This window comes from Leucopleurus acutus (assembly GCF_964270905.1).
Source record: "Leucopleurus acutus genome assembly, chromosome: 7".
Taxonomy (NCBI): Eukaryota; Metazoa; Chordata; class Mammalia; order Artiodactyla; family Delphinidae; genus Leucopleurus; species Leucopleurus acutus.
The window spans coordinates 104879172-104933766 of NC_139150.1; the positions used below are offsets into that span (position 1 = coordinate 104879172).

General features: G+C 48.7%; 1 protein-coding gene across 1 annotated transcript; it reads right to left on the reverse strand.

The window, feature by feature from the left end:
* Positions 1 to 14444: 14444 nt before the first annotated feature.
* CLU (clusterin) lies at positions 14445 to 29237 on the reverse strand. The gene is made up of 9 exons (XM_082843481.1): positions 29143 to 29237; positions 25543 to 25659; positions 24089 to 24237; positions 21843 to 22013; positions 19931 to 20342; positions 18759 to 18863; positions 15829 to 16058; positions 14938 to 15107; positions 14445 to 14691 (listed from the first exon to the last, which is right to left on the reverse strand). Exons 2-9 carry the CDS (start codon positions 25619 to 25621, stop codon positions 14682 to 14684), a joined length of 1326 nt encoding a protein of 441 aa, XP_082699607.1. The 5' UTR covers positions 25622 to 25659; positions 29143 to 29237; the 3' UTR covers positions 14445 to 14681.
* Positions 29238 to 54595: the final 25358 nt, after the last annotated feature.

Consider the following 54595-nt stretch of genomic DNA (forward strand, 5'->3'; position numbering starts at 1 on the left):
GGACAAAGGTCTTGAATACACATTTCTCCAAAGAGCATACACAAATGATCAGTAAGCACATGAAAAGATGCCCCACATCACTAATCACTAGGGAAATGAAAATGAAATCACCATGAGATATCACTTTACTCCCATTAGGATCACTATTATCAAAACAATAATAACAACAGAAAATAACAAGTGTTGTCGAGGACCTGGAGAAATTGGAATCCTTGTGCATGGCTGGTGGAAATGAAAAGAAATGGTGCCGCTGCCGTAGAAAATGGTATGGAAGTTCCTCAGAAAGCTAAACATAGAATTACCACATGATCCAGCAATTCCACTTCTGGGCACATACCCAGAAGAACTGAAAGCAGGGACTCAAAAGAGACATTTGCACACCCATGTTCATAGCAGCATTACTCACAGTTGCCAAAATGTACAAGCAACCCAAATGTCCACTGATGGATGACTGCATAAATCGTGGAATATACATACAATGGACTATCACTCAGCCTTAAGAAGGAAGGAAACTTTGATATATGCTACAATTAATGAGCCTTGAGAATATTCTGCTATGTGAAATAAGACAGTCACACAAAGAGAAATGCTGTACAATTCCAATTACATGAGGTACCTACAGTAGTCAGATTCGCAGAGACAGAAGGTAGAACAGTGGGTGCCAGGGGCTGGCAGGGAGGGAGAGCAGGAGATAGTGTTTAACTGGTACAGGGTTTCAGTTGGGGAAGATGAAAAATTCTGGGGACGATGGTACTGATGGTTTCACAATAAAGTGAATGTACTTAATGCCACTGAACTGTACACTGAAAAATGCTTAAAATGGTACATTTTATGTTATATATATTTTTACCCCAATAAAAGTAAAGAAATGTATATTCGAATTCAGGGAAACAAGACTAATGTGTATAGGGTGTTAAATAGCAATACCAGAGAGTGTGTAACGGAGTGTCAGGGAAATGGTACAGCCACAGAGACCTGGCCAGTCCACTTGGACTCAACTTCCCCAGAGAGGCTGGCCCAAGACCTAAGTCCACGGCCTCGAGGGCAAGAGCTACCCCTTCAGCAGGACCAGCTGTGTAATTCACAGAGCTCAGCACAAAACGATTAAGAATTTCACGAGGGCAACTATACTTCAACTGAAAAAAAAAGAGCATTTCAAGAGGGTGATAGCAGAGCATTAAAACAAGCATGGGGGCCTTCTGAGCACTGCACAGGCCAAGCACCCATGAAGCCAGCCCCACTCACCACCACCAGGTGTGGACAGTAGGTATGTGTCAACTTACTGGGCTACAGTCTGAATTGTTTCATCAAACAGCGACTTAGGTGTTGTTCTGAAAGAGGTATTTTGTGGATACACTTAACATCTACCATGAGTTGACTTTAACTAAAGGAAATTACCCTCCAAAATGTACGCGGGCCTCATGCAATCAACTGAAAGGCCTTAGAAACAAACACTTGAGGTTTCTGGGAGAAGAAGTTCTGTCTCAAGAGCTCCTGGCTGAGTCTCCAGCCTGTGGGGCTGCCCTACAGGTTTCAGGCTAGAGCCAACTCCTTGAAAGCAGTCTGACATAAACAGATACACTGGTTCTATTTCTCTGGAGGACCCTGACTGATACCTAAGGACAGAGATGGATTGGTGAAGTTAATACAAAGAGAAGCATGGCAGGCGAAATCCTGAGGCTTGGGAAATGGCGGAGTCCGAGTCACTCCCATGTTCTACAGATGAGGAAACAGAGGCTCAGAGAGGTCAGGATACTTGGCCAAGGTCGCATAGCACGTTAGGAAAGGCAGTGCCAGTAAACCAAAGTACATCCTGAGGCCCTGTATTTTCAATAGCTGGAATTTAATTTTTGAAGTCTATGAATTTGGGGGCTTCCCTGGTGGCGCAGTGGTTGAGAATCTGCCTGCCAATGCAGGGGACATGGGTTCGAGCCCTGGTCTGGGAGGATCGCACATGCTGCAGAGCAACTAGCCCCGTGAGCCACAACTGCTGAGGCTGCGCGTCTGGAGCTTGTGCTCCGCAACAAGAGAGGCTGCGACAGTGAGAGGCCTGCGCACCGCGATCAAGAGTGGCCCCCGCTCGCCGCAACTAGACAAAGCCCTTGCACAGAAACGAAGACCCAACACAGCCATAAATAAATAATTTTTTTTTAAAAAAAAGGCAAAATTCCTTTAAAAAAAATGGACAAAGGTCTTGAATACACATTTCTCCAAAGAGCATACACAAATGATCAGTAAGCACATGAAAAGATGCCCCACATCACTAATCACTAGGGAAATGAAAATGAAATCACCATGAGATATCACTTTACTCCCATTAGGATCACTATTATCAAAACAATAATAACAACAGAAAATAACAAGTGTTGTCGAGGACCTGGAGAAATTGGAATCCTTGTGCATGGCTGGTGGAAATGAAAAGAAATGGTGCCGCTGCCGTAGAAAATGGTATGGAAGTTCCTCAGAAAGCTAAACATAGAATTACCACATGATCCAGCAATTCCACTTCTGGGCACATACCCAGAAGAACTGAAAGCAGGGACTCAAAAGAGACATTTGCACACCCATGTTCATAGCAGCATTACTCACAGTTGCCAAAATGTACAAGCAACCCAAATGTCCACTGATGGATGACTGCATAAATCGTGGAATATACATACAATGGACTATCACTCAGCCTTAAGAAGGAAGGAAACTTTGATATATGCTACAATTAATGAGCCTTGAGAATATTCTGCTATGTGAAATAAGACAGTCACACAAAGAGAAATGCTGTACAATTCCAATTACATGAGGTACCTACAGTAGTCAGATTCGCAGAGACAGAAGGTAGAACAGTGGGTGCCAGGGGCTGGCAGGGAGGGAGAGCAGGAGATAGTGTTTAACTGGTACAGGGTTTCAGTTGGGGAAGATGAAAAATTCTGGGGACGATGGTACTGATGGTTTCACAATAAAGTGAATGTACTTAATGCCACTGAACTGTACACTGAAAAATGCTTAAAATGGTACATTTTATGTTATATATATTTTTACCCCAATAAAAGTAAAGAAATGTATATTCGAATTCAGGGAAACAAGACTAATGTGTATAGGGTGTTAAATAGCAATACCAGAGAGTGTGTAACGGAGTGTCAGGGAAATGGTACAGCCACAGAGACCTGGCCAGTCCACTTGGACTCAACTTCCCCAGAGAGGCTGGCCCAAGACCTAAGTCCACGGCCTCGAGGGCAAGAGCTACCCCTTCAGCAGGACCAGCTGTGTAATTCACAGAGCTCAGCACAAAACGATTAAGAATTTCACGAGGGCAACTATACTTCAACTGAAAAAAAAAGAGCATTTCAAGAGGGTGATAGCAGAGCATTAAAACAAGCATGGGGGCCTTCTGAGCACTGCACAGGCCAAGCACCCATGAAGCCAGCCCCACTCACCACCACCAGGTGTGGACAGTAGGTATGTGTCAACTTACTGGGCTACAGTCTGAATTGTTTCATCAAACAGCGACTTAGGTGTTGTTCTGAAAGAGGTATTTTGTGGATACACTTAACATCTACCATGAGTTGACTTTAACTAAAGGAAATTACCCTCCAAAATGTACGCGGGCCTCATGCAATCAACTGAAAGGCCTTAGAAACAAACACTTGAGGTTTCTGGGAGAAGAAGTTCTGTCTCAAGAGCTCCTGGCTGAGTCTCCAGCCTGTGGGGCTGCCCTACAGGTTTCAGGCTAGAGCCAACTCCTTGAAAGCAGTCTGACATAAACAGATACACTGGTTCTATTTCTCTGGAGGACCCTGACTGATACCTAAGGACAGAGATGGATTGGTGAAGTTAATACAAAGAGAAGCATGGCAGGCGAAATCCTGAGGCTTGGGAAATGGCGGAGTCCGAGTCACTCCCATGTTCTACAGATGAGGAAACAGAGGCTCAGAGAGGTCAGGATACTTGGCCAAGGTCGCATAGCACGTTAGGAAAGGCAGTGCCAGTAAACCAAAGTACATCCTGAGGCCCTGTATTTTCAATAGCTGGAATTTAATTTTTGAAGTCTATGAATTTGGGGGCTTCCCTGGTGGCGCAGTGGTTGAGAATCTGCCTGCCAATGCAGGGGACATGGGTTCGAGCCCTGGTCTGGGAGGATCGCACATGCTGCAGAGCAACTAGCCCCGTGAGCCACAACTGCTGAGGCTGCAGTCTGGAGCTTGTGCTCCGCAACAAGAGAGGCTGCGACAGTGAGAGGCCTGCGCACCGCGATCAAGAGTGGCCCCCGCTCGCCGCAACTAGACAAAGCCCTTGCACAGAAACGAAGACCCAACACAGCCATAAATAAATAATTTTTTTTTTAAAAAAAGGCAAAATTCCTTTAAAAAAAAATGGACAAAGGACTTGAATACACATTTCTCCAAAGAGCATACACAAATGATCAGTAAGCACATGAAAAGATGCCCCACATCACTAATCACTAGGGAAATGAAAATGAAATCACCATGAGATATCACTTTACTCCCATTAGGATCACTATTATCAAAACAATAATAACAACAGAAAATAACAAGTGTTGTCGAGGACCTGGAGAAATTGGAATCCTTGTGCATGGCTGGTGGAAATGAAAAGAAATGGTGCCGCTGCCGTAGAAAATGGTATGGAAGTTCCTCAGAAAGCTAAACATAGAATTACCACATGATCCAGCAATTCCACTTCTGGGCACATACCCAGAAGAACTGAAAGCAGGGACTCAAAAGAGACATTTGCACACCCATGTTCATAGCAGCATTACTCACAGTTGCCAAAATGTACAAGCAACCCAAATGTCCACTGATGGATGACTGCATAAATCGTGGAATATACATACAATGGACTATCACTCAGCCTTAAGAAGGAAGGAAACTTTGATATATGCTACAATTAATGAGCCTTGAGAATATTCTGCTATGTGAAATAAGACAGTCACACAAAGAGAAATGCTGTACAATTCCAATTACATGAGGTACCTACAGTAGTCAGATTCGCAGAGACAGAAGGTAGAACAGTGGGTGCCAGGGGCTGGCAGGGAGGGAGAGCAGGAGATAGTGTTTAACTGGTACAGGGTTTCAGTTGGGGAAGATGAAAAATTCTGGGGACGATGGTACTGATGGTTTCACAATAAAGTGAATGTACTTAATGCCACTGAACTGTACACTGAAAAATGCTTAAAATGGTACATTTTATGTTATATATATTTTTACCCCAATAAAAGTAAAGAAATGTATATTCGAATTCAGGGAAACAAGACTAATGTGTATAGGGTGTTAAATAGCAATACCAGAGAGTGTGTAATGGAGTGTCAGGGAAATGGTACAGCCACAGAGACCTGGCCAGTCCACTTGGACTCAACTTCCCCAGAGAGGCTGGCTCAAGACCTAAGTCCACGGCCTCGAGGGCAAGAGCTACCCCTTCAGCAGGACCAGCTGTGTAATTCACAGAGCTCAGCACAAAACGATTAAGAATTTCACGAGGGCAACTATACTTCAACTGAAAAAAAAAGAGAATTTCAAGAGGGTGATAGCAGAGCATTAAAACAAGCATGGGGGCCTTCTGAGCACTGCACAGGCCAAGCACCCATGAAGCCAGCCCCACTCACCACCACCAGGTGTGGACAGTAGGTATGTGTCAACTTACTGGGCTACAGTCTGAATTGTTTCATCAAACAGCGACTTAGGTGTTGTTCTGAAAGAGGTATTTTGTGGATACACTTAACATCTACCATGAGTTGACTTTAACTAAAGGAAATTACCCTCCAAAATGTACGCGGGCCTCATGCAATCAACTGAAAGGCCTTAGAAACAAACACTTGAGGTTTCTGGGAGAAGAAGTTCTGTCTCAAGAGCTCCTGGCTGAGTCTCCAGCCTGTGGGGCTGCCCTACAGGTTTCAGGCTAGAGCCAACTCCTTGAAAGCAGTCTGACATAAACAGATACACTGGTTCTATTTCTCTGGAGGACCCTGACTGATACCTAAGGACAGAGATGGATTGGTGAAGTTAATACAAAGAGAAGCATGGCAGGCGAAATCCTGAGGCTTGGGAAATGGCGGAGTCCGAGTCACTCCCATGTTCTACAGATGAGGAAACAGAGGCTCAGAGAGGTCAGGATACTTGGCCAAGGTCGCATAGCACGTTAGGAAAGGCAGTGCCAGTAAACCAAAGTACATCCTGAGGCCCTGTATTTTCAATAGCTGGAATTTAATTTTTGAAGTCTATGAATTTGGGGGCTTCCCTGGTGGCGCAGTGGTTGAGAATCTGCCTGCCAATGCAGGGGACATGGGTTCGAGCCCTGGTCTGGGAGGATCGCACATGCTGCAGAGCAACTAGCCCCGTGAGCCACAACTGCTGAGGCTGCAGTCTGGAGCTTGTGCTCCGCAACAAGAGAGGCTGCGACAGTGAGAGGCCTGCGCACCGCGATCAAGAGTGGCCCCCGCTCGCCGCAACTAGACAAAGCCCTTGCACAGAAACGAAGACCCAACACAGCCATAAATAAATAATTTTTTTTAAAAAAAAGGCAAAATTCCTTTAAAAAAAATGGACAAAGGACTTGAATACACATTTCTCCAAAGAGCATACACAAATGATCAGTAAGCACATGAAAAGATGCCCCACATCACTAATCACTAGGGAAATGAAAATGAAATCATGAGATATCACTTTACACCCATTAGGATCACTATTATCAAAACAATAATAACAGAAAATAACAAGTGTTGTCGAGGACCTGGAGAAATTGGAATCCTTGTGCATGGCTGGTGGAAATGTAATGAAATGGTGCCGCTGCCGTAGAAAATGGTATGGAAGTTCCTCAGAAAGCTAAACATAGAATTACCACATGATCCAGCAATTCCACTTCTGGGCACATACCCAGAAGAACTGAAAGCAGGGACTCAAAAGAGATATTTGCACACCCATGTTCATAGCAGCATTACTCACAGTTGCCAAAATGTACAAGCAACCCAAATGTCCACTGATGGATGACTGCATAAATCGTGGAATATACATACAATGGACTATCACTCAGCCTTAAGAAGGAAGGAAACTTTGATATATGCTACAATTAATGAGCCTTGAGAATATTCTGCTATGTGAAATAAGACAGTCACACAAAGAGAAATGCTGTACAATTCCAATTACATGGGGTACCTACAGTAGTCAGATTCGCAGAGACAGAAGGTAGAACAGTGGGTGCCAGGGGCTGGGAGGGAGGGAGAGTAGGAGATAGTGTTTAACTGGTACAGGGTTTCAGTTGGGGAAGATGAAAAATTCTGGGGACGATGGTACTGATGGTTTCACAATAAAGTGAATGTACTTAATGCCACTGAACTGTACACTGAAAAATGCTTAAAATGGTACATTTTATGTTATATATATTTTTACCCCAATAAAAGTAAAGAAATTTATATTCGAATTCAGGGAAACAAGACTAATGTGTATAGAGTGTTAAATAGCAATACCAGAGAGTGTGTAATGGAGTGTCAGGGAAATGGTACAGCCACAGAGACCTGGCCAGTCCACTTGGACTCAACTTCCCCAGAGAGGCTGGCTCAAGACCTAAGTCCACGGCTTCGAGGGCAAGAGCTACCCCTTCAGCAGGACCAGCTGTGTAATTCACAGAGCTCAGCACAAAACGATTAAGAATTTCACGAGGGCAACTATACTTCAACTGAAAAAGAAAAGAGAATTTCAAGAGGGTGACAGCAGAGCATTAAAACAAGCATGGGGGCCTTCTGAGCACTGCACAGGCCAAGCACCCATGAAGCCAGCCCCACTCACCGCCACCAGGTGTGGACAGTAGGTATGTGTCAACTTACTGGGCTACAGTCTGAATTGTTTCATCAAACAGCGACTTAGGTGTTGTTCTGAAAGAGGTATTTTGTGGATACACTTAACATCTACCATGAGTTGACTTTAACTAAAGGAAATTACCCTCCAAAATGTACGCGGGCCTCATGCAATCAACTGAAAGGCCTTAGAAACAAACACTTGAGGTTTCTGGGAGAAGAAGTTCTGTCTCAAGAGCTCCTGGCTGAGTCTCCAGCCTGTGGGGCTGCCCTACAGGTTTCAGGCTAGAGCCAACTCCTTGAAAGCAGTCTGACATAAACAGATACACTGGTTCTATTTCTCTGGAGGACCCTGACTGATACCTAAGGACAGAGATGGATTGGTGAAGTTAATACAAAGAGAAGCATGGCAGGCGAAATCCTGAGGCTTGGGAAATGGCGGAGTCCGAGTCACTCCCATGTTCTACAGATGAGGAAACAGGCTCAGAGAGGTCAGGATACTTGGCCAAGGTCGCATAGCACGTTAGGAAAGGCAGTGCCAGTAAACCAAAGTACATCCTGAGGCCCTGTATTTTCAATAGCTGGAATTTAATTTTTGAAGTCTATGAATTTGGGGGCTTCCCTGGTGGCGCAGTGGTTGAGAATCTGCCTGCCAATGCAGGGGACACGGGTTCGAGCCCTGGTCTGGGAAGATCCCACATGCCGCGGAGCAACTGGCCCCGTGAGCCACAACTGCTGAGGCTGCAGTCTGGAGCTTGTGCTCCGCAAAAAGAGAGGCTGCGACAGTGAGAGGCCCGCGCACCGCGATAAAGATTGGCCCCCGCTCGTCGCATCTAGAGAAAGCCCTTGCACAGAAACGAAGACCCAACACAGCCATAAATAAATTAATTAATTAATTTTAAAAATAAATAAATAAAATCTATGAATTTTGCATTCTATTTCATTATGTAATTGTGTTTTAAACTTTTGAGCTATTTTCCAAATCTTTAAATGACATTTCCGCTCAATGCAGGAGTGCCATGTTTGTTGTGTGCTTTTATCGCACCTCACATCTACCCCAGGGGGAGAAGTACAGACATTAAGGAACACACAGTGCAATGACTTAAGCCCCAAACCCTGAGGTTCAGTAAAACTTCAATTCCTGGAATGCTGAGGCCAAAGAATGTTCTGGAAATAGACGTTCTAATTACCAGAGAACCCGGGTCCCCTTTCTGGATCAGGCTTTTGATGAATATAATTTACTCTTCCTTTGATCTGAGACCTTTTGATGCCTGAAGGTCCCCCCCCCAAAATTCTCCTTGCCGAGTCCTTTTGGTACCAGCTGTGTACTGAAGCCATAAATTGCGCTTCTGAAGGCATTGCTAATGCAGATCGACTTTTCCCTCCTCCCTCGTCTCCTCCTGGCCACTGCTGGTCCAGGTTCCCACTGACTGGCTTCTCGCCTCTCCCAGCACTGCCCTCACGTCCAAGCCTCAGGTAGCATGAGCCCCGCTGGCACACACTCAGCTCATCTCAGGGGACTCGGAAAAATCGTGGGCGCTGAGGCTCAGAGCCTGTACTTCTAACAGCGAACAGTGATTGCCGGCGTCAGCTAAGGAACCGGCTGGCAGGATGAGGAAGGCGGTCCCCCTGGGCCAGTGTGAAACTAAATCATAGTACAGCATCAGAGCTGTTGGGCCGTGAGCGGCTCTCAAAGTTGAATTTGCGGTGAGTGGTCACCGGCCAAAAGGAACCGTATAAATCTCATGAAGCCGACTGAGTGAACTCTGGACAGCTCCTCCCCTCAGGGCGGCCGCCTGGCCCCAGCACCCCACAAATTCACAGCTGAGAACGGGAGGGCTCCGGGTGAGCTCTGAGGGTCCCAGAAGGATGCACCACCGCTCAGAAAGCCTCCCCAAATGCAAAGATGTGGGACATTTAAAAGCCAAGCCAGATGCCCCCTCACTTCAATTGTAGGTGTCTCTGCATGGGGATAACCCCAAATCTGCAGAGTCAACTTGGCCACCTGCAGGGGCTGGGCCCAGAGGAAAGATACGGGGAGGTGGGTGGGTCACCTGACTGGAGGGAGAGAGGGCAGCGAAGCCCAGCCATCAGCGGAGCCGGAGCGCAACTCTGGTCCTTCTCTCAAGGTCCGCGTCCGCTGTCAGCCCCGGAACAGGGATTCATGCCGTCTCCTGGTGGCAGCTGTCGGGATCCTTCGAGGTGCGGGCGCAGGCGGGGCAAAGCGTCCCCCTCTGACCTACAGGCAAGAGGCTGGCTAGTCCCAAACCCTAAAGCGACCAGGAAAGCCTCAGAGAAGGGAGCAAACCCCGAGGGACGCCCTGGAGGAGGGGCAGTGCCGAGAGGGAAGAGATCGCTCCACAAAGGTAGGTTTCACAGTTAGAAGGGGTGTCTCTGGGTCCGCTACTAGGAAGATCTTACCTGTAGGTCTCCAGTCACTAAAATGAGTCCAAAGCAGGAGTTATTCCAAGGATGAGGCAGTGGAAGCTGGAAAAATAGCTACGAAAAATAACTACGAAAAATAGTTCCGTGAGGAACCCGTGAACTAAGGGGGAAAAAATACAAGGCAGTGTCTGAGTGAAGCTGCACTAGATACCCAAGCCTGGCTTATCTTCGTTTCCATCCTGAGTTTCTTTCCCCATGTGGCAGGATCAAGAGCAGCCCAGACGTTTCCAGAAAGTTCCCAAAAAGAGTTATCAAAATTTTGGTTTAAGTTTTGACATCCACAAATGGATGTTTTTACACACACAGAGTGAGAGAACGTTACACTAGGCTCCAGATAATTGCTATTTTAAAAAATGATACCTTGGGGGCTTCCCTGGTGGCGCAGTGGTTGAGAGTCCGCCTGCTGATGCAGGGGACACGGGTTCGTGTCCTGGTCCGGGAGGATCCCACATGCCGTGGAGCAGCTGGGCCCATGAGCCATGGCTGCTGAGCCTGCGCATCCGGAGCCTGTGCTCCACAACGGGAGAGGCCACAACAGTGAGAGGCCCGCGTACTGCAAAAAAAAAAAAAAAAAAAAAAAAAAAAAAAAAAATGATACCTTGGGACTTCCCCTGGCGGTGGGTCCAGGGGTTAAGACTCTGAGATGCCACTGCAGGGGGCACGGGTTCCATCCCTGGTCAGGGAACTAAGATACCCCCATGACGTGGGGCATGGCCAAAAAAAGAAAAAAAAAAGAATGATACCTTGTGCACTCTGGGCAGGTGGACTGGGAGGGGTCGCAGGCTTGAATCTGGGGAATGAACACCTTCCTTCGGTGCTGTCAGTGCATCTCTGTGATTTTATACCTGTGCACGAAGCCCTTCCCAAAGAAGGCAAAAGCCTCTTTATGGATGTGAGGCTGGAGTAATTGGTCCACCCATCACCCACACCTGTGTGGCGGTCAGCGTGGGTCAGGTGCACGTTTTTATTGAATTGGGCACCGAAGGGTCTGGATATCAAGGGGAGGTTGTAGGAGAACGTCTGGTCGCAGCTGAACGTCGTTATCTTTACTCCTTTGGTGCTGGAGGCAACAAACAGATGAGGGCAAGTAAAGTGCTGACCTGTCTCCATTCCCTCTCCTAGCCTGAGTGACTCCCCTTCCCCAACCTTGGAGTGGACTTGACCTGGCTGGAGGCAACTGTTGACCGAGGCCTCAGAGTGGTGGGCACAGGGCAGGAGGCGCTGGACCAACGGCCGTCACCCCACCCCACCCTGCGCAGTGTCATCCTCCGGGAGGATTCTGACCGAGGGGTCGAGATATCCCAGAGGCAAACAGAGAGTTCATTATTAACCTCGTAAATTGTTCCACTTGGCCTGGCATTCACTTGCTATCATATTGGCTGATTTGGTAATCATCAGTTCTATTAATAAATTCTGCAGACCCGAGTCCCTGTCGAGCTGTCTTTAGATCCATTTCATACTTCCAGGGTTTGCCAAGCTATCCTGTCACAGCGAGAAAACCCCGGGCAAATGCTGGGTCTAGAGAGGATACTAAGGTGGGAGCCTGGCCAGCGAGGGCCCCATGGACCCCAGAATCAGACCTGGGTTTGATCCCAATTCTGCATGACTGCAAATAAATGGTCCTTATTATGTCTACACCCGCACTCCCAGTTACCTCTCCCCGAGCCACTTCCTGTCTGCACCTCATGTTCAACTGTGGATGCGACTCCGGGAATCTGTTTATGGTGGAGTTTCGATTGCTTTGGAGGCACAAACATGAAACAATTTGATTCACTCTGACCACTGTTCCCATCACTTAACAGCTCATGCAGATTGGGTTTTTTCTTCCTGAAAAGGTCACAGTTACTAAAACGATCCAAAGTTTACTATGGAACGTCACCCTTGCATCCAAAGCAAACTCTTCCCCTCCCGCATCAGAGGAGGAGGGCTGGAGGAGGTGAGGGGCACACAGGCTGCCCTCCTCCGGTTCTGAGCAGACCAGCGGTGGGGCGTGTTCCCACGCTGGACCCCGACGTCCTCCTCGCTCCTGGTCAAGCTCCTCTGAGGTGAGGTGGGGTCTTGCTTGGTCTGTTGACCCGGGCTGCTACTACCAAGGGGTCTCCTCTCCTCCTAGACAAGTGGACGCTGTCCTTGGGCCAGCCTTGAACTTGGTGCGTGTGTCCTCCTTAGGCCCCTGCCAGCAGTCTAAGCCTCCAGCGCCCTTGGGGTGGGACAAAGTTTCTCTTCCGTGGTGAGCATTTTCCTCCAATCCCGTCACTGTGACTCTGTGACCTTGTAACCCCAGGGGAGGTGATGCCTAAAGGAGACTAATTGGAGGCCTTTGGGGGAAGGGAAGCCCGAACCAAGGGGCCCCTGTCAAGCCCACCCTCACCACTAGGTGGCGAGCTCTGCTCGGCGCACTCTGGCGGGGCTTCCGGGCTCCCACGGCTCCCCTATTCCCCACCCCTTCAAAGTGCAGGGCTGCAACCCGGGGTCCCCGCCTATAGTCTCTGTGGACCACAAGGAACTGGGGTGGGGTCTTCTCCCCTCTAGGCCTTCCTGTCACAGGCCACTTCTCTAATGAAGGCTACTCCTGGAAGCCTTTGTGCTGTGCAGGGGGGAAATAACCCCTGCCCTGAGGGGAACTGCAGGGACCCAATGGGATTGCCCAAAGCAATTGGCCCAGGGGTTAGAGCACGGTGGTTGGCCCAGGGCTGCTAGTTACAGTTGCCCAAGCTACACACGGCACAACTCTGGGGTCGTTGCACCTCATCAGAGATGATATCTAATTACAATGTTCTAGCCGAAGGCTTTCAAGTGTCAACGTAGAGGCTGACAGTGGATTTGTGCCACTCCCCTGGCCAGGCAGAGGACAAGCCCTCTCTTCTCAGAACATCAAGCCCTGCTCCCGTTCTGCTGCAAGGATCCTGGAAGCCAGAAACCAACATCTCATTTCCTGCCTCGGACCTTCTAGGGCCTCAGGCTGGAACTTCTGTTGGGGATGGAGGGACGTCCACGGACCCTCAAACCAGGCCACTGTGCAAAGAAGGAAGAGGGTGGGGAAAAGGGGTCCCAGTGAAACTGAGTCAGCTTTAGCCTCTGAATTTTAAGGGGCAGGTCTAGGAGAGTTTAAAGGAGGTTGCGTAAAAAGAAGCAACAACTTGGTGTCGTGACTGCCGGCATCCAGCAACATAATGGAAAACAGAAAATAAGTTTTGAAACATAAGCTGTGACAATGATGTAATATATAATTTACAATTATGGTCATTTTAGCAAATGCCTTCTGAACCATAACCCTAATTAAGGTTATGGTATATCTTTAAACGAATCACCCTAACTTTACTCTGAACTTCCTTGATAGCAATACTAAAGTACTAGCTTCTGTGGACATATACTGAGCCATAAAGTTTGTTGCTTGTGTGGCAGGGTTGTTGATAACTTGGAGAAACAAGGAATGGTAAACTAAGAATATTTTAAGCTTTTAATTTACACGTGGACTTTGCTACAAACCTTGAAGTGTATTTGATGAACAGAATTCTGTAGAGAAGATTCATAAATGGAGACGCTTCTTAATGTGAAGTACCGCGGTTAGTCACTGCCACCTGCTGGCAACGTACGGTCCTGCAGGCCAGCTATGTTTCAGAGTGAGGGGTGAATAGTCATCCCGAGAAACCCAGGCAGAGGAGAAATTCCTGGGGTTGAGGGAAAGATATAAAGTTTGTATAGACAGACAGTGGCCAATCAATGCCACAGTCAAGAAGGTGCCTCAGGGATTCTAGGCTCTTACAGCTAAAAGAAAATTACCTCATTTTGTTTTGGGGGGGCACTACTTTTTCCAGAAGGAAAATATCAATTATGTATGGAGATAACTGGTATGCCTTATTTTTACCCCTTCTGCACCCTAATTTTCAATGTATTCCTTCGGGTATCACCTGCGCCCCCATCAGAATATATCTGCTTTATAATGGAATGGAAAAGATTCATTTTTCAGAAACGTATTTTTAGCTGGCTATAGGGAACATCTCTCTTCCTAAAAGCAAGAAATCTTTGAACTGGGTCAACTTCACTGTCCCACTCCTTTTATGCTCAACTATATGAGAACATACCATCTTAGCCATTGCTTTTTCTTTTCTCCTTTTTTCTTCCACACCCAAATGAAAGTGTGTGGGAGATGTAAAAAAAACAAAACAAAACAAAAATAGCATAAAGAGGACACAGCAGAGCATTCAGATTACAAGGCGGTTTATTGAGTTAGTGGCATGCGGGGAAGTTCTTCCCGTGATCAGCAAATGCAGGCATTACAGTGCAAATCCAGAGGGAGAAGCTGGGTGCGGTCAGGAGGGCCTCGAGCCCAGGGCCTGGTCAGCTGGTGACGTGCAGAGCTCTCTAGAGGGGGCTGTGGCTCATTGCGGGGGCAGCTGGACACAGACACCCCCATACTTGGAAAAGCAACGCTCACGTCTCACTCCTCCCTGAAAAAGAAGGCGGGGAGGGGAAGGTGAGGCCTGATATTCACAGAGAGGCAGCAACCAACGCTCCAATTCAACCCAGAAGAAACATCCTCCGAAGGAAGGAGAAAATTCCCAGTAACTTCGCGGCTCCCTGCCTGCGCTGTGGCTACAGGAGCAGCGATTCCCAGGGCAGGTCCTCTGCCCTCTTCTCAGTCCCCAGGGACCTGACGGGCCCAGAGGGACCGCAGGTGAGGCCCGCACACTCACCGGCTCTTCTGGCGGTATTGTTGTAGCGCTTTCTCTGCCACAGTCTCCATAAACTTAGGATTGGAGACTTCTTGTGGGACCGTCACAGTGAAGGGGTAGGAATCAAAGAGCTTCACAACCACCTTAGTGAGGCCAGAGGGAACGCTGGGGTCGGAACTGTGGGAATTCACCTAAAAGGAGAAAAGTCACGAGAGGGCGGAAACAGCGGCCAACACGGACCCGTTTGGCGCCTGGAGCCAGGCTTATGAATTCAGATCAGTTGAGCCCTTTGCTTTTTACTCGCCTCGACACCTGCGCAACTTGGTGAACAGAAATGCCCTAATTCAGAGACCCTCGTTTGTGGGTGTAAATGTCATTCACGAAGGACCACCCTGGGGGAGCCCCACCGAGTAAAACGTGTTTCCTTTGAGGAGCCACTGGCCACGTGGTGGTAGAAGAGGAATCAGGGAAAGAAAAAGAAAAGGTTCCCAGCACTAGAGGGAAGCTTCTTATCACTGGAGGAGAACGATGGGACAATTCATGAGCCATCCTAGGCAGGATGGGGCAGGAAGGCAGCTCCCCGGAAAGGGCACTAGCTCTGCAGCCGGGCAGACAGGTTCAAACAAACACCCAGGTGATCACCCTGCAGATAGGAGATGCTGGGTAAGATGCTGAACCTCTCAGTTTCCTCATCTGTAAAATGGGTTCATGACATTCCACGTCACTGAGTGATGAGGTTTCCATGCACCACTGGACCTGAGGTTTTTGTTTCCTGCCATACAACAAATGCTCAGTGAAAAGCAGACATGCGCTCTTGAACATCTTCACCCCGTTTCGGCCCTGGGGGAGGATCACATGAGCTCCAGACAACACCTTGAGCCCAGCTTCAGTGTGTGGCCAGGACAGACTCACCGTGGAGACCTGGAGATAGTGCTGGCTGTCGCTGTGCGTGAGGTTGGCCAGCTGGGACACCCAGGTGAACTGCTCGTTCAGCTGCTTCAGCAGGGAGGATGTGTTCAGCATCTTCTGCTGGTAGGACTGGAGCAGCTGGTCGTACAGCTTGCTGAACTTCTCCGCCATCTGCAGGGACATGTTCAGCTGCTGGCGCAGCTGCATCTGAGAGGAGTCATTCGCTGAACAGTCTGCCCGGAGATTAAAAAAAAAAAAAAAAAGACAAACGACAGAAACGTGAAGGGAGAGCTAAAAAGGGATGAAAACAAATGGCAACCAGTTCATGCAGCCAGGACCTAAGGCAGAGCTAAGGCAGAGCTACTCCAAGCTCCAGTCCACCAAGTGTTCGCTAGCAGCTCAAGACAAAACAGAAGGCTCGCCCCACATGTAAATCAGGATGCGCGTCCTTCATTGAGAAAGTCTTGTCCTGGGAGACGATGTCATCTGAACTAAACTGTCTCAGTGACATCACTGATTTCTCTTTGGGTGCAAGACCCTGTCCCCTTGGGGACCAGCAATGAGGGGCACTGCCCACACCTCAAGCAGCACGGACCTCAGGGCTCCATGTGCTCAGACCTCACTGCCCTCCTTCCCTCCATTAGTCATTTCAGGAAACGGTGGATGTTACTTGTAGCTGCCATGGTACCTGCTATGTACCAGGCACCACCAAGTGCACTGGATAGCCGTGATCTCTAATAGTCAGATGTATTCTGACGTGAAGTATTATCAAGAATGAAACTGAGAACCAGAGCGGTACCTCATTTGCCTAAAGTCATAGGATGAACGATTTGCGAGGGCAGGATGTTGAACCCCAGGCTTTAACTCCTAAACTTGGGCTCTTCCTACTCTGAGTCTGTGGCTCTGGAAATTTCTCCAAGCTTGCCTATATCTATAGAGTTGGAAATTCTGGCCCCGGGAGCCTGGGTAGCAGAAGAGCCAGTCAGGACCCTCGGGCCACAGAGCACAGTAGCCTGGGGTTGGGCATCCGGGCTTTGCCCACCTGCCCACCATGGCTGGTCACCAAGCTCACCAGAGAGCGGGGAAGTTCATTGCTTTTGGTCACCAAGTGCCCACTGCAGGTTGTCGGGTGGGTAAGGGCTGGGAACTACCCACTCTCTCTCCTTTAAAAACTACTGTTTTTCTCTCCCTTGATTTTTGAAAACTATCCCCAAAAAAGAGCACATCAAACCCAAGCACGTCAGGGGAAAGGGGGAGTTCTTTGCACACTTCACCATGGTGGCTGTAATGATTTCTACTAGAATAAAATAAAATGTCAGATGGGGCAAGACATAGGATTATTAACAATAAACTCGGTTGAAAAAGGTATATAATGACGAAACTTAACTCTTCTTACCAGGGAATCATTGAAAATAAGGACTGTCATTGAGAACTGGGTAGCGGTCTAGAGCAGTGGCTCTCACCTGGGGCGGTGCTGTCCCCAGGGATATTTGACAAGGTCTGAAAACCTTTTTGGTGTCACAACTGGGGTGAGGGTGGGAGGCTACTGGCCTCCAGTGGGTAGAGGCCAGGGATGCTGCTAAACATCTCACAGTGCGCAGGACAGCCCGCCACAAAGAAGGACCTGGTCCAAAATGCCAGTAGTACCGAAGTTGTGAAATTCCTGTCTGGAGGTCCCGGGCAGCACCTGCTCAAATGTCTGCAAGCACCTTAGATAAGGGGTCATAAGTCTTCTTCAATGTAGAAAAGAAAACCGCTGTTTCAGGAAGCTGTGATCAGTGAACATTAAGATCAGTGCCGGGGCGCCAGTCTGAGCGTGGGGATCTGTAGGTCTCTTCTTCTGGCCCTAACGTGACTCTCTCACGGTGTGATTTACACCCTTCTAATCGTGGTGTTTTATGGGATAAACCCAGGAGGTTGTGTACTCACCTCTCGCTTCTTCATAGATCAGCCTCTTACAGCACTTGTATTTCTTTTGCAGTAGCTTCTAGAATCACAGCAATGAGACTAGGAATATTTAGCTAGACTCTGAAGGCCTGCCCGGGCAAACCCAAAAAGTATTAAGTAAGAGCAAAGCCGTAAGATCGATCTGCTCGGTACAAGGGAAACAATTAACTTTTTCCGAGCATAGACTGTTGTCGGCCAGGAAGTATTTCGCCGCTTTTATAGGTGTTATTTCCAAGTAAGAAGAATTTAGTCCCCCTGATAAAACCGAAGGAAACAGCCGAAGGGAGGTATTTCCTCTGCCTCAGGGACCAACCTACCAAAGGTAGAGTTGCCGGGAAGCTAGGGTACCACTAGGAGAGACCCACGTGTTCAGGGTAGAGAACACAGCAGCACTGATTGGGAACACACCACAAACGCCCCCAGGGCGTCATGTAATCTTGGGCAGGTCACCAAACCTCTGACTGAGTGTCCTCCTCCGTAAGACAGGGATGATAACTGTAGCCACCCCGGTTGTTCCAGGAAAAAGAGTAAATGTAAAGTGTTTACAAGAGTGTTTAGTAACACACACATGGGAAGAGTTTGTTTAACAGAATCCACACTGCCTAAACTCTCACTGTCTGCAGCAAAACATGAGGATGTCTACTATGTTTGGCCCTTGGGAACAGACGAACTGAGGGAAGTCAAAGGATGACAGCTCTTTAGAAAAGCACGGCAGCTCCTGCCACCGTCAGCCTGTTAACCGTGAGCTGGATCATGTGGTAAGCACCTTGTATTCTGTCCGACTTCAGGGACAGCCCCTCATCTTAACCCGCGACCCCAGATGGGGACCCAAGCAGAGCTGGGCAAAGGACTCCCCCACCCAGAGTCACAGCTGGAAGGCAACAGAGCTGGCATTTGAACTCCCATCCGTCTGAGCCCATAAATGCAGCCCTAGTGAGGTGCTGGAGACCTGAGGACACAGGAGACCACGGGGCCCCCCGACTCACCCATGGACAAGATCTCCTGGCACTTTTCACACTGGTCCTTCATCTTCAGGCATCCCGTGGAGTTGTGGCGGATTTCCTTGCACACGGTGCGGTCACTGCTGTTTTCTGGAGACACACAAGGCAAAGTCATACAGAGCGACACAGAGATGGACCACCGCGATCTCCCAGAGCCCTTCCACACTACTGTCTGGCCCTTTGACGTGGTTCTGCGGGCAGAGCAGGTTGGACTCTGGTTGTTTGCCTGCAGACACAGGCTCGGATCGGGGCTCCCTGCAGCGGGACCAGCAGGTGATCCCCAGGGCCCCCTGAGCTGGGTTCGGCCCCCTCCCCCACCATCCCCACCTGCTGGCACGTCTCCTGCCTGCTCGTACTTCTCTTTGGCATCATAACCCGTTCTGCTCTGCGTTCTGTCTGGCTCATTTCTCTCCCCGGGTCAGACAGCAAGCGCCTTGAAGGCAGGAATAGGATCCACCTTAGAACCTCCTTGTAACACAGGGAGCCCCCCATTATGGATATGCAGTAAACTCCTCGTTCAATTCAATACCCTCCTGTGTTTCTAATCCGTTTCAAGCCACAGACCAGTGCTGGTCAAACTGTAGCATTTAGGAGATGGGGTTGGCCAACGAGTGTCTATTGGTTCAATGAAGGAAATCACTTCTGAAAAGTTTTGGCTTCTCGTGTCCATGTTAGAGTTCCTTCATTCAAAATATATTCATTGTGTGCCCATTCTCTACCAGACCCTAAGGTTACAGCCACAAACAGCTTTCTTAACCGTACCATGAGCTGATTATATAATTTGTCACCAATATATGCATGGCGTCCACATAAAGCCACCTGAGTTCCCAAGACAAAGGGGTCTAGTTCTCTAGAGGAAAGAGTCAATGTCATGCCCTCCAGTTGCTGCAAGCAGCTTGGTACACTCGAAAGAACACAGATTCTGAATCCTGCAGGGCTAGATTTCACCGGCTCCCACTTTATCAGCTGTGAACCCTTGGACATGCTCCTTCACCATCCTGTCATAGTTTTCTCCCCATCAAACCGGGATGAGAGCACCCTCCCCAGGTTTCTGGGGGTGGAATTCAGATGACACATGCCAAGCCCCGGCCACAGTTCTGAGCATCTAACGGGTTAGCATCTCAATGAATTGTGATTTCCCATCCCATCCTTCTAACCTCCTGGGAATTCCGCCATCGGGAAGTGGTAGGGAGTTCTATGCATGTGGTCATCCATGGCCTGCTGGGCCTGGTGGATCATGTCAAAGAAGGGCTGAAACACGTCATGGAAGTTCAGGGGTTCCAACAAGGGGAAAGGCATGACATTCCGGGCGAAGCGGGACTTGGGATTGAAGAAGAGCGATCCCCTTGGGAACGAGCCGAAGGGCGAGTAATACTGAGTGTCCTGGAACTTCCGGGGAAAGAACCGGTCCTGGAAGAGCTCGTCCATGATGTTGGATGCGCGGGTGAAGCTGTCCTCCATGACGTCCATCACGTGGCCCTGCTGCCGGTCGTTCTCCAGCAGGGAGTCGATGCGGTCACCGTTGATCCATAAGTAGAAGGGGGAGCTCTGGTTCAGGAACTCCTCGAGCTGCGACAGGAGACGGGACAGTCAGGGGTGCTTCCCCCTTGTCAAGACGGGCCAGGCCCGGCCCCTCCTGCCTGCACCCGGGGCAACTCAGAGTCACAGCAGGCGGCAGAAGGCCAGGCTGGGACTGGCTCCCCATCTCTGAGCTGTCCAGGTCAGTGCTTTTCCTTTCTACCGACCCCGAGGGGAAGAGCTTAGGAAGACCTGCGAGGCCGAGAGAGTCACAAGGCCCGTCACATGAGACTAGTCTGCTGTCCTCTTTGGCCACTGGTGATCCCCAAGCCCGCTCAGCCAAGGGCCAACTGACGGGACTCCTGGAAAGGGCAAAATTCATGAGCCCTAGCTGAGCAAGGGCCGCAGGACAGGGAGGATCAGTAATAGGGTAATAAAAATTCATAATTCCTTCTGTTTAAGTGGATGCAGGGCTCTGCCATTCCGTGGAGCCATTTGTTACGTTAGGCAGCTAATAACTGCTGAATGAGAGTCTTCGGAAGACGGCAAATACCTGGCACAGGTGCTTTTCATGACTCCACATTACTGCACTCATAGCAGACATTACCAATTGATCACAGCGCTTTGAGCCCCAATGCAGCCAGAACTAATCAACTGCATGTGAAATGAAGCTGTGATATTGTGATTTATAATAAGAAATATATATTTGGTCTGGTCCTTGATAAAGAGGTCCTAAAGCCCTTGGAATTTCCTGTGATAAGAGCAATAAAGGTGTCTTTTGTTATGTTAGTGAGGTGACTTTTCGGAAAGCACCTAGGGATGGGGGCTGGTCACCAGGGGAGCCAACCCTAGGACTAGAGGGTTGGAACTTTCAGCCCCACCACCTGATTTCCAAGGAGGGGAGAGGGGCTGGACCTTGAATCAATGACCAATGGTCAATGATTTAATCAATCGTACCTATGTAATGATGCCTCCATTAAACCCAAAAGGATGGGCTTGGGGAGCTTCTGGGTTGATGAACACATGTGCCAATGAGATGCAGGAGACTGTTGAACTCGAAGAGGTGATGGAAGTTCCCCATCCTTTCCCCATCCCTCCCCCTGGGCATCTCTTCCATTTGGCTGTTTCTGAGTTATATCCTTTTACAACACATCAGTAATCTAGTATGTAAAATGTTTCTCCGAGTTCTATGAGCTCATCTAGCAAATTAATTGAACCCAAGGGGGCGGTCATGGGAAACTCTAATCTACAGCCAGTCCATCAGAAACACAGGTGACCACCTGGACTTGTGATCGGCGGCTGAAGTTGGCAGTGGGGATGGGGAGGCGTCCTGTGGGACTGAGCCCTGAGCCCGTGGGGTCCGACGCTGTCTCTGGGTAGACGGGGTCAGAGCGGAGTTCAACTGCAGGACACCCAGCCAGTGTGGGAGAAATTCTTGATGGGGAAATCCCCACACTTGGAATTGGGTGCAGAACCAAAGAAGCATATTCAGTTCTCCTCACTGCCCAACCAGAGCCCAGGCTGTGCTGAAGAAGCGGGGCCCCTTGTCACCTGTTGGCCCACCAGTCCCGAGCCGCTTCTGCAGACACGCGCGTAGAACTTCATGCAGGTCTGTTTCAGGCAAGGCTTACACTCCTCCCAGAGGGCCGTCATGGTCTCATTGCACACCCCCTGGGACGCCTTCAGCTTTGTTTCAGAATCCTTGGTGTCATTCAGGGCATCCTGCAGGAGGACCGAGGCTGGGTTAGCAACAGAAACCACGGCTTCCCCTTCCCCAAGCAGGCACCGTGGTGCTGGCCCCCCGGCCCAACCTGGCCACATGGGGCGCTTATTTCCACCCCTGCTCTGGCTCACGTGTTCCCGCATCTGCCCACCTGGAATTCCCTCCCCATCTGGCTCTTAACATCCTCTCGCCTTCAAGATCCAACTGCTCCTTAGTCCTTTCCAGCCATTAGAGCTCATCTGGACAGCTCCTTTCTCTGACACTGCACTTACAGTCTCTACCCCAGGACTTCCCTCTCGCTAATACCCCACTTCCTAGTCTCAACTTCTGGAATTTAAACGTCATCTTTCAAAGCTTCCCTGAATCTTATTTCTCTATTGCAACCATGGTCCCCGGCATGCCACAGGAATAGGTAAGCTTCCAAAATTAAAGTCACCACTACTACTGAAACTCTCCAAGATGACCATGACATTTGATCCAGTAATTCTACAAGAATCTATCCCAAGGAATTCCTGCAATAAAGGAAAAATCCATATGCTTGAAGACATCTGTTACAATATTCATGTGTGGCAACAAAAATACTGGAATCAACCCCAATGCTCAAAACTAGGGGACAAGTTAAGGAAACTGTGGTACCTACAAAAGGTAGATAGGACAGCATTACAAGGGATGTTTGTAGTAAGTTTTAAGTATTATAATAAGCATTTTTCATGTTAAAAATTCAGGAGTTTGAGTATAGTCACTGTCCAAAAAGTATAGAGGAGAAAATGTAGTAAGAAATAGATCAAATGTTAAGTGAATTGTCCTTAGGTAAAAGGGTTATGGAAAAACTTCTGCTTTTCTATATTAAAATCTTGATAAATGAGTGTATTACTCTTCAAAGAATTAAGTAGACCATCCACACCCCAAAGCAAAGCTACACTATGAATATCTGAATATGTGAGGTCTTCTCTTGCTCTGTGTCCCCTGCCCCCCTCGTCCGAGATGGCCACCACGCCTCCAACTGGGCCAACTCACAGGCGTCAACTCTGCTGCCCAATTCCTTTCTTTCCGGTTCGCATATTCCTCAACTAAGAAGTCATGGAGCCTTTTTCCAAACTTGATATGCTTTATCATAGAACCTGGATTGTCAAATATCAAACTCCAATGAGAAGCGCAAAAATTCATGAACAGGACCTGCCACTTCTCCAAGGGCTCTAGGTTTCTCACAGTGTGATGAGAACTAATACTGATACCAAGAAAGGTACTAAGTTTCAAAGAAAGTTAGAGCTGCACCCAGGCCAACATTTCCTTAAGTGGTTTCCATGGAATTGTGCTACAAGCTATCAGGAGAAAAATAACTGGATTCCATGGTCAATTCGATTTGGAAAACACTTGGATTAAATGAAGTTACACGTGCTTCCTTTACTGCACAACTTTTCTGAGTCTTTATAATGCTTTTACTCTATGCATCAGGGATCATGAAGGTGGCAGGGGGCCCCATCTCAGCATCTCTGTCATTAGCGGTAGGGTGGCAATGGGAATAGGCTTTGAGGAGACCCTGAAGGACATTATTGACTTTTTAAATAAGCTCCTTATTGAATTATAGTGTTTTCGTTTTGTATGTTCACCATTGGACCTAGGTGTCTCTTTACGAAGTAGTCCAGAACTCTATAGAGCCTTGGGCAATACAGCGTGCGCCTGCCGTACCCCCGAAGGTATCACCCCTCCTAGATAAGCTTCCTGAAGGTAGGGTGCCACCCCTCTCCTAACCTGTGACAGTGACAGGCCCTACCCAAAGCCTGCCTTGGACCTTACACATAGTCTGGGTTTAGAAAAATCTACTGAAGTGAATCTGGGCGGCAGGCCCTGGGCCAGGCTTGTAACAAAACCAGATCCAAGATCTCACTGCTTGAAGCTTTGAAAAGCAAATAAACCTTCCCTATCTGTTAACCACAGCCCCAGTATCAGCTGACACAACCGGAGAAGGCCTGCGGGTCACCATAGTAACCTGGCAGGGCGTTCGGAAGAGCAACGGCCCCTCCCTCCCTCCAGCACAGCGGATCAAGGTGGGGGTCACCCGGGCTCTTCTTACCTCTTTCTTCTTCTTGGCCTCCTCTAAGGAGCCAAGCAATGATTTGCGCTCTTCGTTGGTCTGTTCTATTAGGGTCTTTATCTGTTTCACCTCCTTGAGAGCATTTTTAATTTCTTTATTAATGTACTTACTCCCCTCGGTGGACATTTCTGCAAGAAAAGAGCAGGGAGGTAGATGAGGCCAGAGGAAGGGATGGTGCTGGGGATATAACCCTGGAACCGGCTGGAATGGTCAGAAAGGCCAGTGGGCCCAGGGGCTGCCATGGCTGGGATCCTCCTGGCAGGCAGCCTTCCGGCCCCAGCTTTGCCCTGACACAGGTTCCATCCCAGGGCTCACTGTAGACCCAGGGCCAGAGAATCGATTACACCCAGCTGCTCAGAAATGCAAACCATCGGAGCGGACACGCCCCAGAGGAGGGACAACCCAATCCGCCCCTGGAGCTCTGGAGAAGCAGCCTACCCAGCTGCAGAAGAAATTTTTCAAGGGAAAAAAAAAAATCCTGGCAGCGTAACTGTTTAAGCATCAAAATATAAAATAGTGTTATTGTGGATACAAGTCTTTCTGCAATGCAGTTTAAGCAAACATCTGAACTTCGCTATTCCGATGCAGTGTCAGGTGACAGGGCCACAGAGGTGACTTAATAGCACCATCCTTCAAGGAGACTGTGATCAGACACCACACCGTGTGACAAATGTAATGAGACAATGTCACCAAAGTACCGAAAGTAACAGCCAATGCTTCTCTGGTTCTTATCCTGGGCCAAATGCTGAGCTGGACACTTCACGTGCATTTTATTTAATACTCTTGACACTGTCTTCACCCCTTTGCACAATCGAGGATAAAGAATCGCAGTGAGATCAAGATACGTACCCAGGGTTATACAGCTGGGGAGGGCGGAGCCAGATTTCCACCCAGCTCTGAGCTCAACGCTTGGGCTTTTAACTATTACTCCCAGAGAGTCAGTCAGCTCATAGGACAAGAGTGGGGCAGAGGGAAGACAGGCTTCAGGAAAGGCCTGGCAGCAGAGGGGAACCACCAGCTGGGCTCTATCATTCGTAGTGAATGATATTCCGCCTTACCTGAATCCGGAGCATTGGTTTTCTAGGTGGAAAGGTGTGGATACAGGTAGTAAGTGCTATGGAAACTCAAGGGGAAATCCACAGGGGCTCCAATGGTCCAGGCTTCATGGAGCTTCGTGGAAGAGGTGTGGACGCCGGACCGAGCAGACGGGGAGGGGAATAGCCAAACGAGCTGCAGCAGCCAGAAAGGGCTTGGGGTCTCCCTGAAACTGCCTGGAAGCCCACCTGACCACAGAGAGCCTAGGCCGGCAAGAGACGGCTCAGAGAGGGGCCCGGGCAGAGCAAACCCAATCCGATGCACAGGACAAAGGTGGTCTTAACCCTTGGGGCCCTGACACAGGGAAGCATGCCAGGAGAGCACGCCTGGTCACTTACCCTGGAGCTCTTTGTCCGAGATTGCCCTGCCATTCTCCCAGCTCAGCAGCAGGCCCACGAGCAGCAGTAGAGTCTTCATCTTGCCTCCTTCTCCAATTCTGGAATCCTAGCACGCCTCTGTTTGCAGAGAACAGGGGACTGTCATGGTAACAGCTAGACAGCCCGCTGGTTACGGGCCCAGCCTGCTGCCTGTGCGGCTTCCCAGGAACCCTGCCGAGGCCTTGCCCTCCACTCTCCCCGCAGCTGGCATCACCGACTTTTTATCCCAGGGAAGTGACAAGAAAGTATCAGACTTGCCACTGGGCCCCTTCAAAAGAAAGTGGAGGAAGTGGGTACGGGGAGGAACCACAGGACAGCAGCCTGATATAGAAGAAACGAGAACTCCAGAGTCAGAGCCACTGGGCTCTGGTCCGAGCCGCCCTCCTCCTTCCTCCTTCTCCTTGTCCCCCATAATAGCTGACTATGCCTAAAAAAGGCACATGTGCTTTCTGCATCCAGAAAGGGCATCTATCTGATGATACCTGCTCACATCAAACCAACCCTGAAAACACCTCTCTTGGGTCACTCAGCTGGCCTCTGCCGTCCCCCTAAAGTGGGGACTGCAGCCCACAGCACAGACAGCCCCCTGCTGTCTGCATCACCCACCCTGCCCACAGCAGGCATCACCAATCAATCACAGCACTGTCCCCACCAAGGCTCGACACCTCCTGAAATTGCTTTTCAAGGGTCTGAGGCAGTGACAGCCTCTGGGTTGCTACAGGGAAATAAATCCATTTGTCATCCCTAGCGTGGATGAGAGTAGAACAAGGTGGGGAGGATGGTTGTCTTCAGGGAATAGAGAGGGAGGGGCAAAGCCAAAGGATTAACGGCGGAGGGGGGGCAGGGCAAGGAACCTCCCCAGGAAAAGTCCCTGTGGGAGGACGTGCCATTCTGCTCTGCCAGGTCCCTTTCACGCAGCCAGTCCCTCTAAGCCCACAGCAGGGTGTGTGCCAGGGTCCTCCCACCACCACTCGGCTAGCTGCCTTGAGCCCTGGACCAGCTGGTCTTACACAATGGACCCTTTCCCAGAAGCTGAAGTTGTTGCAAAACAGAAACCCCTCCCCCTGCACTGCCCTTCACCCCAATGCTCATCTGAACTCACCCGTTTCCCCTAAGAGAATGGGAAGGGGGTCTCCCCTTCCTGAAATGATGCACATCCAGAAGCTGCTGTCCGCTCAGCAGGCCCATCTGGACCCTTGGGAGAATATTAATAAGGCAAGTCTCTCCTGAGACGTAATTAGTAAGGCAGCCAGGCTGTGGTTCCCGAGCAGCGTGGGAGAAGAGAGCGGGTCACCGCCTTCCCCAGAGATGGTGAGCGGGCAGCTGAGCCAGGGTGCTATTTCAGGTCTGCGTGGCTCTGTCCTAGCTGCTTGCCGAAGCCTGAAACGCCTCAAACAGGGACAGGGCCTTTGTCATGCCAGAGAGAGAGCTGGCGAGAAACACCCCTCCAGCAAGAGGCCCCCCATAGCAAAGACTTCTGAGAATCCAGACATGAGCCTCTGAAATAGGTTGGGACCAGAAGACAGGGCATTGGGTCCTGAGGAAAAGAGAGACAGGGCAGCCAAAGGCAAGAGCTCTGGATGAGAAGTCTGGAATCCCAGCGGTCAGTACAGGATCTCCCACCAAGAGCCTGGGGGCCGTGGGAGCCATCGAGTTCCGAGCTGGGAGAGAGACCTGTCTCCTGCCCAATCCCTCCTCCTCAGAGGGGAGGCCGAACCCAGAGACAGGATGCGGCTCCCCAAGGCCTGCAGCAAGCTGGTGACAACCCCAGGATGAGGACTCAGCCCCCCCAAACCCCAGTCCAGTGTTGTTTCCTTGACACCAAGTCACTTAAATCTCTGAGCCTCCGTTTCCTCACCTGTAAAATGGACCTAATAGAGACCTTAGAGATGGGAGTGTGTTCTGTAAACCCAAGGGTCTTATGTAATCATAGGAAATTCCGACTCCTTCAAAATTGACGTAGGGTCAATCACGGGCATTGGCAGTATCTATCGGGGAAGCGGGAGGAGGTGGTGTGTTGGGAGAGGGACAGAGGAACTGAAGCAGGTACACAAAGGTCACCTGTGGTCCCTCCCCGACTGTGGGCTTTGCCTCCATGATGTGATCAGCTCCTACGAATTACCCGGGAGTCTTGTTACAATGCTGATTCTGATTCAGAGACTGCTTTTCTAATAAGCTTGCAGGTGATATCGATACTAGTCCAAGGACAGTAGGAGAACAGCGGCTGCGCAGCCAAACTGCCCTCCCTTTGCACTGACTCACCTCCCCACCCATCTCCTGGCCAGGGTGCCTGGTTGCCAACTGCTCTGATTGAACAAGCCACTCCAAGGCCCTCCTTTCCCCAGAGGAAGCCGTGGGGAGGACATGGTCACACAGCGGGCAAGCTGCAGGGTTTAAAGCCCAAAGCCCAAGCTCCTCTCCTACTGCCTCCCCAAATGCAGAAAACTCAAACAAAAAGAAAAATGAGAAGATAATTCACCTGTAATTCACACCATCGAGAGGCAAACATTAGCGCTGTGGTATATTTCCTCTTTTCTATGCATTTGCATACAATCGGATCCTTTACACCCACTATCTTCAAATACTCTCTAAAAGCACACTTTTGTGGCTGTGTAATAGAGTCCTTTTTCTGATGTACTTTATTTTGCCATCCCACAAGGCCAGGCATTTAAATTGTCTGTAATTTCCCACTATTATTATCATGAACACTCTGGCGAGCATCCTTTTATAGTATCTGTACTTACTCTTAAATTCCAAACTTCACTCTTAAAAAAAAATAATAATAAGTTTCTTTTTTTTCATTAGGTCCAGAAATTCTGGAAGGTCAAGGCTTGGGTTCTAATCCCAATTCTGATACCTATTTGCTGTCTATCTTTGGAGATGGTCCTAAACCTCTCCAGGCTTCAGATTATCATCTATAAAATGAGACAGTTGAATCAGATGTCTGAAGTCTGATGGAGGTTGTGTGATGTTTCTCTGATGTACCCTGGTGCATTAGGAAGCAGAAAGAGTAGGATTTCAGTGGTTGCAACATATACTTAAATCAAATCATCATTACTTATAAACACACAATCCAGAGAGCTAGAGAATTCGCGAGCAAACAAGATGACTCATGCGCGCAAGCTGACAACCACCCCTGGAGCTCAGTACCTTTCCAAGGAAGATGCTGCAGGACGGCTGCAAGTGCAGGCCAGCTCTGCCACTCACTAGTCTGGCCTCGGGCAACAGCGTCAGTCCTCCAAGTGTCAATTCCCACGTCTTTACAAAAGGAGGATCCTTACATCTATCCCGTTTACTCCACAGAATTGTGGTTGGAGCTGATGAACAAAGGGCTTCCTGAGTCCCTTGCCTGTCTGCCGGCGATTCGGTCCCGGCTCCGCTGTCTGGTGATGGGGCTCCGACCACCTCCCTTCCCTGGATCCGCGACTCCATCTAAAGCGCCCCTCTGACAGCCCTGTGACTCCCAGTAGCCGTCCTCTCCTCGCCTGGGTGCCGCCCCCCGCCCGCTCATCAGTCCCGGCCAGGCTCTGCGCAGGGGCAGGAAAGGTGGGGACATCTCACCGGTCAGCGGTGCCCGCGCGCTCCTCCTGGCGACGCCGCGTGCACAGCACGGTGAGGCGCTCGTATTTATAGCGCTCTGCTGCGTATACACCCACTTTGGGGCTGGCTGCAAACCTGCATGACTCACGCCCAAAGAATGCGGTAGAAAGCACCGGGAGCTTTCTGGAAGCTGGTGCGGGAGGGGGTTCGGAGGTGCGGGCGGGTGGATGTCCGGTGCAGCACCCGGCAGGGGGCGCGGGGGCGCGTATCAGCACCAAGAAAGGCTCCGGCGGAGACAGACCCTGGGGTGCGGGCGCGCACCGCTACCGGCTCCCCGTCCCCGGGGGCTCAGAGCTGGGGCACTGCGCCCCCAGGAGGGCAGAGCCTGAATTAACGTGCAGAGCTGGCACCCAGCTCCGCAGAGATGGAGGGATGCTCTGCGCCCCTGGCTGGTGCCTCGTCCCCAGTAGAACGTCAGTGTTCCGCTGCCCAATTGAACGTTAATCTTTCGCATTCAACACGCGCCACTCCTCTGGCTCCATTGAAGTAGAACAGCGTCAGAAATAACGTGGGTGTGATGGAGAGGGATGTCGTGCTAAAACACAGGAAGTACAAAATGCCGGCTTCCCGAGCTACCACCTGACCTGGTGGTCCTTTGGCAGACCTGCTGGCCGGGAGGAAACAGAAATGTGTTTTTAGGGATGAACACAGCATCCATATGGGGAACTAGAAGGCCTCCCAGGCTCCTTGACTCCTGGACGTTAAGCAAGTATTTTCCCCATCCACTTGGGACCCAGCCAAGCAGGGCGGGCTTCATGAGCACGGGACCCTGCCGCCCCACACTTTGAGGAGCTACTGCCCAAGTCTTGAAATTCTTAAGAGTTTTTGAACAAAAGGGGCCCTGCGTTGTCATTGTGCACGGGGACGCGCAAATTATGCTGCTGGCCCTGCTTACAAGGGAGTCACTGATCTCCACCAGCCCCAAGTTTCCTCCGCTGGCTCAGGAGGAATCTTGCCAAAGGACTTTTTTTTCGGTACGCGGGCCTCTCACTGTTGTGGCCTCTCCCGTTGCGGAGCACAGGCTCCGGACGCGCAGGCTCAGCGGCCATGGCTCACGGGTCCAGCCGCTCCGCGGCATCCCGAACCGGGGCACGAACCCGTGTCCCCTGCATCGGCAGGCGGACTCTCAACCACTATGCCACCAGGGAAGCCCTGCCAAAGGACTTTTTTGGCAGGGGGCTTTGATGTGGAACAGGGATAGGAGGCGTCACACCACGCCCTGGCGGGGAGGGGACTAACTGAGAAGCCCCTCAGGCATAGCTACTTCTTGGGGAAGAAACAGAGCCACACACTCTCACCCTAGGATGTTTGAGCCCCAGGAGAAAGGTCCAGGGGCTGGAGGGTGGTTCTTATACTGGCTGGGGGAGATGGGTCGGCAGGGCAGGTATAGGCAGCTTGGTTTGCTGGCCGACTGAAACCCCGCAAGATGAAGGGCTCAGAGGAGAGCTCTATGGCCAGGGGCTGAGTTGTCCTGGTCACAACTTTTGAGATACAGCCTAAGGCCCAGTCCCTGGTCGCCCAAGGTCCAGGGGCAACTAGGACCCCACCCTTTTCAGGAAGGAGCACAGAGGGAGCTTGTAGGCCTGTGAGAAAAAAGGGGATGGGGGGAAGACCTGAGCTGGGCGCATGGAATTCTGACCACAGTCTCAGCTCTGTCCCGAGGCTCTGGGTGACCTTGGTTGGACCAAAGACTTTAACCCCCACTCCTGGGTTCTCAGTTTCTTCCTTTTGGACAATGAGGAATCTGGAATGTATCATCTCTGAGGTCCCCTTCACCCTAACCCAGGGCAATGCCAAGTGAGAGAAGATCACCAGCTCAGAAGGAAAAAAAAATCAATCGACAATTGGGAACAATATTTCTCCCCTGAGGCTTCACTTTATCTTCCTTAAAAAGTCGAATTATCAGGCTTCCCTGGTGGCACAGTGGCTGAGGGTCCGCCTGCCGATGCAGGGGACACGGGTTCGTGCCCCGGTCCGGGAAGATCCCACATGCCGTGGAGCGGCCGGGCCCGTGAGCCATGGCCACTGAGCTTGCACGTCCGGAGCCTGTGCTCCGCAACGGGAGAGGCCACAACAGTGGGAAGCCTGCGTACCGCAAAAAAAAAAAAAAAAAGTTGAATTATCAGTAACAGCTACATTTTCTATGGCAAGTGCCTCTTCCTTAGCATCTTATCAGTGCCCAAGGCCAGAAGAAGTCTCTCTGAGCACGCTCCTTGTAACTTTTCTATTCTGCAGCTCCCCCAGCATCTGGCACAGGAGGCACAAATCTGTAACAATTATATTTTTAAAAATCGGACTTTGGAGGACAAGGCAAGGAGATCTGCCTTAGTCAGCTGAAGTAGGGGAAGGGAGGAGAGGAAGAAGGGTTTGGGAGAAAATAACATGATTCACAGCCATGACTGCGGTCCTCTGGGAAAGATCACTTGATGACTCTAGCTCGCTGCTAAGCACACAAGGCTCAGAAGATTAAACTTTCAGGAAAACAGTTCACCATAAATGCATCACTGGGTTTTAAGTAGTCTAAGTAGATCACAGATGCCAGTTGGTACAGCCCTCACCCAATACTTGATTCTGTTTTTTGTTTTTTGTTTTTGGCATATAGTTGATTTACAGTGTTGTGTTAGTCTCAGGTGTACAGCAAAGTGAACCAGTTAGTTATACATACACATATATACACTCTTTTTTAGATTCTTTTCCCATATAGGCCATTACAGAGTATTGAATAGGGTTCCCTGTGCTCTACAGTAGGTCCTTATTTGTTATCTATTTTATATATAGTCATTTGTATATGTCAGTCCCAATCTCCCAATTTACCCTTTCCCACTTTCCCCCTAGTAACCATAAATGTGTTTTGTCCATCTGCAACCCTATTTCTGTTTTGTAGATAAGTTCATTTGTACCCTTTTTTAGATTCCACTACTTGATTCTTAACTGCCCATTCTTAACTACTTGATGCCACTGCTGCCACATTCCCATCAGGTGGTCATCCTGCCTCTGTTTGAATGCCCCTGGCAACAGGGAGCTCACTACCTCCATGGGAGCAATTATCTAGTAAAACCGTCTACAGAGTTAGCTGTGTGTAGACTTTGTTGAGTCAAAGTCTGGCTCCTGCAAGGGACAACCCCAAGCCCAGCTCTGTCCCCTGGAACCACACAGAGAAAAACCAATCCATCTCCCGGCTGCTGGCCCTTCAGATATTTGAAGGCAGCTAGTCACTCCTCCCAGTGGTGCCCCGGGCTTGTCGCTGCCTGCGTCGTCACTGAGTGCAAGATTCTTCCCCAGCCCTTTGGCCTCCCGGACCTTGCCTCTCTTGAACCCTGGGCCTGCCAATACCAGTGAGGACTGACCACAGAGCAGAGTGGGACCACCTGCTCCCTTGCCCAGACACTCGAGATAAGCTTTTATTTAGCTGCTGAGTCACTTGGCCGATTCATATAGAATTCATCATCATTTTGGCAGACGCTGCTGTTTAATCATTTTTCTCCCATCATGGACTTAGGCGGTCGGGTTTGGGGTTTTGGGCTTGATGTTCTTCTTGGAGTCGGGGACCATCGGAGAGGGGGCTGGGGGAAAGTAAAGAGCTTTACATTTATCTGTTCATCTCTTAATGCTTTGCCCACCCTCTCTCCCCTGCTATGCGATGTCTTTGCTATGCACCCCACCTTTGCCACCGCGGTCCAGCTCTGCACCACCAACAGGGCGGCAGCTTAACCACTGCTGATAGAAGTGGAACAAGCTGGAAATGGACAAGAACAGTAAGTACCCTGTTATGGCTCCCATGTTTGAAGCTTGCGCAGCTAATACAGTTGTTTATTTTTATATAACAGACCACCCCAAAATTTAGTGGCATAAAACAATCTTTTTAAAAAAAAAAAAAAGAATCACTCTCCAGGCTCTAATTATTATTTGGGTGTATTCAGTCAATCATGGGCTGATAAAAAGTCATGGATAATAAAATCAGATGAGATAAAATTAGCCCACAGCTGATGCGGAGGCATCCTGACTGCTTTTTCAGGGCCTACCTAAAGTCCAGAAACATTCACTCCATCCGATATGTTTCCCTTATCTTCCCAAATAAGATCTCTTTGGGAAAAATCTGGGGCTAGTCTCTCCTGAGTTGCTTATCGTGGACCTATAAGTAGACAAATATTTCTTAAACTATCTTCACTGTTCATCATGCTATTGACCAAAATCCAAGGATGCTCAAGTCTCTTACAAAAATGGCATAGTGGGGGCTTCCCTGGTGGCGCAGTGGTTGAGAGTCTGCCTGCCGATGCAGGGGACGCGGGTTCGTGCCCCGGTCCGGGAAGATCCCACATGCCGCGGAGAGGCTGGGCCCGAGAGCCATGGCCGCTGAGCCTGCGCGTCCGGAGCCTGTGCTCCGCAACGGGAGAGGCCACAACAGTGAGAGGCCCGCGTACTGCAAAAAAAAAAAATGGTATGGTGATTGCATATAATCTACTCACATCCATATACTTCTTGCTTATACATATTATAAGCAATCATCTCTAGACTGCTTATAATATACGATACACTGTAATGATATGCAAATACTGGTAAATACAATGTAAATGCTATGTAAATTGTTATCAGAATCTCAGTAAATTCAAGCTTTGCTCTTTGAAACTTTCTGGAATTTTTTTTTTTTTAATATGTTCAATCCGTGGTTGGTTGAATTCACAGATTTGGAATCTGCAGATACAGAGGGCCAGCTGCATCTCACTCCAGGGCTGGTCAACGCTAACCTTTAGCTCCAATTCTTAGACTAATGAGCGTTTTTTAAAATTGGCCCCCAGATCTGCCTCAGGTCAAATCTACGTTTTCCACAACCACCTGGAATCCAACGGATAATTATTTTAGATCAGTGATTCTCATTGGAACTGTACAATATAATTACCTGGGAACTTTAACAATTAACCATGCCTGAATTCCACCTCCAGAAGTCATGATTGAAGTGATCTGGGTGCAGCCGGAGATTGCATCAGGATTTCCTAAACCCTCCAAGTCATTTTAATGCACAGCCAACGTTGAGGACCACTGCTTTCCAGTTTATGAATTCCTAGCTTACACTTTGCCCCATCTGATCCCTACTGCATCTCTATGTCATTGCTAGAGTGTGTGGTATTAGTCTCACTTTATAGAAGAGAAAACTGGAGGTCAAAGGAATCTTAGCAGGTTTTTACACCGAGTTGAAATCTGCTTCCTTGCATCTCTTCTCTGTCCCCTGTGAGAAGGCCCTCTAAGTATTTGAAAACAAATATTCTATCTCAAATGTACTTCCTTTTCATAGAGTGAGGTCACCAGACCCTCGCTCTGCTTGTCCCTGCCCCTAGGGTGTTCCACCCTGTCATCGTCTCTCTAGCGTGGCTTTAGGTACAAACGGAAGACACCAGCTTTGGTTGGCCAGCTGAGGGGGCAGCGATCAAAGACTATCACTACATGTGATTTGATATGAAGTTCCTGGAACCCCTCTGCTTACTTTTACATTATGTTTTAACAAACTGTGATCCTCAAATGGGTTTATACTGGCCCCCCGGGGCAGGCTATGGTATGCCGGCTGTACACAAAGACACAGAAGCAAGTGGCTCTAGTTTTACTCAAAGATTTAGAGAGAAAAGTTAATATTTAGTGAGTAATCAGTCTTCATTCTCTCTCTCTCTTTCTTTCTTTCTCCCTGTCTTTTTTCAGTTCCCCTCTAAATCTCGTGCTTCTAAAGCAATGGATGTCTATTTACATTTGTATTTAGAATGTGTGTGTATGTATAATATATATGCATAATATATACTACATATATAAATGTATAAGCGATTTTTCTTTTCTCTTTAAAATAAATATAAAATCAGATTATATGTGCTGCTTTGCAACATGCTCTTTTCCACTTAATAAAATACTATGGCTAGCCCTCCAAGTCAATGCTTAGATAGATCTTTTCAGTAACTACTGTACATATTTTATTCAGCCATTCTCCCATGCCAACTTTTTCTGTCACTATAAGCTGTGCCACAATAAACGGACTTCTGCATATATCCTAATATGTTGGTGCCTTTGTTGGTATAAGAGATTCTCAAATTGGGACTGTAGGGTAAAAGAGAATGTTTTGTCTTAATGTTACTACATACTGGCTGATGATTTTCCCAAAAAGTAGCAGCTACTCCCACTGTCTCTGAGAAAACCCATTTCCTATGTGACCATAAGGCTGGATATTGTCCTTTTGCATTTTTGCCACTCCAGTGGGAGAAAATGACATTTTGCTCCCTTAATCTCTTTGCCTGTTTATAGTTTTCAACTATTCATTTTAAAATAAAGTTTCTGTTTCTGTGACTTGCTTATTCATATTGTTTGCTCATTCTATTGGGTTATTCATCGTTTTTTTAAATCCAAGTATAGTTGATCTACAATGCATTCTTTTTTTTCTACCAGTGTATAGGAGCTCTTTAAATAAATGAGGTAATCCTATGTGTGTTGCAAATGTTTTTACCGAAGCTGTCGTGTGTCTTTTACCTTTGATTATGGAAGCTCTTAAAATTTTTTAAGTAGTGAAATTTATCTTTTCCTTTATAGTTTCTAGGTCTCCTATCTTGCTTAAGAATGTCTTCCTCTCACTAAAATATAGACCGTTAAAATTACTATATCACTATGCTATACACCTGAAGCTAATATGGTATTGTAAATCAACTATACTTCAATACAAAAAAATTAAAATGAAAAAATTATTAGGTAGATGTCTATTATGTAATACATGCCCAAATACTGCATAGTGTAGATTGGGTATAGTTAGATATAGATAGATAGATGTCACATAGCTAGAGAGACAGATAGTTAGATGTAGAGTTAGAGATAGATGCAATAGATGATACATAAACAGAAGATAGATAGATGATAGAGTTAGAGATAAATAGGTATAGATAGATGATAGATATAATAGATGATAGAATAAATAATAGATGATAGATAGATGATAAACAGAAATAGATAGATAGATAGATAGATAGATGATAGATAGATAGGGCCTTATCCTCAGAAAAGCAAAAATATAACAGCAATGGAAATATTAAATGCTATAGAAGAATATTAGGAAGTGATGCTTTCATTAGCATTCTTTCAAAATACAGTTTAAAAAATTTTTTTAAGATTTTTTTTGATGTAGAGCATTTTTTAACTCTTTATTGAATTTGTTACAATATTGCTTCTGTTTTATGTTTTGGGTTTTCTTTTTTTACTGCAAGGCATGTGGGATTTTAGCTCCCTGACCAAGGATCACACCTGCACCTCCTGCAATGGAAGGTGAAGTCTTAACCACTGGACCACCAGGGAAGTCCCTAAAAAGTTTAACCTAGACAAGTGCATCTAATACACCACAAAAGACAGACGTGAGAGCAAACGTAAGGCCCTGCAAATTCCTAATACAACTCCTGGGTTGTCAAAGAAATATTAAGTTATGAACACACTCAGGACAAAAGTGAGATTAATTGTAGTTTATAGCCCATTAACTAATCAGTATTTATTTGGGAAAAGATCCCAGGGGCTGTCAGCTTTCGTCTGGCTGTAAAAAGAGAGCGCTATTGGGTAACACTGAGAAAAAGAACCATAAAGGAAATAAGGTGCAAATAAAATATAGACAGTTATTCTAATTTTCTTCTAGCTTTCTACTGTGTTAATTTTTATATTCAGATTTTTAAATGACTTTCTAGTTTATTCCTCTGATTTCTTTGTTCATGTGTAATATATTGTTTTTATCACATGACTTTAAAACAGTATTTAATGTTGAGAAGGTAATCTCCCTCACTCTTCCTTTACAAATTTTCTTGGTTGTTCTTGGACATTAATTCTTTTCTATAAATGTTCATTTAATCCTGCCCAGTTGAAAAACAATGATATTGTAATTATAATTTCACTAAAAGTACATAATAGTTTTGGAAGAATTCACATTTTTATATTCTTTCTTCCTATTTAGAAGCATAACATATTCTAGAAGTCATTTAAACTATTATTTTTATTTCTAAATGAATTTTTTTATCAGTCTTGTATGCATATAATTAAAAAATATCAAATAGTACAAAAGTACTAATGCAGAGTCCTCTGCCATGTTCCTCACCATTTCTCCAGCCTGCCACCAACCCACTCCCAATCCAGGAAAACCATTATTTTTATATTAAAACAAACATTGTTTCATCATGCTATGGCATGCAACTTTTATATCATTTTTTAAATAAAAGGAAAGATTTCAAAGATATTTTTGCTACTTCTATCATTATGGCAGTGGAAAAGTTTGAAAAATCCTGACTAAGTATATTGTACTGAAATTGATCAGATGATAGTTCAAACGTTTCCCCTCTTTCATTCAGCTTTGTGCTCCCATTCTCTAAGACATAGTCCAGCATGCAGTATGTATTTAATAAGTACTTGTTAAATTACCTGAATTAATTTTTCAATTAGTGCCATCTAAGATTCCATTTATTTTGTTAGTAGTCTCACCCTAGTTTTGCTTTTTTTAAATGTCATTTTTTAAAATTTTATTTATTTTTGGCTGCGTTGGGTCTTCGTTGCTGTGCACGGGCTTTCTCTAGTTGTGGCGAGCAGGGGCTACTCTTCGTTGTGGTGCACAGGCTTCTCATCGTGGTGGCTTCTCTTATTGCGGAGCCCAGGCTCTAGGCATGCGGGCTTCAGTAGTTGTGGCATGCGGGCTCAGTAGTTGTGGCTCGCGGGCTCTAGAGTGCAGGCTGAGTAGTTTGCGGGGGACACGGGTTCGAGCCCTGGTCCGGGAAGATCCCACATGCTGTAGTACAACAAAGCCCGTGCACCGCAACTACTGAGACTGCGCTCTAGGGCCCATGAGCCACAACTACTGAGCCTGCATGCTGCAAGTACTGAAGCCTTCACACCTACAGCCCGTGCTCCGCAACAAGAGAAGCCACTGCAATGAGAAGCCTGTGCACTGCAACAAAGAGTGGCCCCTGCTCGCCGCAGCTAGAGAAAGCCCACACGTAGCAACGAAGACCCAACGCAGCCAAAAAATTTAAAAATAATTTTTTAAAAATGCCAGAATTGGTAAGTGTAAAGTGAGGCAAGAATCCCAAACACAGGATGAATCTTAGGGAAATTTCTGGGAGGAAGCAATAAAATATAGGAAACTTAAAAATCATGAAAGGATCACATAGTTCAGAGAATGGGGCAAAAAGAGGCCAACTTAATTTTTCTCTGGATAAGTCTTCAGTTGCAAATGTTGATAGATCCCCCCCCACCAGGGAATTCTATTTCTTATTTTAAATTGAAGCCAATAGGAAAATGGGATTTAGATGTTCCTTTATGACCAACGTTGCTGGAGTACTGCTATGAATTACCCTGGACTGGCCCTCTCGTCCTTTCAAACATTGAAAGGTGGTATCGTGGTGAGTATAGCAGCCTTCCAAAAAGTATTTTACTCTTTGGCTTCCAAAGGATTCATGATTTGGGTGAAACACTCGCATTAACAAGGCCGTAACACTGCATGGAGTTGGAATCCATGCTATTGAAGAAGAAAGGGCAAAAAACTGTGAAAGGTCTGGGTTGGGGAGAGGATTGTAAATGTATGGTAGGACTCACCCGTATCCACGTTTCCTCCTTTCCTTGCAGTCCCTTGCCTTTGGTTGGGGCCATGTGACTGAGTTCTAGCCAATGGAATGTGGCTCGTAGTGACTGTATGCCTCGTCAAGTCCTGTCCCGTGATCATCTCAACCCACAGCCCTCCAGTCTCTCTTCCCCTTCTACAGCAACCTTGGAGGCCGCTTACTGAAAGATGGCAGCATCACAGGATGGAAGAAGCCTGCATCCCTAAGTCAACATTTGTAAGAGAACTACCCGACCTGCAACGGATTGTGATACGAATGAGAAATAAACCATTACTATACTGTCATTAAAATCTTGCAGTTATTTTTTAGAGCCTGTGCTCCTTGCTTTCACTGTTATGGAAATCGCTATCTTAAAACGGGATGCCATTGTAATAAGAACATAAATATGTAGCATTAACTTAGCATTGGGCAGCCCGATGTGAGGAGCCTGGTACCAGAAGCTGAAAAGATGAAAATCTTTATTATGCAGTGGCAAAACATTGGGTAAACTGTGCCTGTGTTATCTGGGATAGCAGACCCCATGCTTACTAAGTAGGCATGTCCAGGGGGCACTGGTTAGAAAAGAAAGAAAGTGATAGTGTGTGATTTCTGCTCCTGGCTGTACTTGGTAAAGCAATACAAGGCAGAGATGAGCTCTGGAGAAGTGGATGGTTTGCAAAGAGAAATAAGAGGGAATGGGGAGAGTAGAAAATTTGAGCCTGTAAGAGGAAAACATCGACTGCTTCTAGATCCCAAATGGCAGAAAATAAGATTGGAAAGCTTTCTAGCAGCAAAGACCCATTAAGACCTAGACTTGGTGAAAAGGTCAGATTAAGGATGACTTTCCCAGTCAAGTCTTGGAGCATCAAGGTAGTTAACTGCCCTCTGAGAAACAGAGAGAGGCACAGGGGAGGGGAAACAAAGAAATAAAGCCAGTTTGAGAACTATTTCTAGGAAAAAACTCTGGGTGTGGTCACTGGCCCACGACACTGACTCGAAGCAAATAGATGAGACTTTGCTAAAATTTTGAGGGACTTTCTTGGGAAACAAACAAAACCCCACATGCCTAGACCTTTACCTGTCATCTTGACAGTTGGAGATGAAAAACAACCTTGCTCCAGGAGGTAAGGGGCTGTGAGAATTAAGCAGCTCTCAGGGAAGGCTCACCACCTCCCACCCGCAGCATCCACTTCAGATGTGTCCCAGGAGGGTGGTAAGCAGGAAGAACCTTCTAGAGGGCATAGCCCAGAACATAATGGACAAGAGATTTCCTCCAGAGTTGAATGAGGGCCTAAGCAAAGAACTTCCCCCACCCCAGGATTAGGGGCCTTTAGAGCACCTGTGGGATCTCGAAATTTCCACAGACCCGTAGCTACTGTGTGTCTTTCATTCTTCCCTTTTCTGAATGTGTGTTTTTATTGTGATGATCTGATCCAGGCTCCTCCATTTGGACTGGAGCCACTCCCAGACCTGAAGGAAAAGACAGACTTACAGGGAGAGCTTGAACTTAGAGCTCAGTGGTGGGCATACTTTGAGTTGCCTTCCTGGGGAGGAATGAACATGTTTTATGTGCAAAAAGAAAGGAGCAAACAGGTATTTGGTGACCACGAAGGTGGCCTGAACGGAGAATGCCCGTGCTCCCTGATCTGTGCTTCTCCCTCTATCCAGGGCACACAGCGAAGTCTATTTTCAAGGCCTCTCACTATGAGGGGCTCTGGCCAATGGAATAGGGGTAGAAGTGCTGTATACCAGCCCAGCCCTTAAAATTCTCCTACGTGTGATCCTCCATTCTCTCTTCTGTTTTGCAGCCACCTTAAAGCCATTTGTTGAAGACAGTGGTAATACAAGATGGAAGGTCCCTGGGTCCCTGAGTCACCATCTGGAAGAGAACTGTCCAACCCACACTGGATTGTCATGCGAGAAATAAACTTTTGTCTTATTAAGATAGTGTGTTGTTGCCACAGCAGTGAATTTTACTCACACCAACTAACTAATATAAGAGTAAGGAATGTGTACATTCAGAAAATATACCAAATAGGAAAGGCCATTAGTAAAAAAAAAAGAAGTCAGAGAAATTCAGAAGGAGAACCGGAAGTAAGTAGGATAAGATAAACTAGGGGAAAAGAGAGATTCAAGAAGGAGCTGCCAATGGTTTGTGAAGGTTAATTTTATGTGTCAACTTGGCTAGGCTATGGTACCCAGATATTTGGTCAGTCATTATTCTAGATGCTTCTAGATGTGAAAATGTATTTTAGATGAAATCATTTTAATTAGTAGACTTGAGTCAAGCAGAACACCCTCCATTGTGTGGTGGGTCTTCTCTAATCAGTTGAAGACCTCAAGGGGAAATAGTCTGACTTTTCCCACGAAAGGGGGAATTCTGCCAGCAGACTGCCTTTGGTCTTGAGCTGCTACGTTAACTCTTTCCTGGGTCTCCAGCCTGCTGGCTGTTGGTTCTATTTCTCTGGAGATCCCTGACTAATACAGTGTTAAAGCCACAAAATGGTTAACGAGGGTACAGATTTTGAAAAGGCTATTATATTTGGCAACTAGGAGGAAGGGAGCAATTTCATTGAGCACTGAGGGCTGAAGCCACATTCTAAGAAGGAAAAGTGGAAACAATGCCCTAATGCTGGAGAGGAGCTTGGGCTGGGGGGGAGGGAAGGGATCAAGGGCACTGGTTGAGGAATTGAGTTTTAGGAGAAAGAGAGTTTTGGGGGGTTCTTTTGCCTGAAGTAGAAAATAGAAAGGAAAGTCTGGGGAGCTCCCTAGGAGACTTTGTTCTGAGTAAATCACAACAGTGCTCAAGAAGTGAAGTGGAACAACCCAAGTGCCCATCAACAGACAACTGGCTTAAGAAGATGGCATATATATGTCATATTACTCAGCCATAAAAGAGAATGAAGTACTGCCATGTGCGGCAACATGGATAAACCTAGAGAATATTATGCTTAGTGAAGTAAATCAGACAGAGCAAGACAAATATTATATGATATCACTTATATGTGGAATCTAAAAAATAATACAAATGAATCTATATACAAAGCAGAAACAGACTCACAGACATAGAAAACAAACGTATGGTTACCAAAAGGGAAAGGGGGCGGGATAAATTAAGGATATGGGATTAACAGATACACACTACTATACATAAAATAGGTAAGCAACAAGGATTTACTGTATAGCTCAGGGAACTATATTCACTATCTTGTAATAACCTATAATGGAAAATAATCTGAAATATATATATATATAATACACACACACACATATATATACATATATAACTGAATCACTTTGCTGTACACCTGAAACTAACACAATATTATAAATCAACTATACTTCAATTTAAAAAAAGGACTGAGTTGGGACTTTGTACCTTCATTAATACATGAAGTTTCCACCACTAGTGATTCCATTTTTTTTCCTCTAAATGACCTCTGCTCTTTACCGATTTCCTTTGACTTTCAACATAAGTATGGCGTATGTGCTGCAGTCAACTGTCCCCACACCTTCCCCAACCAAACTCAAGTTAAAAACAATATTAAGCAACCTTCTGTAGCCCATCCCACCCTGCCTTCCCCGTCTGGTGCTGTCCATGCCTCTGCACTCACGTCCCAGCTGAGCCACATCCTAACAGTTCCATAATCTGGTCTCTCAGGGGAAGTTATCCCAGTTGACCCTGGGTTCACCCCTCTGGCTGTTCATAGAAATTGCCTGAAATTACAGCTGAAAACTCTCACCCAAAGGCTGGTGAAATTTCTAGGAAATCCGGTCTCCTCCCTTCTTCATCTGTGATCTTGACCTTGATCCCACAGTCCTTTGGGAGCAGGAGTTCATCCTCTGAACCTCTTCAGGGCTGGGTCCAGCTCTGCTCACCCAGGGTCCATCTACAGCCAGACACCAGTATATTTCATTTCTCTACTGATGCATCTGCATTACCATAGCAACACATACATACATCCTCCAATCCCAAGGGGGCGAGGTGGTGGGAGAGGATCCTCCCATATACAAGGTTAGGACCTTTTTCTCACCAGACATCTTGGATCTAGTCAACTAAAGAAAGCATGGAGAAAACCAAGGGTCATTTGTCTGTTCTCTCTTTGACAAATATTTGAGTAGCTTCTGTGAGAGGCAGGGTGGTGCACCGTGGCTAAGGACAAAGGCGCTGGATTTGGCCTCCCTGGGTTCAAATCCCAAGATCTCCACTTACTAGCTACGTGACACTAAGCGCAATATCTATCTTCTGAAAAATTAGGACTATAATGGTGCTTATCTCATAGGGCTGCTAAGACAATTAAATTAATTAATATGTAGGTAAACCGCCTAAAGGATGCTTTGCGGGTGGCTAACTCCCTGGTGTTTACAAAGCAGCCTCCTGATCCCTGCCACAGTCTGGGAGACTGAGGCTCATGTGGCAGACTTGGAATCCAGATTAAAAGCCCCAGGAGTACCTCGTGACTACTACCAGGTAGGCAAAATCCTCTCTAAACCTCAGTCTCTTCACCTGTAAAATGGGCAGTAGGTTCCTGGCTCCCTCTCTAAAGGCCATGGTGAGGTTCTGCTCAGATCACAGAAAGAATGCACTCCTTGAACTGAAACTTGCCATTGGGAAGGGGAGGAGATTAGAGAGAGCTGAGCATCTCCCTCTCTGACTGGCTGGGATTTGTGAATGGGGTGGGGGGGGGCTGGGGGGGGCTGTCCTTGGCCCCTTCTCAGCTCCCAGGCTTAGGAGAAAGTTTCTCTGCCCCTTTGGCCTCACCTACTTTACTCCAAGGGCCAAATGGGGGTGGGCATGGAGGTGTGGAGACGTGGGAAAGGGGCTGATGTAGCAATGGAAAGAGGCCAGACCAGGTGGTCCCCACTGTGTGGTCCGTCCCCCCCTGCCCCATCCTGCCACCATGGCCATCACGCCTCAGCACCATTACTTGTTAAATTGTTGTCTTTCCTCACAGGATGCAACCTCAGGGAGTACGGGACAGTGTGGAATGTTCCCCACACTCCCGCTCCCGGAGGAGGGCCTCGGACGAGAGAGTCACCACTCCTTTGCCTGAGGCCCGTTTCCCTCAGATGTCACTGTTTATACCAGAGGCCTCTCCAGGAACAAAGTCACAGAAGTTGGGAGCGCTCAGGGCCCAGTTTTCTCCGGCAGAAAACCGAGGCTTGGAGACATGGAGTGGCCGCCCAGAGTCACTCACCCAGAGTGGCAGAGCTGGCCTGACCAACCGTCTGGGTCCGCCCCGGACCGAGGGATGTGGGACTTCAGTGCTAAAACGGGGACAGTCCCAGGCAGTCCGGAGGACGTGAGGGGCTGGGGCCGGAACCCGGGGATCCTAACTTTAACAGTCCCTCTACCCCGCAGATGGGTGAGGAAAAGGTCCAGGGCGAAAATCGAGAGCCCCCAGCCACCAGGCGGCCCCCACCGCGCGAACGATTGCTCTGGAAGAGCCTTCCTTGCGCCCCCAATCCCCAGTGCAGCGGCTCCCGGAGGCGGTCGGTGGGCGGGGCTCGGGGCCTTCCCCGCGCGAGGGGACTCCGGGGGGGCCGTGCGGGGCGCGGGGGCCCGCGGCGGCACAAAGAGGCCCGGCCGCGGCACTTTTGAAAAGAGCGAGGAAGTTGATCTGGGCCGGGGCCCAAGGAGTGACGAGGAGGGAGGGAGGGCGGGCGCGCGGGGCCGGGGGCGGCCGCAGCCCTCGCCTCGCCGGCCTCCACGGGAAGCGCGGCGGCGGCATGGGCGGCGGGGCGCGGCGCCCCCAGCCTGCGACCCCGCGGACCCTCCTCTCGGCGCGCCGCCTCCGCAGCCGGGGCTCCGGCGTGACTCCGGCACCGAGCCCCACTCCCGCGGGCGGCGCGTAGGGCGGCTATCGATCCGTGCCCTCCCGGGACCCGTCGGCTTCAGCCCGGGTCGCACGGCCGCCGAGCCGCCTCCGGCGGGGCCCTCCCGAGGCCCCGGAGCGGGGACCATGAAAGGTAAGCCCGCCCGCGCGCGGGAGTTCCGAGGCGAGCCCCTGCGGGACCCCTCACCCTGCCCGGGCGCGGTGGGCACCTCTCTCTGAGGGCGGGCGAGGATCGGAGGACTCACCCGGTAAGAAGTGCGTGGGCTTCTCTTTCGTATCCTCCGGAGAAAGGTATTGGGAAGACAGGATGGAGCCCTGAAGTCCAGAGGCAAGGGAGAGGAGAGGGAGGATGCAGAATGTGCTCACCGTCCATTGCTCTTTCCCGAAAAGCCGTTGTAAATCCAGAGAAGTATCTGATCCCTTTAACCTGTCAGCACAGAACGATGTTACCAGCCCAACCTTCTATCAGCATCACCCCATCCGAGGACCCATCTCAGAGGCTGCTGCGGCCCTCACCTAGCCTTTTGCCCAGCGCCAGGCCCAGGATTCTCCTCCGGGAACTTCCACCCTTTCCCCAGGAGAGACCTGCGGTGTCTGGGTTTCTCAGCCCAGGCCCAGCCCTTCCTGACCTCTGAACCCTGGCTGACCGTCCTCTGACCTCCTGGGCGCAGAGCAGTAGGGGGAGATCAGTGGTGCAGGCCTGAGCTCTCCCCAGGCCAGTGGGCATCACCACAGTGGTCCTTGCAGCCAGTTCTTGGGATGGAAACAAGAACCAAACTTGGTCCCTGATGCTCATCCCTGGGCCTGGTTTACTCGAGGCCCGGGAGAGTGCACCCCTGGTCTTCACGGTCATTCTCAGGCTAAGGGAGAAACAGGCTTTGGAGTCATACTGTGGGGCAGAGAACTTCGGGGTTTTGATGCTCCCTCACCTGCTTTACGATAATCCTTCAGATAGCTTAACTGAATGTTGCAACGGTAAAGGACTTCCGGGGTCATCCGCAGGGCTTTCCGCTGTGCCGTCAGGTGGCGTTGGCGTTGGCGAAGCCACTTCATTTGCATAGAAGGGTTTGAGGGTTCCTGTGAAGAAAAGGCTCCACGGGTAAACCTCTGATGGATCACAGCCTCCATGTTGTATAGTTGCGGAAACTGAGGCCCAAGCAGGTAGGACCAGCCTCATGGGTGTGTCACCTGTGCAGTCCCCCAGGGGCCCAGGGCACCACATGAGGTTCAGTGCTCTGCTGTCGCTGTCTGGAAATGATTAATAATTTTTTAACAAGGGAGCCCAGCAGTTTTATTTTGCACTGGGCCCCGCAAATTACATTGCTGAGACTGTGGATGAGAGAAGGGACTTGTTTGAGATTCACAGCTCGTCAGGGGGACCGGCCCAGGGCTCCTGACTTCCAGGCCAGTGTGCTTGCTAATGCATACATCCCTCTTCCTTCCCTCCGGCCTCTGGTCCCTCTGTCTGTGCTTCCCGGTGGCCTCACCACGTCTTGATCTATCTGGGACGAGGCAAGCAAGTTATCATCAGCCCCAGGGAGTTCCCTTAGCAGCAGAGAGGAGCCTCACTCACCAGGTTCCTGCTCTCAGCTACCACATCTGTGCAGTGGTCCTGGGGCAGGTCATTACCAGAAGCCTCTGGAAAGATCTGAGGCCACATCTCACCACAGGCTTGGGGCCCACGCCGCTCTGGACCTTGATGGTGATGGTAACAGGCTGCACATTCTCAGAGTGGTTTGGCTCCGCCAACATTCCAGAAGAGCTCTTTGGGGGAAAACAGACCGGGGAAAAGCCAGGCGGGGCCGAAGTCCCCTGAAACGGAGGAGACACCCAGCTCCCGGGAAGGGAGTCAGGAACACACGGCCCGCCTTTCTGAAACTCAGCGAGGCAATGCGACTCCCCTAAGCGGCGGAGGAAGGAGCTGCTGTGAACAGGTATTGAGAGGAGGTCTGTGAGGAGGACCGGCTGAAGCAGGCCGTCGGGTCCCGCGTCTTCCTGGCCTGCTGGCTGGGAGGCTATGGGCTCTGGGCAAGAAACCCAAGTCCTGCCCCTCTCGCTCCTTTTCCCTCAGACGGCAGCCTCACCGCCACCTGGGGCCGCATTCCTGTCCGCAGCCTCACCGCCACCTGGGGCCGAATTCCTGTCCGCAGCCTCACCGCCACCTGGGGCCGAATTCCTGTCCGCTGACGCCTTCAGGGCAGCTCTTGTGTGGTTTTTCCCCACTTTTGGGAAACCTTCTAGGATCTTCCATAACCTCCCAGGGCCCGGGCCGCAGAGCTGCGGGGAAGGCGGGGTTGATTCCCAGCCCACCTCCCCTGAGGCCAGGAAGAGCCACCCCCTCTACCTGAGATGGAAAAGCCAGGGCAGGCAGTCAGTATTTGACCTTGGGGGCATCTGTGGAGTGTGAAGAATCAGAATTTTTTTTACCCACGTGGAAAAAAATAAAGTGCCCAGGAGAGTGGGCTGCCCCTTCCAGGATGGCCTTCCCCGGGGGAAGCTGGCCTCAGACTGTCCTCCGAGGGCCGCACCAATCTGAGAAGCACATCTGCTGGCAAAGGTTCACTATCCCCGCTCAAAGCAAAACACGGTGATGTTATGTTTTGTGGAGGTTGGCGGGGACCATACTTAAACAAGAAAACAGGTCTGCTAAGGCGCGCTGCCACCAGTGGCCAGGCGCCAGGGCCCGCTCTGCCAGCCAAGCTGTTTCCACCCTGAGGCGCCTCCTGCCCACCTGCCCACTGGCTGGCAGCCGGGCCTCCCAGGCAGCCGCATCTTTTGATGCAAGCAGGGCCCAGCTCCAGGTCCAGCCCCTCTCACACCTGAGGGGCACGCAGCTGCCACCAGCCCCTGGTGATGGGCCCACCTTGGAGCTGCCCAAGACCCTGGCTTGTCTGGGCCATTAACAGCCACCTGTGGAATTGTTCCCACATCTCCAGCGAGAGGGTCCTGTTGTGAGATCCCCTCCCAGACATGTGAGTCACCCCTCCAGAAGCGACCTGGTTCCCTGCGAAGATGACTGATTTGAGAGTCAAGGACAGAGGCTCTAGTCCTGGCCCCGCGTGAGGCTCTGGTCAGTGTTTCCCTCTCTGGGCCTCGTTCCCCAGCTGGGTGGTCCCTGAGAACCATCTTGCTCTGAGGCACTGTGACCCAGCCCAGGAGCTCTGGGCCTGAGAGCCACGTAGGGAGCAGAAGTGACTTGGTAAAGAGATGCTTGGAAGTGGGCCTACCTCATGGGCCACTATGTCCCTGGGAGACTTGGCCTCAGCTGCCATGGACGGGCAGAGCCACATCCTGCTGTTCCCCAAACCTGGGGGAAATGACCCCTCCCCACGGAATCGGGGAGCAGTGCGTACAGCCCACAGGCAAAGGGCGGGCAGGAGAGCAGGGGGTCTCAGAAAACAGCAGTGAGATCCTAGGAAAATCTACCTCTTGCAACTTGGCAGGGGGGATATATCCACTCATGAATGTGCAGACTGCGTCCCTTTTGGAAGCCTGACCTCCATCCCCAGACCTCGGGACACTGGAGGGGGCCTGCGACTAGAAGGGGCCGACACAGCAAAGGTGCACAGAGCCAATAAGTGGCCTGATGCGGACGAGGGGTGCCCTGGGGCTCAGATGTTGGAGATCAGCTCCAAACAGACAGACAGACAGACTCACATACACACGCGTGCGCGCGTACGCACACACACAAGCTGGTCACCTTGCCATCCAGCTGGGGTGATTTTAATAACTGAAGACTCCCACCTAAAACTAATTTGGGAGCGAGGATAAAGAATTCTAGTTCTCAATAGATGTTGGTGGACAGCTTGGCAGTTTTCGTGAAGGACAGGCAGCTGTGCTGGGTGTTACAAGTACAGAGTTGGCAAGTACAGCAGCATGATGGACCGTGTCACTCATATATTCACTGTCTGTGTTTTGATCATGTTTAATTTAGTGTGTGCGTGTGTGTGTGTGTGTGTGTGTGGTGAGCACTGAGCCCAAGGTTGAGCCTAGCCCTGTCACACACCAGCTTTGTCACTTTGTAACTATGATGAAGTCATTGGTGCTCCTTGGCCCTCAGTCTCATCTGCAAGTAGACTGTATGTTCTTTGAAGTTTTTTCCAGCTCTGACATTCTCTTCTAATGTTTTTCCTTTTGTGAGGGTATGTATATTTCTTTCTTTCTTTTTTTTTTTTTTTTTTTTGCGGTACGTGGGCCTCTCATTGTTGTGGCCCCTCCCGTTGCGGAGCACAGGCTCCGGACGCGCAGGCCCAGCGGCCATGGCTCACAGGCCCAGCCGCTCCACGGCATGTGGGATCTTCCTGGACCGGGCCACGAACCCGTGTCCCCTGCATTGGCAGGCGGACTCTCAACCACTGCGCCACCAGGGAAGCCCGGTATGTACATTTCTATCTGTTTATCTATCCACAGTTTTCCCCCAGACTAAGATTGTAATGCCCACAGGGTAGTATCCAAGTGTGAGTTTCATGAGTGTGAGGACCCTGGCTGCCTTTTTCTTGTCTCACTCTTGCACAAGGCCTGGCACTTAGGAGGTGTCCTTTATATTTGTTCAGTGGTTACATCTGAGTCCCCCACTGGGCTGAAGTCCTTAAAGGCAAGGACACCCCATGGTGTCCCCAGAACCTAACACAGGTATTTGGTAAAGATTCATGCTTCTTTTTAACCAGCATTTTTTTTTTTTTTTTTTTTTACCAACTGCCAAGTGCCCGGGCTTGTGTGTCTATGTCTGTCTAACGGCCAAAAAAGATGCAGAGAAGGGCTTAGAGTTTGGACACTGTCCTTTCTCTCCAGGAGCGCACCCTTTCCTGGGACACTTACGACTTGTGCCCAAATCATTCAAAAAAAGTCTGAAAGTGATAAGTGCATAAGAGAGGTCCCAAGGAGACAGTTTGGGTGTTATTGGTCCTTTTCCCGTCTCTCCTCCTTTGCTGCTCCACCTCTGGAAGAGTCTGTGGTCTCAGCCGTGGACTCCCATTCATTGAACAGTCCCACCTAGTCTCAAGGATGTGATACACGGCACAGGCTGGTGATACCGGATTTAATCCTCTGAGCCCCAGACCCTTACCCGACAGTGTCCTAAACGCCTAGCTGGAGACCTGCAGACACTCCTTTAAGGGGCAGGTGGGATGCCTTCACATCCAACCGAACCCAGGTTAAATAGTGGTTATTCTGGGATGTTGCCTCACACCTTTCAGTCAGCAAACATGTATCAATACCTACTTTGGGGGAGGAAGCGGCTAGTCTAAAGGGGAGCAAGGATGCCCTCCGGTGGAGACAAAACATACACACTTAAGAAGAGAACCAGGGCTTCCCTGGTGGCGCAGTGGTTGAGAGTCCGCCTGCCGATGCAGGGGACACGGGTTCGTGCCCCGGTCCGGGAAGATCCCACATGCCGCGGAGCGGCTGGGCCCGTGAGCCATGGCCGCTGAGCCTGCGCGTCCGGAGCCTGTGCTCCGCAACGAGAGAGGCCACAACAGTGAGAGGCCCGCGTACCGCAAAAAAAAAAAAAAAAGAAGAGAACCAAGTAAGCAAGGGGGATGATGTGAAGGAACCAGGGAGTGGTATATACAGTAGATTGCATAGGAATCCCCAGAAAGAAAGAGCCTTTTAAGTTGGGGCAGGTCGGGAAGGCTTTAGGGAGGAGTAGAGGGTGAACAAGATTTGGCTGGGGTCATCCAAGAGACAGCAGGAGCAGGAAGCATGTTGGTGAAAGCTGGGCACTGTCATTGGGTGTATTCACCGGTGATGGGAGAGAGATTTGCCTGGAGACTGAGGGCTGGCAGAGAAATGCAGGGAGCCACAGGACCGGGAGGCCGTGAGTGCCACGCCAAGGACTCCAGCTGTGTCCTGTTGACTCCTGTTGACTTTGGAGAAGCCCTAGGAGGGTTTGTCAGGAGATGGCCTGGTTGCTACTTCTCTAATGCCCTTCCCCCATGTTGGGAAATCTCTACTTTCAGAGAAAGCAATGAGGGAAGAAGAAAATGAGCCTGTAACAGAGCCAAGAGGAGCGGTTGGGGACACCGGGGGAGAAGGAGGATGTAATGTAATGGAAACCAAGAGGAGAAAGTTCGAAGAAGGAGAAAATGGTCAACAGTGTGACTGTTGATGGACAGGCTTAGCTAAGGGTTATTTGATTCTGAAAAAAGTAGGCTGCAGAAACCTAGAGGGGAGTGGGTGGATTTGAGGCAAAGGCACAGGAAGACCTTGTGTTAGAGAAGTTTCAGGAAAAGGGAGCTAAGGAGTTGAAGTAAGAAGTGGGGCCAGGGGTCAATGGTTTTTCAAGGTGGTGCTGGCCTGCCCATTGGAAGGTGGAGGGAGAGAAGACAAGGGGAGATGGTGGCCAGGGATGAAGGAGATAGGAGTGGCTGAGCTTTGCTGTAGAAAGAAGAAAGGCTAGGACTTCCCTGGTGGTCCAGTGGGTGAGACTCCGCGCTCCCAATGCAGGGAGCCCGGGTTCGATCCCTGGTCAGGGAACTAGATCCCACATGCAGCAGCTAAGACCCGGAGCACCCTAAATAAATAAATAAATATTTTTTTAAAAAAGAAGAAAAGCTGTCTTTATGGGGGCCCCAGGAAGGATGTAGACATGGGCTCTTTGCATTCCTAGTTGCATTTAATCTTTTTACCATATATCCCCATTATAAAAATTTTGAAAAATTCAGAAAAGGAAAAAAAAATATCGCACTCACCTGAACTCCTACCCCTCAGAGATCATTGACAAGATTTGGAAGAGAGTTCTTCCAGATATCCTTCAGTGTCTATTTGCACATGGATTTTTCTCACATAAGTAAGATTATAGTACTAATAACATGGCTTATTCTATGTATGTATTTATAAAATTCAGCAATAGAACCTAGATATCTTCCCTAGGCAGTAAGTATAGATCTGCATTCTTTTTATTGGCTGCATAATATTCCATAGTATGGCTTTACAATAATTTATTTAACCAATCCCTTATCAATGGGCATTTAAGGTATATACATTTATCCTCAGGTTTATCATAGCATGCAGTGATAATCTTTACATCTCCATCTTTGCCAAGTGGTATACGTATCCCCTTAGAAAAAAATTCCTAGAAGGGGGTTGCTGAGTGAAAAGGCATGCTCTTTTGAAGTTTGGCTATCATCAAAAAGAACACAAATAACAAATGTTGGTGAGTACATGGAGAAAAGGGAGCCCTTGTGCACTTTTGACAGGAATGTAAATTGGTGCAGCCACTATGGAAAACAGTATGGCCGTTCCTCAAAAAACTAAAAATAGAGCTACCTTATGATCCAGAAATTCCACTCCTGGGTATATATCTGAAAAAACCCCACTAATTCAAAAAGATATATGCACCCCAAAGTTCATAACAGCATTATTTACAATAGTCAAGATAAAGAAACAACCTAGGTGTCTTGTCAACAGATGAATGGATAAAGAAGATGTGGTACATATATATACACATGCACACACACATATATACACAATGGAATATTACTCAGCCATATAAAAGAATGAAACTTTGCCATTTGCAACATGGATGGACTGGGAGGGTATTATGCTGAATGAAATAAGTCAGAGAGAGACAGATACTGTAATGACATCACTTATATGTGGAATCTAAAAAATACAGCAAACTAGTGACTATAACAAAAAAGAAACAGACTCACAGATATAGAGAACAAGCTAGTGGTTACCAGTGGGGAGGGGCAAGACAGGAGTAGGAGATGAAGAGGTACAAGCTACTTGTATAAAACAAGCTACAAAGATATATTGTACAGCACAGGGAATATAGTCAGTGTTTTATAGTAACTATAAATGGAATACAATCTTTAAAGGTTGTGAGTCACTATGCTGTACACCTGTAACTTATATAATATTGTACGTCAACTGTACTTCAGTCGAAAAACAATGAAGTTTGGAAATAGAGTCCACACTCTGCTCCCAGGGCACGAGGGCCCATCTCCACACACCCTCATCTACACTGGGTTTAAGGGGTAGGCACCTGGAGGAAGTTAGGGCAAGATGACGAGCTTAAACCTAATGCGTTTGATCTTTGCAGAAAGGGAGGTAGTGAGCTCATCTTTGGAGCATGAGGTGGGCTGAGAAGAAGAGGAATAGTGGGTGAGGATGCAGATGGGAAGATCTGACCGGGGACAGAGCCACACCAGTGTCTGACATGCCCCCACGGGGCTGGGTCCCCAGTGCAGTGCAGAGAGAAAGGGCTGGGGAGTGAAAGGCACCAGGGCCAGGAGAGAAAGCTAAAGGCTCCCGGGAGCCGAAGGTGATCCTGGGGTCCAGACTGACTGCCTGCGAGAAGCAGGAGTATAAAGACTTAGTGCAGGGGATTAGGAAAAACAGCGGGAGAGGGTGCAAGGGAGCTTGCGATCATGCCGACAGAACAGCAGTTAGGTTTACCCCAGAGGATGTGCAGGCTGAGCTGCGGCCAACGTGGAGATGAGACCTACAGATTCCAGGTCAAGGAGCCCTGCGGTCTAGAGGCCCAGTGGGCTTTCAACGTGTTCCCTCCATTAAAGCTGGTGGCGGGAGACAGGATGAAGAAATCATCGAATCCAGGTGATGCACTTATCCAGAGCAGTATTCCCCAATGTGGGTGCACCTCTGACTGCCAGTTCCATTGGATTTAATAGATCATTGTTTTCAAGAATGGCAAGAAATTCTACAGTGAAATAAGTTTGAGGAACACAGAATTAAACACAGATAGAGATGGGCTTTTTTTGCAGAACTTTTCAAAATTTGTACTATGTTAATGCGAGTCTCGAGAGAGTGATGGGAAACGCAGCATTTTCCAGATTTACTTGATCAAAGAACCCCTTTTCACAAAGAATATTTTGAACTAGTGCTCTGTAGGACGTGTTTTTGAAAACTGAACTTCTTGAAAGCTGGAAATTGGTCCTGGGAGTGACAGGCATTAGGAAAGAGAGAGAAATGACCGGAGGAATTCAAGCGGGATAAAAAAACAATCCTAATAAAAATGGTTGTTGCTACCATTTATCAGGTATTTACTGTGTACCAGGTACTTTTTGTATGTTGTCTCACTTTCACAGCAGCTCTGTGCAGGAGATGGTATTCTCACTATTTTGCACACGGAGCCCAGAGAGGGGAAGGGGAATCCCCTGTGAGGGAATACATGACTGGAAGTGGTGAAAAGCAGAGAGTGAGGGGTTTGAAGGCCCAGAGGTAACAATCAAGATCAAGAAACTCATGATTCCCACCCCTCCCACCCTACTGGGTTTGTGGGGCTCAGGACTGATGGAGGAGCTGCTGTCTCCACAGAGGAGACCATTGTGTATGTGATGGGGGACGGTTAAGGTCTGTTGTACTGAGTGAATAGCCGGGGTTCTCTTCTCAAATAGAGGTTATACAACCCCTTGAAGGGGTACAGTCATCCCTCTATATCTGCAGGGGATTGGTTCCAGGGTCCCCCACGGATACCAAAATCCAAGGATACTCAAGCCCCTTATATAAAATGGCATGGTATTTGCATATAACCCACACACATCTTCCCATATACTTTAAATCATCTCTAGATTAGTTATTACACCTAATACACTGTAAATGCCAGTGTAAATGTAAATGGTTGTAAATACACTGTAAATGCTATGTAAATAGTTGCTGGTCACTCAGCAAGTTCAAGTTTTGCTTTTTGGAACTTTCTGGAAATTTTTTCCCAAATATTTTCTAACCGCGGTTGGTCGAATCCGCAGACGTGGAACCCACGAGTACGGGTTGGCATTTGGAGTCGTCGCAGATAACCAGGGATTGCTACTGGCATTCAGTGGGTCAGAACGCCAGATGTCTGCTCGGCGTGGGGAAATCCTGTCTAATGGAGACCTGTGCCACTCAAATGCCAGGAGTGCCCCAGTTAGAATACTGAGGGCAAGAAAGGGGAGGAAAGTCATTTAGGATAAAGAGGGAGATCGCCCACAACCTCTGTGGTTACAGGAACCGTGGAAGGCAGCAGATGCTGGGGGCTGGGGGCTGGCC

Bases quoted from the DNA above. Each gene is read 5' to 3' on its own strand.
- CLU (XM_082843481.1), bottom strand. From the start codon at position 25,621: ATGAAGACTCTACTGCTGCTCGTGGGCCTGCTGCTGAGCTGGGAGAAT. The intron at 22,014-24,088 runs GTAAGAAGAGCC...GTCCTCCTGCAG, and splicing joins AGGCCAAGAAGAAGAAAGAG to GATGCCCTGAATGACACCAA. The intron at 20,343-21,842 runs GTGACAAGGGGC...CTCCTGTCGCAG, and splicing joins CGGGACTGGTGGGCCAACAG to CTCGAGGAGTTCCTGAACCA.